The sequence below is a fragment of the Pelobates fuscus genome, chromosome 1 (assembly GCF_036172605.1).
Source record: "Pelobates fuscus isolate aPelFus1 chromosome 1, aPelFus1.pri, whole genome shotgun sequence".
Taxonomy (NCBI): Eukaryota; Metazoa; Chordata; class Amphibia; order Anura; family Pelobatidae; genus Pelobates; species Pelobates fuscus.
In genome coordinates, this window is record NC_086317.1 from 286289458 (window position 1) to 286361546 (window position 72089).

Genomic DNA, 72089 nt, shown 5'->3' on the forward strand with positions numbered 1-72089 from the left:
GTGTGCTATCCGAGTTTGTTGTTGTCTTTCCCTCAGGTGCTGCGCTACCAGTTTGCTGGCCCTATTACTCTGGACGTAGGTGCGGGACTTCACCCTATTCATCATTAGACCGAATTTGTGAAGTCGGATCTCATTGAGTTTGTTTTGGAGTGCAGTGATTTGTGTTTTGTGCGCCACTGAGGATTGCTTTTGGTTTTCTGCATGTAAGCTGGCTAGTTGCCGCTGGATATGTGTCGTATCTTTTTCCTGCTGTTTCTTTAGGTACGAGGCCCTGCTGATTAGCATGCCTCTAATTACTGCTTTATGTGCTAGCCACACCATGTGTGGGTTCATGTCTGTCGTGGTGTTCTTGGTGAAATAGTGCTGGAGTTCTGATGCCAGAGTTGCGCAGTACTGTGTGTCTGTGATTATGCTCTTATTTAGACGCCATGGATTCCTGTGTTTGTATTCGTATGAGTTCGCTAGTGTTAGTGTCATAGGTGCATGGTCCGACCAGTCAACCGTCAGGATGTCACAGTTGATTCGTGCATAAAGCAATTGTCAATTCTGGAATACGAATTGTGTACTTTAGAGTGGTGTGTATATGCTCTGTCTGTCGGGTGGAGCGCTCTCCAGACGTCCCTTAAGCCAAATAAGGAGAGCAAATTTCTGATGCTTTTACTTTGGTTTTTGAGGATTTTGTAGTGCTGTGAAGATGTTGGCCTGGTGGAGTCTAACCCCGGATCTAATACGTGGTTGATGTCTCCACTGATTATTAATGTGCCTTTCCTTACTCTCTCTATTTTGGTAAGTACTCTATGTAAGAAGTTCCTTTGGTTGGTATTTGGGGCGTATACATTCACTAACGTGTATTCAAGATCATTGAGTGTGCATTGCCATATGATGTACCTGCTGCCTGGGTCAATGAGTTGGTCATGTGAGGTCACCGTGAGGTCCAACTGAGGAGTATAGACACCCCTCTAGACTTTTTGATGTGGTGGCATGTGCTTGGTAGGGATAGGAATTTGGGTTAAGCAGCGGGTGAGCTCCTGTCCTAAAGTGAGTTTCCTGCAGGTATACGATGTCAGCTTGTGTCTTTTTGAGTTCCATATTCAGGACATGGCGTTTGTACGGTATGTTTAGTCCTTGCACATTATGTGAGTATAGTTTTAGACTGAATGTGTGTGGTTGTAGGTAGTGCTATGTGGCCCCAATGTACCTTGGGTGAGATCTTGTAGGTTCTGTGGAGATTGAATGGATTGGTTACGTTGGTTTCTTTGTGGAAGATGTATGTAATGTGTAGTCTCTTTACCTTGCCCTTCTGAGCCTCGTGTGTAGAGGCATGTGGTAAACCTGGTATTGGACCATTGGAGTAAAACAAACATTTAACATATATACAAAAACACAAATATATCGAAAAGTACAATTTAGTCATTGTGCCCTGTCCTTCCCTAAGGGCACAGGTTCGCCCGCTAGTTAGTCTCACTAGCTAGACGTATCAGGAGGGTTGAGGAGGCCGGGTCTAGCCTACAAGCTGCCCAGGCGAGCGCAATCCAAAGCATACGGCTCTAAACCATCTTTTTTATTTTTTTATTATTATTTTCATTTGTTTATTTATTTATTATTATTATTTTTTTGCATATGTTATAATGTGTAACTCTGGATATGCTCCTAGGTATGGAGCGTGGGGGAGTGGGATCTTTGGCTTGTACAGTGGGATTCCTATATTCCAATTATCTATTTTTTGGTTATGGTTTGAGGATTACGTCAATGTTGTTGGTGAGTGTGGGCCTGGGGGGAGTGTGGGTAGGTGTCTGTGCCCCCGATGCCTTGAGAAGGCAAGAATAGATACCTGGCCTGTAAGCTTCAGGCTGGCGGGTCACATATGCCCTGTGGGGTTGGCTCAATAAGGGAGGTAATGTTGTGCCCCTTTCCCCTCTAGTGGGAACCTCTCTGGTCTGTTGCGGGATTATCTAAATAACATAGATCAAACATTTACACCCATTACCCCCATTACATTACCCACACCCGGTCCGCGTCCTTGTAGTGTGGACGGCCATTGCCCCTTAGACACAAGAGATAGCAATTCAGTCCAGGTTTATAGAGTTCAGTCCAGGTTTATTTTTTTATGTTTTTTGGTGGTTGGTTCGGCACTTGTGCCGTTGGTAGGTTATTGTCCATCCTTTCCGTGTCTCCATCAAGTATGGTTGGTATTCCTGGGTGGTTTGTGGTATCTGGACCCGTCCTTATGTCGATGCCCCAGGAGTGCAGTAGGCGGGTACCGGAGTCTACGTCTGAGGCCACGTGTGTTTTACCTTCTTTGTGGATCAGTAATTTGATCGGGAATCCCCATCTGTATGGAATTTTCCTGTTACGCAATTCGGATGTGATGTCTTTGAAGGTTCTTCTGCGTTTCAGCGTTTCTGCCGAGAGATCCGTGAAGATCTGGATCTTCTTGTATTGATTCGGTAGTGCGTTTTGAGGCCCAGCAGCGTGCATGATAGTTTAATTCACATGGAAATAATGCAATTTTAGCAATACGTCTCGCGGTGTGGATGCAGGTAAGTGCTGGGGTTTTGCTACCCGGTGCGCCCTGTCCATGAGCAGCATGTCGGTAGGAATGTCAGGTGCCAGGGTCTGGAATAGGCTGGTTAGATATGCCATTAGGTCCGAATTTTGTATTTCCTCCGAGATCCCTCTTACCCTCAAGTTTTGTCTTTGGGACCTATCTTCAAGGTCCATGTTTTTTATTTCTTTTTTCTCTATTTGTGCTTCCAACATCTCCAGTTTTTCCGCCAGGCTGTTGTGAGCATAATCCACCATCTTGTTTTCCACATGTGCTGTGCGGTTTCCTATGTCAGTAATTTCTTTTTTTAGATCTGCAATTGCCGTCTGAACGGATAGCTTGATCTTTGAAGCCATGTCATCTAACATTTTCTGGAATATATCTACTTGTATTTGCATGGTGTGTTGTGGGGAGTGCTGTAGGGATTGTCGTTGGGATGGCACCCGTTCTTCGCCGCTGTCGTCGCCATCTTGTGAGTTTTGCGCGGTAGTTTTTTTATTTACCGTTTTTGCTGAAAAAAACGAGTGTTTGTCTTTGCTGTCTCCCGTTTTTCTCAATCCCCTTTGGGACATTTTGCTTCTCCCCCTCTGTGGAGCATTATCGTGCTGATTTGCCGCTTATAAAATCGCTTTAGTAAGCTGCCGGCTCGGGAGCTCCGTCCTCACACAGCCATTCAGCTCGAGCGGAGGCTCCGCCCCCCGGCTTTAACGTTTTAAAGTTTAAATGTAATATTTTGTATAGAAATGTAGAAATGAAAAGTGTAGTATAATATTTTCTTTTTGTATTGAACAATTTCTACACCTTTTTTTTTGGTAGTGTGAGAAGCTGGTGAGAGCCACTAAGCTTGTAATTTTTTTTTAATTTTTTAACCAGGCTAGCGGTATTCCTGAGCGTGACTCGGGGTTAATTTTCGCTGCCAGAAGCGGTAACCCAGAGTCACGCTCGGGGTAGATAACAGAGCTGGCAGCGGAGTCTCCTTACCTTCTCCTTGCGATCCAGCGATGTCCCCGCGCTGTGATTGCCGGTGAGAGCCCCGGCGGATGCCTCCATCTGACTTCCTGGTTCCGTCTCTGTGAGCCGCAGAGGCTCATGGGGGCGGAACTGGGCGGGTAATTCAAATGGTACCGCTTTTGGTACAAAATTCCTGACATAATCATACCGCCAGGGAGGTTAAATTTGTTTGGTCATTTTAACATGGTTAATAGCTCTTAAAGCAGTATTAAGATCACACAGAAGCTACTGGTTCGGCAGGTATCCCATTTGGACTTTTTCAATCTTCAGGGTTAGCGAATTCACCATCTAAGTCCACTAGCTAAACCATGGGCCCTACACAGCCACGTAAGGTACCCTTATCGATTAACCTGTTATACTTTTCTATTTCTGTTTTAGACCTCATCAAATGCGTCCCATTGGCAATCTAATTATACATGTCCAAAAATATTGGCCTGGACAGTTTTCTAGGGTAATTATAGGGCATTCATTGTCCAGTAGCACTAGAGGATGGGGTTGGCAGTTAATAACTCGTGTCCTGTAGAAGCCCATCTGATTTATTAATATTTTTAGACTCGCTTATAGGGAAATCCTAAAAACCATAAACACTACAACCCACTCTCGTGGTTATGGTGCCAATAATGCCCTGGCTCCCTCAAGGAGTAAATGTCAAATTGTTTAAAAATGGTTTGACAACTGACCTAGATTTTGATGGACACTGCTGCTGCACTGCTTGCTTCCAGATTCTCCTTGTAAGGGGAATCTGGTTAGCACGTATGAGATAAGGAGGGCTGTGAAGGGCTGTCCTCATTGGAGGTGAAGATCAAATGTGGGCTGAAGTGGCTATAGTGCTTAGAATGTTCCTTTATTGGATTCCTTGTCACATATTGATCAGCAGGTAAGAGCAGGGTATGAAATCTATCACATGCTTATTAAACCCTCTACAACACCTGTACATTTGTAATCAAAAGTATTCAACCCTCATTGAAAATCAGGTTTGTCAAAATGTACAGACTCCCTGGTGCTTGCAATGAACAAATCAAACAAAAGCTATTAAAATAGGTCAACAATGAATGCTTCAAGTGTTTCCCCCAAATTCAACTGTAAATGCACTCATAATAACTTCTTGCGCCTCAAAATCACTAAACCCTCTGAATAGAATCTCTCACAACAGCACAAAAATGCAAAACAGCTGTGCTTGAGCAGAAACACTTGAAATACCTGTACTGGCTAGGGGTCTGTTGAGTGTCACGTCTGACCTCATGTTAGAAATATGGCTAAGTCAAAAGAATGTTTAGAGAAGAGATCATTGCCCTTCACAAACAAGGAACAGGATACAAAAATAGAGCAAAGACACTGAATGTTCCTAGAAACACCGTTGGAAGTACAGTTCGCTAGTTCAAAGTTGAAGAAACAGTGGTTACACTACCTGGACAAGGCAGAAAAAGGAAGCTATCAATGGCTGCAACCAGATTTCTGAGAAGGCAGGTAGTGAAAAACCCTTGAGTGACTGCAAAAGACTTGTCGCAAGACTTAATGGCAACAGGTAGTGAAGCTTTAGTGAGTATAGTAAGACATGTATTAAACCCAGAAGGTTTTCATGCCAGAACTCCAAGACGTACACCACTACTGACCCAAAAGCACAAGAAAAGTTGGCTCCAATATGTATTTTTTTTTCAATCTTTATTTTTGAAAAGATGTTTTACATAAATACATCATAGAAACAAACTTTGTTAAGATCCATTTCTAAAAGTACACAATGGTTATGCCCAAATTATGGGCAGCTTGCGCGCGCATTAAAATGCACTCTTCCTCCCTCATTTCCATAAAGCGCTGCATATTTTGCTGCAAGGAAAACATTGCTGATGTAAATTGCCTAACGCCCTCATTCAAAACGTTAGACATGGAGCGTACCTCGGTTATTACATTCTGCAATAGTTCTCGCTGATTCTCCCTATCCTGCTGTATGGACGTCTCCAGTTCAGCTTGACGAGCCTGGATCGTCGCATACAGCGCAGCCAACGATGGAGGAAGTTGTGGCGACTGCATTTCTTCGGCCACTGATGTCACTGAATCAGGATCCACTGCTGTTAGGGTAATGGTACCCTCCTCTTGCAGGGGGAGAGTACCATCAGAACCTATAGGGGAGAACAGAGAAAGAACATTGTTAGCATGATGACAATATTATTTAAACTTGGGAATAAGATATATGCAGTCATGCTATTAATTTATTATTATGTCTAAGTATAGTTATGCATCTTTGTCCCCCCTAGCCCTTTTTCCGTCTCTTTGTGACCTCTCAACGCATGTCTTTGTGCCCACCTCCCTTTCCTTCTAATCTCACTACATGTATCGTGGCCGAGCGTCCCCAGGTAGAGAATCTCCTGTTTCTTCTGCATGACAGGAAGCTGATCGTTGCACTCAGCTTCCTTTCAGGGCAAGTAGATGGTAGATAAGATCACACGTGGTCCACAGTGCGTGCTAGGCAGACGCTTACTTTGCTTAGTGGTCGACCCGGCCCTGCATGTTACATAAACTAGTATGCCTGCAAAGAAAATGTGTAGAGTTAAAGCATGTTTTACTTACGCTCAGCAGTGGATCCCTGTTCCTGGACACCTGTGGCCAGCTGTTGGAGGGAAATCACACTCATACGTGTTGAAGAAACGTCGACAAGTTGCGAATGATCTGAAATACATGTATGTGATAAATTAACTTCATATACAGTAAAATCACATACTTGTGTGTGTGTGTGTGTATGTTTAAATGTGCACGCACACACACACACACACACATAACATTTATCTAACAATGCTATGCAAGTACTTACTAGAGGAAAGTGAAGCCAGGCGCATTTCCAGGGAGACAGGAGGTGAACCTGCTGCCCTGCTCTCCATGCAGACAGCATCTCCTGCAGTTCCTAGTGCCTCTTTTAGGGATTAAGGGGCTTGCACTGATGGCATAGAAAACATACATTTCGACTAACAAATCTGAATTTAAAGGACCACTATAGGCACCCAGACCACTTCAGCTCAATGAAGTGGTCTGGGTGCCACGTCCCTCTAGTTTAAAGCCTGCAGCTGAAAACATAGCAGTTCTAGAGAAACTGCTGTTTCAGTGAGGGTTAATGTCACGTTTAAACATTTGTTATGAAGGAACACAACTGCAGATTTCATATAGTTTGGGTATTTATTATAAAAAGTAAAAGGTATTGACTTTAAGTCCAATTTACAGGTACTGTAGCTTTAATTAGTAAACGATAACTGAAGTTTCACAATTACAGGCACTGTAGCTTTAAGTAGTAAACGATAACTGAAGTCCACAATTATAGGCACTGTAGCTTTAAGTAGTAAACGATAACTGAAGTCCACAATTACAGGCACTGTAGCTTTAAGTAGTAAATGGTAGTAATTAGCAGGCACTGAATCAGAAAGAGTCTCTTAGTAGTATTAATGAATTAGGTGATAAGAAGTTACAATAGCTGTTCCATAGACTTTAACTGAAGCAAGACAGATGCAGCTAACTGAGATAAAGTATGAGTTGAAGTTAGCTGTAACGGGTTTGTTTTATCGAAGGACTTTGGAGACAGGAAATAACAGCTTTGAGATGCAACGCTTATCACAGAGGTTTTACTTAGCTTCCGGCACATAGAACACTGGTTCCCGAGATCTCCTCAGAGGCGGTAATCCTGGAAGGAGAGAGTTCAGCTTTAGTCGTGGATGAGGAGAGGTGAAGGGAACTTGAAGTCTTCCAGTCCGGTCCGGTAACAGAGGGCTTTCACAACGATGTTGTAGCCGGTTCGTGAGTACGGAACGTAGTTCAATAATCCAGCGTCGCTCAGCTGGTGCGGTCGGATTAAATAGGGAGACCGTGTCATAAAGGGGTGTGGCTAAGCTCCGTGGAACCAGGAAGTAAGAGGATACCATAGTTAAGGCATGACAGTTAATCCAGCCTCTAGTGGCTGTCTCACTGACAGCCACTAGAGGCGCTTCCGCGATTCTCACTGTGAAAATCACAGTGAGAAGATGCTGGACGTCCATAGGAAAGCATTGAGTAATGCTTTCCTATGGGTGGTTTGAATGTGCGCACGGCTCTTGCTGTGCATTCGGAGCTGACGTCGGCAGAGGGAGGAGTGTTCCCCGGCGCTGGAGAAAGGTAAGTGGCTGAAGGGGTTGGAGAAAGGTAAGTGGCTGAAGTGGGAACGGGGACACGAGGGTTGTGGGGGGGGGACCTAATTACCCTATAGTGCCATGAAAACGAGTTTGTTTTCCTGGCACTATAGTGGTCCTTTAACAACGTAACTTCAGATGTTTCAGCGCCAGATGTCCCTTCAATCCCAAGGAGGTTGTCTCTTCCCAGTAACTGCAGGAGCTCCTCTTCATAGGGCAGCAGGTCCGGTTCTTGTGAACCGCCTCCTGTCTTCCTGGAGGCGGCTGCTGCCTTCACCTTCCTCTTCACCATCCGCCTGATGTCGTAGTAACTGCAATGACATGTGTAATTGATTAATTACTTTAATATATTTATATATATATGTTTACTGACATGTTTAAAGGGATACTATAGGCACCCAGACCAATTCAGCGCATTGAAGTTGTCTGGGTTCAGTATCCCAGGTCGCTTAACTGTGTAAAGGTAACTATTGCAAGTGCAACTGCAATAATTATCTTTATGTGTTAACTCCACCTCTAGTGGCTGGCTACCAGATGGCCACTAGAGGGACTTCTGGGTTGTTAGGCAACTTTTGGTCACCCCTCCATATCCCCCATCCCATGTGTATCACCCCTATTAAACCCCTGTCCCTGTGTGTCACCCCCATTAACCGTGCATCTCCCTTATTTAACACCACATTCACCTACACTGTGTATGTTACTACACAGTGAAAGCTGTGGTACAGAAATCTGTCATATTTGTAGATCAGATTGCAATATCTGATGGATGTGCTGCACGCATGCACAGTACACCCATCCAATTGCTATGTCTGAATGATGTGCTACACACCCATCAGATCGCTATATCTGATGGATGGGCTGCGCGCTTACGCATTACACCCATCAGATTTCTATAGCTGGAGGAGGTGCCGAGCGCATGCGTGGTACACCCTTCAGATTAAAGGCCCAGCTGATCGAGTGTCATCAGAGGCGGCACACATGCTCGCGGTACCTCCACCAGAATTCTATACCTCGAGGCCTGCTAGCGCGCAGCTGATCTCGCGTCACTTCTGGTGACATGGGAGCACCGGAAGTGACGTCAATATAGAAATCTGATAGATATAGATATCTGATAGAACAGCAGCGTTTTGCAACATGACAGCCTCCCAATGCTTTCCTATGAGAAAGCATTGGATTTGCTGATCTTGTCAATTATGAAGATCACAGCCAAGGAGGCAGAGCACAGCTCTGCTATAAGGATGAGTAATTAAAGGGACACTCCAGGCACCCAGACCACTTCTGCCCATTGGAGTGGTCTGGGTGCCAATGATACCGGAGAAACTGACGGAAGCCAAGCACAGAGAGATGGACACAGGTTTCTTCAGGAAGGAAGAGATTCTTTATTGGATCACCGATCGGGACTCAGAGGGACTAGCGTCACCAAAATACAGCAAAGTCTGAGTCCTGAATACATAGAGTACATTCCTTATATAGCACTGTAGCTCCTCCCACAATTAACTACACCCACACATACCCTTAACCTATTTAATGAATAGAGTCTAAACTCATCCATCCGGTCTAACCACGTGGCTCATCTGATACAAAGGAGAGGGACGCGTAATTCCAGTTCTTACATTCCTGCACCTGGTCAGTACAGTGATGACAGTATCTTAGCTACGTGTTATTAACTAACTGATACTACAAACACATATACATACATATGCCTTGTGGCAATCTTAGCCTGCTAAACTTGTATTTTACTGGAATTACATCACATTCCCCCCTTTGATGCCTCTGATATTTCACAATTACTTGAGGCATCACTTAACCTTGGTTTGCATATACCTCAGGTTACCATGAACCAGACCAGACTTATCTTATGATGTGAATCTTCAACATTCATCTTCTTGCATTGGTTCTCCCTGATCTAGAGCCTTATACTTATATATCGCCATTATCTGTGCAGCAGCCTTCCTCTCTGCTATACTTCCTATCAGGCTTTGCACAGACCTAACTACTAAGGGTATAAGACACGGTAGGAGTAGACACAACAGTAAAATCAGTAGGACTCCACCTACCACTGCCTTAAGCCCTCCAAACCACTCATACCAGCTACCAAACCAACTACTTGGATTGTACCCTTTCCATACCTGAGTAGGCACATGCGCTAGTTTAACCATATGGCTAGTAAGCTCAGCTATTGCTTGCCCTTCGTCATCTATTTGAAGACAGCAATTACTTAGGTTAAACTTCCCACATACACCTCCCTCTACTGCCAAAAGGTAATCCAAGGCTAATCTATTTTGGTAGACTGCTGTCCTCATCCTGGTGTTATGCTTCGCTAGAAGATTGAGCGCTTGTGATGTCTCATTTGTGATAATCTCAACCACCGCCTGTAATCTTATAATACGGTTGAGCATATAAATAGGGGTTCTATAACCAAAGGTACCATCCTCAGCCCACGTGGCTGGCCCATAGTAATCTATAATACGCTGGGGAGGCCATTCATCATCTTCCCAGGTGCCTATCTCTATGGGTCCCCTTTTCTTCCTATGATTCACATCATACACTTTAACACCTAAAGTCTCACCTGTTTCAATCGGTAACAAGAAGAAGGATGGTTTGAGCATACCCAACACACATGCCCCTTCCCAGTCCTGTGGCAGCTCCGAATAGGCTTTCTTACCACAGATCCAGTACAAATTTGCTGGGGCTCTCCAAGTAGATGTGATGGATAGATCAAACCACACATCCTTTAAATTGGCATATCTAGCAAACGGGTTAGATGGTTCTGAGACATTTGAAGCCGACCACCAAGTTGTATTCTTTGTATCATCATCATAAGCTTTTTGCCCTAGACAAGTTAATTCTCCTACAGAAGTATTATACATTATTCCTTTCCTTGCTATGCAAACATAACCTATGATGGAGGTCTTTAATCTCCACTCAGATTTACCTCTAACACTCATATGATAATCGGCTTGTGTAGATATTAATTGGTCAACTGCCTCAGAACCGGACATTACCTCCTTTGCTTCCCAAGGCCATTGGTCTCCCATGTTAGTACCTCCACACACATAGCAGTTGGTAACATTAAGACTACCGGCAATACTTTCAGCTAAATCGATGAACAGGTTTTTAGCATTATGGGGGATCTTATTATCTATACTCATCTCTTCGTAAAAGGAATGGTATACTTGATGAGTCTGGGAGGATACCGTATCAGTCTCTATTCCTATAAACAATAATGTCCCAGGATCTAAACCCGTCCCGTATATTTGAAACCCAAATAAATTTCCATACTTATCTAAGAACTTGTCGGGGTTATTAATGAGTATATGGACTGGGTTGCATTCCATAGACTTACAATAAGGGCTAGTCGGCAACTTAGTCACTATCATGTCTTTGTCTACTGTCTGTCCCCAAGTTGCCCACCCCACACAAGACCAATATGGGCAAAAGTTATAATCTCTATTTGGGCATCTAGGACTCACATATTTATTTTTGCTACTGAGACAAATATATTTATCGTTAGACCCATACGTCCTCTCCCATCTAAGATCCCCACATACATTCCACGGCTTTCTACCACTCGATATCGCTTTACACGCATCAAATAGCAGAACACCCGAAGAATGTACGGATTCTAACACCGTTTTATTAATTAGGGTCCCCTGAGGATCTCCATTCCTGAGAGTCAACCAGATTGTACGAGGCTGATACTCCGGACTGAAGCACTTAGGTTCTCCTACTCTTAAATGGCACACACTATAATCTATATTTAAGTATTTACATCTCGATACATCTCCTTTACATTCGTATTGTGAATGCCAAATTAGGGTTTGGGAAATATGGTTACCTGTTCTCGTAGTCTTAATGCATACCTCACAGCTAGGAGTGTCGGTACCTCTACCTTCCTGAATATAAAAACACATATAAATAAACACTATCAAAAGCACATCTTTCGCCGTCATCCTCAGTCTTCGTCCGTGCGATGGCGCCTCAGCTTCCAGGATGTGAGGGGCTGCAGGGAATGGAGTTCTGCTCATCTTCACAGGTGTCCCTTCGAGACTTGCCTGGCTTATACACTATGTGATGGTAAGCGGACAGGCTTTATTATGGCCTTCTCACTCACACCTGTAACAATAAAATTTGTAATCCACAATAATTCCTCGTTACTCCGACTGAGTAGTGCGTTTTAACCGGATCTTGCAGGGATTCTCTGGATCTGCTGTAACTTGCCAAGAATCGACTGCTGCTGGTTTAACCCTGGAGTGATGTATCCACGGAGTCACTTCTGCTACTTTTATCGCTGTAGGGGTAGACAAAAGAACAACATAAGGACCTCTCCACTTGGGCCCTAACGGTACATTATTCCACTCTTTAATCCACACTTGATCTCCTGGATGATAACTATGAACAGGGGGATAAATATTCACAGGTAATCTATCTTGTACCCATTTCTGTACCTCCTCCATAGTCTTACCCAACTCTACAACCTGCTGCCGAGTAATTCCTTCTCCCAACTGACTCAAGTCCCCCCTTAAGTTACCAAGTACGGGAGGTGGTCGCCCATACATGATTTCAAAAGGAGAGAGGCCCATCCTTCTGGTAGGGGTACTGCGGATTCGCAATAAGGCTATAGGTAAGAGAACGTTCCACTTAAGTTGGGTTTCCTGACACATTTTAGCCAACTGGTTCTTTATAGTTCTATTCATTCTCTCTACCTTACCAGAACTCTGGGGTCTATATGCAGTATGAAGCCTCCACTTTATACCAAGCATATGAGTCAGTTGTTGTAGGCACTGGTGAACAAAAGCTGGACCATTGTCCGATCCTATAGAACAGGGTAGTCCATATCGGGGTATTATTTCTCGTAGCAGGAATCTCACAACTTCTCCTGCTTTCTCTGTACGAGTAGGACATGCTTCTACCCAGCCTGAATAGGTGCACACAATTACCAGCAGGTAACGATGTCCACCCGACTTAGGCATCACTGTAAAGTCTATTTGTAGATCGGACATGGGGAGTCCCCCCATAAACTGAACTCCTGGTGGCTTTACTGGTCCTTGTCTTGCATTATTCTTAGCACACGTTACACATCTGCGTACAATGGCCTGAGTCAAGTTGGACAATCTTGGTATGTAGAAATGTTTTCTAAGAGATTCTTCAGTACTGTCTCTCCCAGAATGTGTCCCGTTGTGATAATTTTGGACAATTTCTACCGCTAGCGATGCTGGTATAACTATTCTTCCATCTTCTAGCTGATACCACTTGTTCTCCAGATACTTTCCCGGTTCAGTCTTTAACCACTCCTCTTCTTGAGCTGTATAAACTGGAGTCCATTGGGACAGTGGAGTTGGTATAAGAGCAGCTATATGCCCTACATACTCCTGTCTTCCTGATTCAGCAGCACGCTTAGCTGCACTATCTGCCATCCGATTTCCCTTGGTTACATCACCATCTCCTCTCAGATGCGCTCGACAATGTATGATACCGACTTCTTTCGGCTCCCACACTGCTTCCAATAGTTGTAGGATTTCGGCTGCGTACTTGATTTCTTTGCCTTCTGAATTCAGTAGTCCTCTTTCTTTATACAAAGCTCCGTGGGCATGAGTGGTTAAAAACGCATACTTAGAGTCCGTATAGATATTTACTCTTAAACCTTCAGCCAATTGTAACGCTCGTGTTAGTGCTATTAATTCTGCCTTTTGTGCTGATGTTCCTTTCGCCAGTGGCCGAGCTTCTATCACCTTGTCTATTGTTGTCACTGCATATCCTGCATAGCGGATCCCTTCTTTCACATAACTACTGCCGTCGGTGTAATATTGAACATCGGGGTTCTGGATGGGAAAATCACGAAGATCTGGTCTACTTGAGAATACTTCATCCATTACTTCCAAACAATCATGTTGACTTTCAGTAGGTTGTGGCAAAAGGGTAGCTGGATTTAAGGTGTTTACAGTCTCTAAATGCACTCTTGGGTTTTCACACAACATTGCTTGATACTTGGTCATACGGCTGTTACTAAACCAATGATTTCCTTTGTAATCCAACAACGTCTGTACTGCATGTGGGACTCGTACATAAAGTTCTTGACCCAGAGTGAGTTTATCGGCTTCAGCTACTAGCAGGGCGGCTGCAGCTACGGCTCTTAGACAAGGTGGAAGTCCGCTGGCCACTGCATCCAGTTGCTTAGACATGTAGGCAACAGGTCTTTGCCATGATCCCAAGTACTGTGTCAATACTCCCACAGCCATTCTTCTTTGCTCGTGTACATATAAGTAGAATGGTCGTGTGTGATCAGGTAGACCTAATGCTGGGGCACTCATCAAAGCCTTCTTCACATCTTCAAATGCCGTTTGCTGTTCTTGGGTCCATAAGAAGGGGTCGTGCTCTGTACCTTTGATAGCTGCGTACAGAGGTTTTGCTAGTATCGCATAACTGGGAATCCATATCCTACAGAAGCCTGCTGCCCCCAAGAATTCTCGCACTTGTCTTCTATTCTTGGGTATTGGTATTTGGCAGACAGCTTCTTTTCTCTCTGGCCCCATAATTCTTTGACCTTCAGAGATATGGAATCCTAGATACTTGACAGTTGGCAAACACAACTGAGCCTTCTTTCTAGACACCTTGTATCCTGCCTTCCAGAGAATGTGTAGTAGATCGTGCGTTGCTTGCTGACAGATTTCTTTTGTAACTGCTGCTATCAACAAGTCATCTACATATTGTAACAATACACACTCTCCTGGGATGGACTCGAAATCCAATAGATCTTGACTTAGGGCTGAACCAAATAGGGTAGGTGAATTTTTAAACCCTTGGGGCAGTCTTGTCCAAGTCATTTGGCGTTTTGAGCCCGTTACAGCGTTCTCCCACTGGAAAGCGAAAATACATTGACTTTCTGCGGCAATTCGGAGGCAAAAGAAGGCATCTTTGAGATCTAAGACTGTGAAGTAAGTAGCCCCGCCCGGAATTAAAGCAAGCAGGTTATATGGATTGGGTACAACTGGATGTATACTAACAACCGCATCATTGACTGCTCTTAAGTCCTGCACAGGTCGATACTCATCTGTGCCGGGCTTTTGAACAGGCAGCAATGGGGTGTTCCAGGGGGAAGTACAGAATTTTAGGATACCATACCGTATGAACTTATCCAGATAGGATTGGATGTTCTTCTTAGCCTTCTGCGGAATGTGATATTGTCTTAGGCTCACTGGATAAACCCCATGTTTCAGTTCAATTTTTATTGGTGGAATATTGCGGGCCAGTCCTGGTGGGTTGTTCTCTGCCCAAACTCCTGGTATGTTAAACAATGTCTCATCACTCCTAGGGTTTTGGCTAGTCAACACTGTATAAAGTCGCCACTCTTCTTCCTTTGGTACGGATAAAGTCATAATACCTGAAGGTCCATTAAACTTTAAAGATGTTGTTCCATCTGGTAGGAACGTAATCTGCGCTTGTAATTTGGATAGCATATCACGTCCCAGCAATTGGACTGGACATTCAGGCATATAAAGGAATTGGTGTTTTACTACGTGGCCTCCCAATGTACAGAGTCGACTTTTAAGAACCGGTCTTTCAGCACTTCTTCCAGTTGCTCCTATCACAGTAATAGTCCTTCCAGATGGAGGAGCAACTAGATTAGTCACCACTGAATGTTCAGCACCAGTGTCGATCATGAACGCACTCCTTTTCCCCCCTATTGATACATCGACCATAGGCTCCGCTCGACCAAGGGGGATGGAGCCCGGTCGGTATCAATAGTCCTCCATGACCGTGTCAGCCAATCCTACGAAGTCCCTACCTTCTCTATCGCGGGACCTTTGCGCTGCTGGAATATACCTATCTTCCCTAACACTTCCTCTGTTCCCATTACTCCCTCTATACCCATTACTCCCTCCGGGGCCTCCTCTACCTCTCGCTCTGCCTCTAAAGTTTCCGTAGCCTGCCCTGGGTTGGTCTCTCTCGTACTGCTCTCTTTGCGGACATTCGTTCCTCCAATGCCCTTCTTCCTTGCAATACGCACACTGATCCCTACTCAAAGGCTCCCTACTCCATCTATTATTGCCTCTATCTGGGCCCCGTTTATCTACGCCTGCGATCGCTACCGCTAGCATATCAGCCTTTTTACGCATCTTGCGCTCCTCCTCTTTCTTGCTTTCTGTTTCCCTATTCATATAGACCTTATTAGCTACCTCCATTAGTTGGGAGATTGACATACCTGCAAACCCTTCTAACTTTTGTAGCTTGCGCTTAATATCTCCGTAAGCTTGGCTGACAAAGGCGGAGTTAACCATTCGGGAATTGTCTGCGTCTTCCGGATTAAAGGGGGTGTACAAGCGGTACGCCTCCAATAATCGGTCATAAAAGACACTGGGCGCTTCATCGCTTTTCTGGATCACCTCAACTGTCTTCGACATGTTAATGGCTTTCTTTCCTCCGGCTTTCATGCCAGCAATTATAGCGTCTCTATAGGCTCTGAGTTGAACCATATCAGCACCATTTACGTTCCAATCGGGATCAGTGTTGGGATAATGTGTTGCGGCCCATGCTGCTGGATTAGCTTGGTTCAAAGCACGGGCTCTATCCTCTAATGCTTTAATGGCTGCTTGATTTATTCTTGTCCTTTCCTCATTGTTAAATAAAGTCATTAATAACTGCTGGCAATCAGCCCATGTCGGATTATGCGTCTGTACTATTGAGGTGAACAGATCAGTCATGGCTTGTGGTTTCTCAGTATACGAGGAATTGTGGGTCTTCCAGTTTAAAAGATCGGTTGTAGTGAAGGGAACATATACGAAGACAGGGTCAGCTTGTGCCATTTGACCTGCGGCATTAATATAGGCTGACCCGGGATTCAGACGAAGAGGCATCTGATAGTGTCTCAATTGTTGGGCACCGGTCAACTGTCGGGTCTGTATGGGGCTACGTGGAGGGGCGTCAGTCATGGGTTCCGGTCGGGGAGAGATAGGGTATGGGGATGTGGGAGGTTGGTTTTGGGAAAAGGTGGTAAATAGAACACTTCGGGCCGAGCTAGATGAAGCTTGACCGGAAGTCTGAAGTGGCGCCAAATCAGGATATTCGTTTCTAATGGGGGTGGGTTCTGGTTCCGGAAGGGGAGATTTAGTACGAGGGGGGGTGGATCCTGTACTGGAGGAGGAAGCGGAAGTGGATGAGGGTAATGAGGGAAGGGTTACAGGACTTCCTGTATTTGCGTCACTTCCTCTTACCGGAAAGTAAGGGGGCGGCAAAGGGATCTCGGACTCAGGGGGCGTGTCCAAAATGGGCCTAACACCAGCCCTAGTGGACGAACAAGTCCTAGCTACCATGAGGCGACACTGTTCCTCGTGGCATGTCCGGAGCCATTTTGGCGAGTCATTTACGGCCTGTCTCCAACAATCAATATAAGGAAACTGGCCGTAAAGTTCAGGCCTACCTGATACAGTCACGTGTAAGCGCTGTACCAGAGTTGGATCCAAACTGCCACGTGGCGGCCATGCCGCAACCAAAGTAGGCCACTCCCTAGTGCACAAAGTGACCAAACGTACAGGGGACATCTTAACCCCAAAATCACAAACTTTGAATCCCTTTTTAAAATTCTTAACCATACATCCTAAGGGATCCGGAATCGTTGACTGCGACGCACCCATATTTAACAGTGGAACGTCGTCGACAACGATTACTATACACGCGTACTATTCAACAGTCACACCCGTTTCCTCTGGCAACAGCACCACGTGGTACGGTTACCAAGTGAAACGTACACAATAACAATAAACACTCAGGGAATTCCCGTACACACACAGCTGCTACACCAGTCACTATATAATCAATATTATGCCCTTTGGCGTAACTACACAGTCACCCACGCTATAATTCTCTATATACGAATTACCCGTCTATAACACACCCCAGTAACATCGTCTTTTACAAATAGCGGTTACAGTACGGTTAGCATAGGTCAAAGCACAAGTTAAGGTCACAATACAATTATTAGTGGTTATGGTGTTAAACATGCAATGGACGACAATGATTAGTACTTATTATATAATGTCAGTAAATATACAGGGTTATGGTACCGTGCACTATAATACAGCAACACACTATTAACACTCTCGCTAGACGGCTGAGCTCGCGCTATCTAACAAGATATACACTTTACTAAAACAATCGTTAACACATTTACAATTCCCAACTAAACTATTGGCCAGTACCTTGAATGGACTACCTAAAACTATATACACCCGTTTTGGTTAGCCACACTGCCCAATCACCACATATACATAGCGAGCTAGAGAACCGAATTTACACAGGCGCCTCTTAGTCGCACTATACAACGAGCTAGAGATCCGAATTTACACAGGCGCCTCTTAGTCGTACTATCAAAAGTCTAGTGGGTTCCAAATTTACACGCCTTCCCACTTAGCCCAGATAGGATGAGAACTAGCGAACCGAATTTACACAGGCGCCGCTTAGTCTCCCGGTCCCTCCGACCTAGCGAACGTAATATACACCCTAGAACGCTAGTCTAGACAAGACACCGGTGTCCGGCTAGGGCTATCTTACACCAGGACCCCGCCTGACTAACCAAATCAAACGGTCTGACTAAAGAGCGTTCGATCGAGCGGTGCGCCTTCGCTCCTTCCCTCCGACAGAGGGGGCAGATACAGATTCAAAAACCCCTTTGGGCCTACCGCACAATCGGTATACCCCTAGCGGGTCCTGCCGTCTAAAACAGCAGTTATCTTACCTCCTCGTTCCTGAACCTGAGTTCACACTCATCGACGGGGACACCCCAGCACTTCTCACGTAGAGGCCGATGATCTCCTGGACAACAGACCAGTGGCGCCGAGACGAAGGGAGGTCCACGCAGAAGTTCAGGGGTGCAGCCGTAGAGAACGTGGGCAAAGATAGACCGTCTCACGCCTCTGCCTCTCAGCTACCGTTGAACGATGAGCTTCCCGGCCAATGCACCAAATGATACCGGAGAAACTGACGGAAGCCAAGCACAGAGAGATGGACACAGGTTTCTTCAGGAAGGAAGAGATTCTTTATTGGATCACCGATCGGGACTCAGAGGGACTAGCGTCACCAAAATACAGCAAAGTCTGAGTCCTGAATACATAGAATACATTCCTTATATAGCACTGTAGCTCCTCCCACAATTAACTACACCCACACATACCCTTAACCTATTTAATGAATAGAGTCTAAACTCATCCATCCGGTCTAACCACGTGGCTCATCTGATACAAAGGAGAGGGACGCGTAATTCCAGTTCTTACATTCCTGCACCTGGTCAGTACAGTGATGACAGTATCTTAGCTACGTGTTATTAACTAACTGATACTACAAACACATATACATACATATGCCTTGTGGCAATCTTAGCCTGCTAAACTTGTATTTTACTGGAATTACATCACACCAACTCCCACTACCCTTAACCCTGCAACTGTAAATAAATATTGCAGTTTTCATAAACTGCAATATTTACCTTCAGGGTTAACTCCTCCTCTAGTGGCGTCGCTGAAACCCCGATAGGAAAGCATTGAAAGCATTTTTCAATGCTTTCCGATGGGGAGGTCTAATGCGCATGTGCAGCATTGCCGCACATGTGCAGCATTGCCGCGCATGCGCATTAGGTCTCACCCCGCCAGCGTCCGCGCATGCGCAATCGGTCTCCCCCTGGGGTGGGGGGTGGGAGGGAGAGGGGACCTGCAATGCCAGGAAAATGATTTGTTCTCCTGGCACTGGAGTGTCCCTTTAAATACAGTTACATTGCTGAGAGGGAGGTTAAACTGTGTGCAAACATATTCCTGTCACTATAGTGTTCCTTTAAAGCTGAGCTGCACATGGTGTTTTTTTCCCTCTATGTGCTTAACCCCTTAAGGACCAAACTTCTGGAATAAAAGGGAATCATGACGTGTCACACACGTCGTGTGTCCTTAAGGGGTTAAGTTACCCAACCCTCACTTTTAAAAGACTTTAAAAGCATAGCTGCCACTGGTGGGGGTGTGTAGCAAAAGCACATGGAGGAAAAAAAAAGGTTTTAAAAAAAACATGGCATAAAGAAAATTATTTTTTAGGAATATAAGTGCACTTACCGTTTCTTCACCACCTCCTGGGTGCGGTTGTTCCCTCCAACAGCATTCACCGCTGCCACAATTTTACTCCACCGATTGTCCTTCTTTGCTCTTGAAGTCTTTCTGGCTGCTCCCCCAAACATACATTGGTAGTACTGGCAAAGCTTGTTTACCAGTACTGTATTCTCCTCTGCACGAAAGCTATCAGCGTACTTATTCTTCTAGGCTCTCTTTGCTTTTTCTTGCTTCTCCCACTTGCTTCTCCTTCCTCCTGGCCAGAGTGGCCAATGCCCCCCTCCACTATATCCATGTCTATGTCACTTGAGGAGCTGGAGGAGGACATGACCACTTCTGGCAAGGTCCCTATCAAAGTGCCTGAAATGGCTGACAGGGTGGTGGGCTGGCTGACCTCCAAAATGGCTGAATGGCTGGCCTATAGAAAATAAGGATAGATTTTGCATTGAAGGACTGCCTTGAGTTGATACTTTTATTTTTTACAGTTTTGTCTGGTAGTATGTAAAAGCCTATTTAATTGGCTCCTACTTTCCCACTCTCTTATAAAATGATACTGTGTTTCCAGTACCACCTGTCAGGGAAGCATGATGATTCATCATGAGCCCAAGAAACTAAGCAAAAGCAATGCATTTATGCCCTTTATGGATTAAAACCAGACTCTGCATCAACTATATAAGTGATAGGATGTTTTAGGGATTCTGCTGGTGCACCTAAAATAGAGGATAAAACATAGTGCAAATATTGTTTGGTACTCAAAATAATATACTGGTATATATGCACTCACAAGTTCCAAATTGGTAAAGCGTTTTCAAGGTGCCTCCCCATGATGTAGATGGGGGGTACTGTTCAGTGTCCCTCCTCAAGTGATAGCCAATGGGGTATCAGGGTCAGCAAAATGATCCAAAAAACTCTGACCAAATGAATACTTCCAAGGCAATTTATTCACTCATAAAATCAGGAGGTGTACAAAATAAATAAAAACAAATATAAATATAAACAGGTCACCGGTCCTACGCATTTCGTCCTTGTGCAAAAGGACTTCCTCAGGACCTCTTTCAGTAAAAACAGCAATGACATGTACAAATGGCTGACAAGGCATCCTAAAAAACGCTACCACATACAATCTTAAATAGGGCTAATCCCTTCAAGTCATTGGTGGAATAGTGGGTGTCTTCTCTCTTCTGAGTTTCCATTTGTTACCCGGTATCTTTCTTCAGGTGTAGCTTCTTAGCCGGAGATTTCAAATCCCTCCCGTATGATTTTCTACTATTTCCGCATACGTCAAGCGTTACGTTCTTATCACGTGACCCGTATGCGTTCCACACTCGAGAAAAAACATGGCCATGCGTTCCATCGTAATTCAATTTCAATTTCTGTTGATTTATTAATATTGTTAGATGTAGAGGATATATTAATGATTTCATCATTATTACTGGTATTCTGTGTGCAATATTTAACAGCCCTCTCGTTTAGATTCTCGAGTATCATCAATGTGTGTAAATAAAAGCAGATTCCTTTATTATTACGATGGAACGCATGGCCATGTTTTTTCTCGAGTGTGGAACGCATTCGGGTCACGTGATAAGAACGTAACGCGTGATGTATGCGGAAATAGTAGAAAATCATACGGGAGGGATTTGAAGTCATGCTTTACCTACATTACCTACATTAAAACAAAAAACTGGTGCAGCATCAATACAATGGCTTACAATGTTTATATCTCATTATTATTATACAGTTTAACATTGAATTATATTGACTACACAAAACATACTCATTTCTTCTCATGAGATCTACCATCTAGTGGTCATTACATTCATGCCATATGATGTTTAATCTTTAAAGGACCACTCTAGTGCCAGGAAAACATACTCGTTTTCCTGGCACTAGAGTGCCCTGACGGTGCCCCCACCCTCAGGGCCCCCCTCCCGCCCGACTCTGGAAAGGGGAAAAGGGTTAAAACTTACCTTTTCCAGCGCTGGGCGGGGAGCTCTCCTCCTCCTCTCCGCCCCGTCGGCTGAATGCGCACGCGCGGCAAGAGCTGCGCGCGCATTCAGCCGGTCGCATAGGAAAGCATTTACAATGCTTTCCTATGGACGCTTGCGTGCTCTCACTGTGATTTTCACAGTGAGAATCACGCAAGCGCCTCTAGCGGCTGTCAATGAGACAGCCACTAGAGGATTAGGGGGAAGGCTTAACCCATTAATAAACATAGAAGTTTCTCTGAAACTGCTATGTTTATAAAAAATTGGGTTAACCCTAGCTGGACCTGGCACCCAGACCACTTCATTAAGCTGAAGTGGTCTGGGTGCCTAGAGTGGTCCTTTAAATTTCCTTTATATCAAAGTCTTTTTGAACATTGCAATTTTCCAAACTTTTTATTAATCATACCCCCCTTTTAAACTGTTTAATAATCTGGAGGTATAACCTAATCACATATCAGATGTTGCAAAAAAAAACAAAACATAGTTTTTCCTTTCAGATTAGAGGCAGTGCTTACACCATAGGGATATCCAATCTGGAGGGAAAAACAGGCAGGCAAATCTCCAAACATTTTAACCCCTCCCTTAATTACCTCCTTTCCAATAAGTAGCAGCTCCTCCTGATCCTCCCCAGTTCTTTGCCTGCCTTCGGCAGGGGAGGTTATGCAGGAAGGTTCTCCAGGAAGCAGGTGAGAAGGGCTGAGGCTCGGGAGGCTCTGCTTCCTTGATGTTCGGGTAAGTAGCGTTTAACACGCCGGACGGCGTGGTCCCTCAGAATTTATTCCGTCTCTTGCCGTGCCAGGTGCCGGTCTGACGAAGGACGCAGGCGTGCGTCGGCTGGGAGGTCCTGTCGGTGGAACGCACACACAGGTTGCGTTGCGTTCCACCAGGGAGTCGCAGAGCGCTGTGCACATGCGCAATGCGAACCTGGATTCAGGCGCCAAACTTGAACTGGGCGTTTTTGTTTGGTTACAGGACTTAAAAGGAGCATCCCCAGCAGCAACCTCTGTTTGCCAGGAGCTCTCAGAACGGTTTGCAATGTGTGTTTCTCACCTGCCCTCCAACACACTCTCGGGCCATTTAAGGTAAGACAGATTAAGTTTTTATTTAAATGGTTCTAGCCTGAATCTTTAGGGAAAAATTTTGTTTATTTTCCCTTGTTTGTTTTCTGTTCCCAGTATATAATCCTGATAATTTGGATAAAGTTGCTGAGAAGGGGAAATGTACATCTAGCCAAGCATTTAATGTGCTCTTTGTGTGGCCATCTTATGCCAGATGGTTGTAAAAAGAAACTTTGCTCTGTGTGTTCAAAGAAGCTTCAGTGGAAGCACAAAGAACAGTAATGTCCACTTTATCAGCTGGTTGCAACAAAGTATGCAGCGAACAGTTGTGGATATGTGGTCAGCAGCATTACAGACAAGCCCAGGATTCTCAGCTTGTAATACATGCTAACAAAATGCCTAAGATCTTGGGAAGTTCCGATTCTAGTTTGGAACTAGTGGTTCTGAGTATGGCGATAATTCAGCAGTGCCTCATCAAATGAGGAATCTGCATTCCCAGTAGAATCCATTTGGGGAATTGATTAAAGAAGTGCAGTTGCATTTGAACTTGAAGAAACAGGGTAAAAGTCCTATAGGTTTCTTTTTCACCCACAGATTGGGGTATTGATTTAAAAGAATGGAAAATTCCCAGGTCACATGCTGTTTATTGGCTAGACAGTTTTTATTTCTCTCTTTCCATAGAAGCGGTACAAGACTGTATGCTGGATACTGTCCCTGTAGTGGGCGTTCCTATTGCTCAAATAGGTAAGAAAACGACATTACCAATTAGAGTTTCAAGCGGCCTCAAGGAGGTCATGGTTGAACGCATGGGCTCCTCCTTAAAGATGTTGTTCATCTCTTCGGCAGCTCAAGCTAAAGCTTGGATTACGGGGTCATCCGTTGCCAAGGCCCATATTTCTTTGGTTGGAAGAACTTGAAAAGGAAGACCCGTTAAAGCTATTATAAAATATCAGTATGGCATCTGATTTTTAGTGGATGCCTCTGCAGAAAGCCTGAAATTATCGGCCAAGAATATAGGTATTTCAACAGTCGCCAGAAGAGCACTTGGGCTTAGAAATTGGTCAGCAGATGCGACACCTGATAATTCACTGTGTGAACTATCTTTTGAACCTGGGAGACTTTTCGGTTCAAAGCTGGATGAGTTGTTGACACAGGTGAAGGAAGGAAGGAATGCTTTACCAGTATCGTATGGGAAGCAGTTAGAAGCCGTTACGCAGAGACACTTCCCTCATTTAGAAGTTCCTCTCTTAGAAACTATTTCAAGGGTCAACAGAAAGAGCATTTGATTTTAGGAAGAAGTATCGACTCTGTTACTAAAAGAGTGGTGGAAGAAGTTCCTCTAAAGGAAGACATCAAGGCACCTATTCAAGACTTTTCTTGGTGCCAAAACCAGATGGTTCGTTCGGAACTATCCTAAACCTAAAGGCCGTAAACAAGCGGATTATCATAAAGAAATTCCTCATGGAAACAGTAAAGTCGGCTGCTCTGCTTATGCACCCATAAAATTGGTTTGCTTCCCTGGATTTGAAAGATGCCTATCTTCATGTACCCATAGCAGAATCCAGCAAAAGTTTTCTACGGATGCGGTGTGCTGCCAATTGGTTACCATACATTACCAATTCAGAGCACTACTTTTCGGCCTGGCATCAGCGCCCAGAGTATTCACATAGCTTCGAGTAGTAGTTCAAGCTTTCTAAGAAATATGGGCATCGCTGTCATTCCATATTTGGACGACTGGCTGTTGTTTGCAGAGTCCCAAGTTCAACTACAGTTAGACCTGGGGACAGCCATCAAATCGCTGGAAAAGCATGGCTGGCTAATAGATTTCAACATATCGGAACTAGTGCCAGTTCAAAGGATCCAGTTCTTGGGTCTAATTTTGGATTCTATCGCGATGAAGTTATTCCTGCCAGAGGGGAAGATACTAAAGATCAAGCGGTTAATCCGGAATCTCTGAGAAAAAAGTATGTTTTCAATCAGAGATGCCAGGTGCTTGCTGGGTCTGTTTACAGCCTCAATCCCGGCAGTCGCTTGGGCAATAGCCAGAATGAGACCTCTACAAAGTTACATTCTGCAGGTCTGGTATCGACAGGAACTCGGCCTAGATAGGCTGATGAGGTTTAACGATCTAATTTTGAAAAGTCTGCAGTGGTGGACATTTTCTCGATTCCTCCACGAGGGTCTGTCTTTCCGGATGAAGTCCTTTACTATCATATCAACAGACGCCTCTGCGCTGGGCTGGGGGGCCCATCTGGTAGACATATAGAAGCAGGGGTCCTGGCAAGAGAAGGATATGAGAAGTTCCTCGAACTTCAGGGAATTAAAGGCCGTATGGATGGCACTCTTGGCGTTTCAGTTTCTCATCAAAGTTCAACATATTCGAATTCGTTCAGACAATCGAACGACAGTGGCATATTTGAACATACAGGGAGGTACGAGATCAACAAGATTAGAAAGCCTTTGTTCGATAATCATGCTGTGGGCAGAAGTGCACCTGATGTCAATCTCTGCAGTTCACATTTTAGGAAAGTTCAATGTGGTGGCAGATGCCCTGAGCAGGCATCATTTGAAACAAGCAGTTTGGTCCCTGTCATGCAGAACTGTCTAGTTCAGCACAGTCCGCTTCGGTGTTCCGGAGATAGACCTGATGGCACCCAGAGTGAACAGGAAGACAAGACGTTTTGCATCCCTAACTCCAGCAGACAGGCCGGATTTCATAGATGCCCTGTCATTACCATGGAAGTTCAACCTGGCATATATCTTCCCGCCAGTAGTGATTTTTCCCAGAATACTTCAAAAAAGTAAGGCTGGGAAATGTAAGTATTATCCTAATCCGTCCAGGGTGGCCAAGAAGTAGTTGGTTCTCGGTTCTCCTGAACTTTCCGGGGGCCACCTTTTGGAAGCTTCCTCTTTTCAGGAGTAATTCTAGAGGACGCCATGGTGCCTCTTCCGGCCCTTCGGAGATTCCGATTGACGGCCTGGTTTCTGGACTCCAGATTTAGAGTGTAAAGGTCTGAATCCTGAAGTTATAAAAAATTTTTGTTGGCATCTACTTCAAGGTTCTACGTTAGGATTTGGAAGTTTCAGCGATGTTGTAGGTTTGAAGTCAAACCTGTTTCCACGTCCGTCCAGAATATTCTATGCTTCCTTCAGATGAGATTGGCAAGGTCTTAAACCTGCTTCATTTAGTTTACAGGTTTCTGCTATCGGTTTCTTCTCCCTCAGATGTTTCACCTCGAATTTTCTGATTTCAAGGTTCTTCAGAGCTCTGACACGTTTGGTGCCCTTTGTTAGGGAAACCTGTCCTCCCTGGGATCTGAATTTGGTCCTTTCCGCGCTTTGAGTACCGCCTGTTGAACCATTGGAAGAAGTTCCCTGAAGATATTTTCTTTGGATACCATTTTCCTTTGATGGCTATTCGTCAGCTAAAAGAGTATGTGAGCTCCGAGCGCTTCGGGAGTATTTTCCCTTTTTGGTTTTCATCAGGACAAGGAGGTTCTGAAGCTCGATCCTTCAGGTATCACTAAAGTTTTTTCTGTTGCCAATGTCAACCGAGAAGTGGTTTTGCCGACCTTGTGTCGGAATCCGTCTAATGCCTTGGTAAGTAATTTTCTCTGCTTAGACGTAACGATAGGTCTTTGGCAATATCTAAAGCTACGGAATCCTTCCGTTAGGATATCGGTATGTTTGTCTTGTTCATAGGCACACAGTAAGGTATGTTGGTTTCGCAGAGTTCTCTGGCTAGATGACTGAAGGATTGTATTCTGTTATCTTATTCTAAGAGTGGCTCGGAATTTGCAGGCCCTATAAAGGAACATTCTACTAGAGCTGTTTCGCCGTCAGGGGCTCTGCGTGCAGCTACTTCTCCGTCTCGGATTTGTTCAGCTGCTAATCGGTCCTCTCTCCATACGTTCTCAGGACACTACAAGTGGGACATACTGGCCTCGGAGTATGCAGCTTTTGGGCGCAGGGTGCTTCAAGCAGTAGTGAACTGGAACCCGCCCTCAGGATCTGCTTTATTATATCCCTATGGTGTAAGCACTGCCTCTAATCTGAAAGGAAAAACATAAATTTTACTTACCGAAAATTTCTTTTTCCTGAAGATTAGAGGCAGTGCTACAATTCCCGCCCCTTTTTCTAATAAACTAAGTAATTTTGCAGCTATTTGGCTTATGTATTGTCTGGGGAGGATCAGGAGGAGCTGCTACTTATTGGAAAGGAGGTAATTAAGGGAGGGGTTAAAATGTTTGGAGATTTGCCTGCCTGTTTTTCCCTCCAGATTGGATATCCCTATGGTGTAAGCACTGCCTCTAATCTTCAGGAAAAAGAAATTTTCGGTAAGTAAAATTTATGTTTTCCACTATACTGTAGCAATAGCAGCCATCTTGTCTTAACACTGGCACCATTTTGTCACATGAAACAAACTACAAAAAAAATATATTGTTTCCTACATCAAATGTATTTGTAAATCTAGGTTTTATTCTATCAAAACTTTTGTCTTCTATATAGTCAAAACATATGTATGTCCAGGCTTTGCAAAATATAGTAATCCATTATCAGTCATGACATTAAAATCTCATTCTCATGAATTAAATCAAAGATTTTAAAATCAACCTCAGAAGCAACAAAGAATAAATCTATTGTTTTTTTCCTTCTGTAAAATGACTGGAGTTACTGTATAATTGCATAGACCTAATATAACATACATTGCATGTTCATAACTGCTACATTAGTGTATTTCATTCTGCCATACTTGCAAACTTGATGTACATTTTTATTTTAATTAACTAACCTAATACTTTCTTATAACACACATAAAAACAATGAAAAAACAGTTCAGACTAACAATTCATTAAAACAACACACTAACATAGATCTCTATTCTTGTGTGATATTCTTAATTCTGGAATCAGCCTGTGTACATCTGTTGGCACACATATCCATGCTCATTCCCTAAACTGATCATGTCTCTTGAAGTTATCTGATTCTTATAAATTTCTGTGTTACACTGCATTGCTGGTCTGTCTCCTAATTTCGATTTAGCTAAAATTGCTCTTATTTGTCTGATTATCAGTTTACAAGGAAAGGCTTTTATTGATTTATCTCCACATGTATTTTCTCTGTCAAAATTTTCAATTTTCAAATTTAATTTCTCATTTGCTTTTGATTTGATATCTCGGATAAAATATCTGCAAGATCTTAAATAATATTGTTTATTGCACCAAAAACAAATAACTTTAGGAGTTATATTCTGCCTTTAATTGTTAACTCTGCAGTTTTTAGTTGAGCAAATTGGGAGTGGCTCAGCTGTCTGTATTACTCTTTCACACTCTGTCCTAGAAGAAGGAGGAGGGGGACGAGGGGTGTCAAATCTGAGTTTCTTTCTCTGCCTCATTCCACAAGTCATTTTAACCCCTTTATTATTGGTTTCTCTCCTTAAGTTATCTAAGAATAAAGCAACGTCATTCAAAGTGCTTTTTTCTCTAGCTATCACAACTGCAGTTGGATTTAGATCTTGAAATTTTTTCACAAATTCATTAATTAACTGATCCTCAGGAAAATTATCAACAAGTCTATCTGCATTTTCAAATTTTACAAGAAAACTAAAAATATCCTCATCCTTGTGTGGTTTTATTTTTTCCAACATTTCAATGTCTGCAAAATCATTCCCTGATGTTAATTTTATTATTTGTGTTAATCTGTCTCGCTTATTTCCATATATTATTTCATCATTGTCCTTACATTTTACAGGCGTGGTCAGTCTACATGCCATTTGAGTCGGCAGCCATATTTTAAATAGTCTATTCCTTTGTTCGTCATTAAGGCTGTATTTGTCCAAATTTGACTCAAACATTTCAGCATTAGTAAATGCATCCACTGACGTGTCATAAACTGGAACACATTTCACAATTTTAATTAATTGTTCATGGATTTTCAAATTAAGTTTTGCAGCTCTGTCTTGAAATTTACATTTCTGCAAATCACTCTGTGAGGATACATTTTCAGTATCTATTGGTTCTGGGATTAGATTTTGTGCCTGTATTTTTCTTGTATTAACACACACTTGCTTAACTTCATTTGTAAGCTGGGAAATAAGATCATTTCTTAGTTCAACTCTATCCTCTAGTTCACAGACTGTTTCTGACAATCTCTCACAGTTACCGCATGTACTCTGTGTTACCTGTCACTCAGCCACTGCCTTACCCATTCAACAATATTGGAGTCCAAACATAAAGATTGCAATTTGTTGATGAGCCTTCTATGTGAAACGGTGTCAAAAGCCTTACTGAAATCTAGGTAAGCAATGTCTACTGCACCACCCTGATCTATTATTTTAGTTACCCAATCAAAAAAATCAATAAAATTAGTTTGGCATGATCTAGGCTTACTGGCCTATAGTTGCCCGACTATAGTTACCTTTCTTGTAAATGGGCACAACATTCCCTAACTTCCAATCTTCTGGGACTACTCCTGTTAACAATGATTGGTTAAATATATCCTCTTGACTCTTTCTTAAAAATGTTGGTTCCCCCAAACTAAATCAATTCTTGATTGTGACTCATGAGGCCATGAATAAAAAGAATAATCTCTTAAATATGGATTCTGGACAAGCCAAATATCAAATAATGCATTCGCTTTCAACAGCTTATTAAATGTTTTTGAATATTTAATACTTAATTTATCTAAATTTTTATTTTTACTAGATTTATCAAGTCCCACATCTACTACACAGTTCAAATCACCTGCTATTATTTGTGTGCCTATTGTAACTTTTTCAGCTCTCAACTGAATAGATGTTACGGGATTTGTATTGGGGAGATACATATTAATCAGGGTAAACATTTCACCATTGATAGTGCATACTAAATTTAAAAATCTTCCTTCAGGATCTCGATCTTGATGTTTTATTTTGATTTGTCCCAACCTTGAGAAAAAAATAGCCATCCCCCTTTCTTCTCTTTCTTTCTAGATACCCTAACAACTGTGGGAAATTGTCTTCCAGGCCATTTTATTTTTGTCTATTTGACGCCAATGCGTCTCTTAGACAAAGACAATTTGTATCTTTTCTATTTGTAAATAATCATTAAAAGCCCATCTTTTTTTTGATGAATATTAAGACCCTCAATATTTATAGTAGCTAATCTAATCATAGTAATATCTTATCACAAATAAATCCAAAGACCTCCCCCGACCGACTTGTTTACTCACCATAATACTGAAGAACATACAAATACCTAGACAATAACATTGTGCTACAAAAAACACACACATACAGTACCCACTACTCTCATAATGGAAGTATTGTCTAAAGACTTCCAATCTACCTTCCTCTTGTGTGTAGTATTATACACACACTAACTTCTACTGAGAACTTAAGACGGATAGGTTTAGTCCGGTGAATCTTTTATCTTATAGTATTAGCTATGTTTCCCCTACTCTTTATCGTTAAGTTTAACTATCTCTACTCTTCCATTCTTTATATTCAGTTAACTCTCTTTTAAAGGAGTGCCCTGAAAAAGATCTTATGATATATGAAGGAGATGGAGACGTTGGAAGGAAAGGGGAAGACAAAAAAAAAACTGTACCCATCTATAGATTCCTTATATTAGAGGTTAATTAAATTTATATAAATTTCTTCCATAGTGATATATATTTAAACACTTAACTCTTTATTGTTTACTGTTTACTCGTGTATAGCATTCCTCTCACTGCCTCTTTCTAGAATTTTTTTTATTGTGTACCTATTACTTTATAATATGACATTTATTATGAAATAGTCTCTACTCTAGTGTGTTCTCAATATCTATAAATTTTAAACTTGTGTGTTAAACATACATATGTGACTGATAATTTTTGTTATTACCCCTTATCCAACAACCCTACTACTTATTTTAGTCATTTTTTGTTTTTAGTTTTTTCATATTCCCTTTCTATTTACCTTGTATTTTGCCATTAAACAGTATTCCATTTCTCCCCTCTTTTCCCCCTACTGGGTTTTTATAACAAATCTAGAAGAACATTCAGTGTTAATACTCATCCCTTTCTCCCTTATAGTGAAAATTATCTTAATTATAAGAATATTAACCATGGCCCGCTGTCTTACACACTTAAATACCTATTGTGAATCACTATAAACAGTTTAGTAAAAAATGATCATCTATATGGTTCCTTATATTAACAATTAGTAAAATTTATATACATTTCTTCCATAGTGACGTGATTTAAACAATTATCTCTTAACTTATTTCAGGCATTCCTCCTACTTCTTCTTCTATTATTATATATTTTTTTTGTTATGTACTAATTGCTTTAGAGGATGCCATTTCTTGTGAACTACTCACAGCACTAATGTGTAATTAATATCTTAAATACAGATTATATTTTAAGCTCATGTGTTAAGCGTAGTAAAGTATCTAGTACTAATTATTATTTATCTTTACCCAACCTCAATGACTTTTTAGAGTGTCATATATTATTTTTAATTTGTAATATTTCTTCCCTGCTTGTCTTATACTTCCCTATTTAACCTTATAATATTTCCACTCACACTCCCACCTATTGGGTTTTTACAATAATTCTATGGAAACAATCCCTAATGGGTTTCATCCCTTCCGCCTCTATTATAAAAATCTTGGTTATAGGGATATTAACCAAAAAAACCATTGCATTGTACACTTAGATACATATTGTGAATCACTATAAACAATTTAATGCAAATATCCTCTTCTTATTATCAAAAAAAATAAATTAATAAAAAAAATATTGAGTATCCACTCCTTCTTCCTTCTTCTTCATAACTGCTGTAGCTCTCAACTGATACAATCGACTCTTTACATCATGCCCGAGGGCATATTTTGAAAGTTGAATTTTTTTATTTCATATGATGTCCTTTTTAACTTGCCCAGCAAGTGCCGTATAGGTTTTTTTTTTTTTTTTTTAAATGTGAGAGCCTTTCATGGAATGTCTGAAGCTTCTTCTGAAAAAAAAAAGCCCTTTCTCTCTTATCACATGTCTCTTCTACCTCCCCACTTGAATCATTAAGTTAAGTTTTTTTTCTATTATCCAGATATTAGCTTCTTCTACAGATTTTAACACAGTCAAGTGTTCATCTAACAAAATTCGTATTGCAGTTGGGTAACCCCAGGAGTACTTGATGTTATTTTTTCTCAGTATGTACGTTAATTACGAGAATCTTTTCCTTTGAGTTCGAGTGAAGAAGGATAAGTCCTGTAATACAATTATATTTTTAAATTCTTCACCTTTAAGAGGCTTTGTCCTGCTCATACGGAGAGTAATTTCTTTAAACTGAAAATATTGGAAGTTGACAATATTATCCCTTGGCAGGTTTCCTGGTATTGATTTTGGTCGAAAGACTCGATAGCATCTTTCTATATTTGCGTTATATCTTGTTAAATCAATTTCCCATGACGTCCAGAGTTTATTAAGAAATTCCATAAATTTATCTTGCGTGACTGACTCTGAGACATTCCTTAGTCGCAGGTTGTTTCTTCTCACTCTATCCTCCATATCTCTATCTCCATCTTTAATTCAAGTTTTTTTAAGTTGATTATTCAGTGAAGTGTTATGTTCTTTCAGCCAATTTTCCTGGAAGTCTAAGTTCTCCACTTTTTCTTACACCGCCTTAATTCTATTTGTCAAACGTCCAATCTGTTGCTTTATATCTTCAGTATTTTTTATTAATTTGATTCGTTATAGGTTCTAGTTGTTCTTGTAAGCAATTTCTTAAAAATTCTGCTGTAATAGGAATATCATTGGAACAATTAACACTACTTGGAGAGTCTTCTATACCAGATAATGATAATACTGAAGCTTCAGTTTTTTTGTTTTTTTAACTTTATTGACAGGTGAAAAAAAAGTTAGCTGCATCTTTTCCCCCTTTGGGATCTTTCTTCTTATCTTTTTCGTTGTTATTTTTTCTTGGGCTTTAGTGGCCATAACTCAAACGTATTTAGAGTTTACTTCTTTCTATCTTTCCCTTTCTTTACATTTTACCTCCCTCCTTCATTAGTCTATGTTTTTCCTGTTATATGAAAGTGGGGGGTAGGTGCAATCCCTCTTCTGTTGAAGTATTTCCAATATGTACAAAAAAAGCAGAATACTGCTTTTTCAGTGGAAGCTAATATTTTATAGCATATATGTATATGTCTGCTTTCCCTCTTGTTGTTATAGCAGCTAATCACGTAAATAAATAACTTTCCCACAGGGCACTTAGCATAATATCGTTGTCCTTCTACTTTGAGTTTAGACAGTATTTCCATACATGCTAATATCAGGGGTTATTGGGTTATTGAAGACTCATTCCTTCAGCTTCTGTTCAGCTGTATGCCGGGCTCCCTCCTTCTTTCTCCAATTCTAATTGTAGGGAATACAAATACCTCCGTTCATTGCTTTAGCTGCCTTGACAGTATAAGCTTAATTTGTCAATCCTGCCTGGTTTAAGTGAACTACTAATTGAGCAGCCCTGCAACCTACCTGCAATCTTCCAGGTAGGATTAGTGTGGTAGATCTTTCTTCCTCCGTTTTGCCTGGAATAGGGCCTCTGTGGTTCAGTCCTGGTCACCTCACTAAATGATGAGGCTCTATGAGAAATCCAAGCAATCAGTTATATTTTCTGGCTATAGACTTCTGTCTAACTGATTGATCTGGAAAGAATTGATCATCATAATCCTCGCTATTCCATAATCCAGATGTGCCTTGTTGTTAAAGCAGAGTAGGCACCTGCTTTCCCCAGTGAGCCTACTCTGCCAAAACTTTCCCGGCCGGGGAGGAGGGCCAGCGCGGGAGCTCAGCGTTCTTGCTCCTCACTGCTCCCTCATGAGCACCGTCTGTAGTGAAGCTGGGCGCCGGAGTATGACGTCATATTCCAGCGCCCGGCTTCACTAAACCATGCGAGAGAGCAGTGAGGAGCAGATAGAAGGACCCCAGGGAGATGCCCCTCAACAGCTCCAAAATGTAGGGAGCAATAAAGAAAAGTATGTGTGTGTAAGTGTGTCAGTCAGTGAGTGTGTGTCTGTCAGTGTCAGTATGTGTCTGTCAGTCAATGTGTGTGTCTGTCAGTGTGATGTGTCTGTCAGTGAGTGTCAGTGTGTCAGTGTCTGCGAGTGCTTGTCTGTCAGTGAGTGTGTGTGTCTGTCAGTGAGCGTGTGTCTGTCAGTGAGTGTGTGTGTCTGTCAGTGAGTGTGTGTGTCTGTCAGTGAGTGTGTGTGTCTGTCAGTGTGTGTGTGTGTCTGTCAGTGTGTGTGTGTGTCTGTCAGTGTGTGTGTGTGTGTGTTGGTCAGTATTGCATTGGCTGTACACACAAAAAACAATATGTATATATATTTATCAGACATATATCAGACAAGATACTAAGTCATAAAGAAATCGACATCTTAAGCAAGGGACTTTCTTTTATCCCTTCCAAAACCCCTAACAAATTCGAATGGCAAGTGGAACTGTATAAATTTGGACGATCATTAAGATTAAAGGATTTCTTTAATAAAACTCAGAAGCAACCAGATGACCTTATCATTCCAGAAAATAAATATATGTTCAAAAAAAGTAGTCAATTTGATCCTTTGTCAAATCAATCAACCATCAAAACCTTTTTGTCTACAATAAAACAAGAAACTGAGAACATAATGGCTCAACACAAGCCACAATTTAGCAACTTCTCCAGGGAACAACATGGAATTGTAAAGAAACTAGCTACAGACCCAACTATCGTTATCCGCCCTGCGGATAAGGGCGGCGGTATAGTTGTGATGAATTATACGGATTACACTAACGAAATTCAACAACAACTTTCACAACAACACACATACCGAAGCCTGGATCGGGATCCCACACAAAGCATTGTCCAAAAAATTGAGGACACATTGATTATGGGTTTAAGAGCAGGATTTATTGACAGGAATCTGTTTGAACACCTACAGAAACAACAACCAAGAACGCTGATTTTGTATACGATGCCTAAAATACATAAGAGCCTTATAAAACCACCGGGGAGACCAATTGTGTCTGCAATTGATGGTATTTTAGAACCCATCACCAAATACTTGGATTTCTTATTTAAACAACCAGTTACAACCATTCCAACATGCCTTAAAGACACAAATAGTCTTCTAACTGACTTAAACTCAATTACAGAGTTTAAAGGTCTCTTTATAACTATGGACGTGGGCAGCTTATACACGGCCATACCTCACGAAGAGGGCATTGAAGCGATGAGGAAGCTACTCACAACATCAGCATATTATCAAGGACCACCGATTGAGTTCGTCTTGGAACTCTTATCATTGACACTCAGCAATAACTACTTTCGCTTCGAAACCAATTGGTTTCTCCAAATTTCAGGTACTTCAATGGGGGCGGCTATGGCCCCCATGTATGCTAACGCGTATATGTACGATTTTGAAAAGAAATACATATTGACAAACTTCAATGATCAAATCGTAAAGTATTATAGATATATTGACGATATCTTAATACTGTGGAGTGGTTCTAAAGAGGAAGCATCATCACTAGTCAACTACATCAACAATCTGCCCACCCCAATCAAAGTGACCTCACACATTGATGATAAATGCATCCAATTTTTGGATGTCGAATTGATGGTGATAAACCAAAGAATTGAGTATAAACTGTATACGAAGAATACAGATCGGAATACCTTATTGCACTATGAAAGCTTTCATCCGAAGCCATTGAAAAATTCATTACCGTTCTCCCAATTCTTACGTGTATTCCGGAACAACTCACAGATGGAACAATGTGTAGAACAATTGAAAGCTATGCACTTGAAGTTTACAATGCGAGGTTATAAAAAGCTAGCTTTGGAGCAGGCCCTGAATAGGGCGAGGACACAATTCAACAAGAAAATGGAAAAACCGGACAAAGAACGGAATACAAGGATGGTATTTCCGATGAAGCTACACACTGCAAGTCAAGAGGTAACCAAGTCCATCTTAAAAAATTGGAATATGCTGAAACAAGATCAGACTCTACCCAAGCAACTGACACAACAACTCATGTTTTGCTTTAAGAAGAATAAAAACCTAAGAGAAATGTTGGTAAAGACAGATCCGATCCACTGCTACAATCCAAAAGCGGTGACAAAGAAGAACTATGGCTGTGTAAGATGTCTGGGATGCGTGACCTGTGGTCACATTATTCCAGCCAAAACCTTTGCCCACCCACATACGGGTAAGGTTTATAAAATATCCCATCGAATACATTGTCGCACTGAGTTTGTGATCTATAAGCTTACATGTCCCTGTGGACTAAGCTATATAGGAAAAACAGAGACTGCTCTTTGAGAGAGAATAAGGGGCCATTTTTTCTTAGAAAAACAACATCAACTTTCTTCATTGAGATGTTTGGCCATAGACCATGTTCCAGAAATGGCTAGAGGTGGTAACAGAGGTAAATAGTGTTGTCGCGAACCCGAAATTTTCGGTTCGCGAACGGCGAACGCGAACTTCCGCAAATGTTCGCGAACCGGCGAACCGCGCGAACCGCCATTGACTTCAATGGGCAGGCGAATTTTAAAACCAACAGGGACTCTTTCTGGCCACAAAAGTGATGGAAAAGTTGTTTCAAGGGGACTAACACCTGGACTGTGGCATGCCGGAGGGGGATCCATGGCAAAACTCCCATGGAAAATTACACAGTTGATGCAGAGTCTGCTTTTAATCCATAAAGGGCAGAAATCACCTAACATTGACACCTGTCCTCAAAGCCCCTGATACACACTGACACAGAGCAGAATAGAGACTGTTCCCCGTCCTCAGAGACCATGATACACACTGACACAGAGCAGAATAGAGACTGTTACCCCTACATAGGGTCACATGGCAGATATGGCGGGGTAGTGGGAGGGGGAGGATGACTTTCACCTCTTCCCCTGTTAGATTCCCGTTGTGCTGTGACATCACCCTTATACGCTGTGTAAAGCATACTATTTAATTTGATCAGCATGGCTACTTGAGTTTTTATAGTTTTCACGCTGCTTGTAGTTTATATATGACACAGAAGCTGGCAGGCAGGCAACTGCTCTTCTATTACAGTGAAAAAAAAATGATTTCTTTAAAATCTAAAGCTTAAGCTATTGTTAAAACAGATATGAGTGGTGGCACTGACTGTGCAAATGGGCAAGGCATCCAACCTGACACAGAAGCTGGCAGGCAGGCAACTGCTCTTCTATTACAGTGAAAACAAATTATTTTTTTTAAATCTAAAGCTTAACCAATTGTTAAAACAGATATGAGTGGTGGCACTGGGCAAGTAGGCACAGTATCCAATGTGAACCTCACACAGAAGCTGTCAGGCAGGCACCTGCAATTACATTACACAGGAAAAAAAAAAAAAAAAAGCAGCCTGATGTTATAGCCCTAAAAAGGGCTTTTTGGGGTGCTGTCCTTACAGCAGAGATCAGATCAGTCCTTCAGGATTGTAGTGGGCACTGAATACCCTAGCCTAGCTATCAATTTCCCTATCTAATCAGCAGCAGCTAAACTTTCCCTCCTCTCACTAAGCATGCAGCTTCAGAATGAATCGAAAATGGATGCTGGGAGGGAGGTTGGAGGGTGTGGAAGGGAGGGAGTGCTGCTGATTGGCTGGAATGTGTCTGCTGACCGAGAGGCACAGGGTCAAAGTTTGCCCAATGATGACGAATAGGGGGCGGATCGAACTGTGCATGTGTCCGCCCGCGGCGGCGAACGCGAACACGCTAAGTTCGCCGGGAACTGTTCGCCGCGGACAGTTCGGTACATCACTAGAGGTAAACTCTTGCTACAGCGAGAGACATTCTGGACATTGGAACTTAACACATTATCCCCTAAAGGCCTCAACGAAAAATGTTCCTTTAGCCCGTTCCTGTAAATATTGCTTTCTTGTTACTATAGGTGATCATTAAGATATAGAGTAATGGTATTATATACATTATCATGTCTTACCTCTTTTTCTTTGTCTCTCCTCTATACTGTTTCTTTTAATTATACCTTGCCATGCTAATAGTATGTACAAAGTTATCATTAGACACTAACCTATTTTATCTAGAAATAGCGTTTCCATGGTAGTAAGAAACATAAATTGTAAATATTTTCACAGCTCACTCACGTATAGATACTCGTGACACTTTAATTAGGATTTATTTTGACACTTTGTTTTGATTATTGTTATATTATGTGGATTATTCTTTATCACTTTGTTCAATACAGTGAGATAGACTATTAAATATTATCACTTTAGATGTGGAGTATATATTCTACCTTATGATAGATTATTAGGCACTATCACTTTAAATGTGGAGTATACATTACACTCTACCATATACTACATATAAGTTTTTGCACACAATATATACATACATTATATTACTAGAGAGAATTTTGATTGTAATTAACAACACATATATATACAGATATAGTGCTTCACTGAATAGGAGTACAGTGTATATAATTATTATAGAATATAACACTTCGTTAAATTGTTATTTTATTATAGTTTTCTTTCCCATGCATGCATTTCTTTTGCCCCCATGCACGACGATTTCGGCAATTAAAACATATCCCCAGTCCAGTCTTAGGGTGCATCCTCCACTGAAAGAAGGAGTAATTCTCCCCCCCCCGGCAGGCGGAAACACAATGTTGCGCCAGATCGTAGAACTAACTACGGTCACCATGGCAACGTGACGCAGCCGGGTCACGTGGAGGACCCCAGCTGACCTGGAACGAGGAAGTGATTTCTAAAACGGCGCGCATGCGCAATAGAGCCGATTAGACGCCGTGCATTGGAGACAACGGGCGGCGGCTGTGTTTTGGTGAGTGTTTAGTGATTTCTAGTCCTATGTAAGCCTGTCATTTTATGATATGATTTTTATATGTCCTGATGAAAGCTCCAAGCAGGAGCTGAAACGTTGACCCTCTGGATTGACTCACAATAAAACAACGAATTTCTGGAAGACCTAGAGTGCCGGTATTATTTCTCTATTTTCTATGTATCATATTTTGACTGCGCACCAGGCAATATTCTTATAGTTGGAGTGCTGGAATACCCAATTTTTGTGTATATATATATATATATATATATATATATATATGTTATACCTCAAATTCTACTGTGATTAAACAGAAATAGAATATATTGGTATTCAGATATACTTATCTGATATATTGACTCAAACAGCCTCTCAAGGTCGTGGCCCAGTTCCCCACCTTTTACCACATATATGTGGATACAGAAAGAAATGAGATACGGCTGTGTATAATCTAAAACAGGAAAAAAAAGAAAGCACATAGTGTGATACAGTAAAACAAGTGCTAGTGTGCTAAGATTATAATGCACTCACGAGATCAAGGTGAATAATGCGCCCAAAAGGTGCCTGCCCCGATGAACTTGGGCGGCTTAACGCCTCCACTCTCCACTGGAAATCCAAGCGGACCAAAATATGGAATGAGACTCCGGTAGGTATAGGTAAAATAAATATGCAATTTTTTTTTACATACATTAGCCACATAAATTAAAAATAGAGAATAGGTCCTATTGGTTTCGTTCCTGTAATTAGGAACTTCCTCAGGGACCAAAAACAAATATTATAACAGTTAAAAACAATCAATACAACACAAAATTGCATACAATGTTTCCCCCCCCCCCCTGAGTCTCTATAAATAGGGCAGAGCCCTCAGTTCATTGGTGGATCCTGTGGGAGTTACCGATGATCCTGTGGTCCTGTTCAGGTGTGGAATATCCTGTGATCCTGTTCAGGTGTGGAGTGGATGTTTCGTCGACCTTTCTTGGCGCGAAGAGATGGAACTGGAAACCGGAAGTGACGTCCAGTTCGTACTTCCGCGTTCCATATGCGTTCCAGCTAGATCAAAATAATGCACATGTTGCCACCTAGAGGTCGCCCAATGCATAGCATTTCTAATGATAATATGAACTTAGCATAGAAATGTGTGGTAGTGGATCTCCTAATAAAAAGAGAGGGTTAGTTACAGATATAAACAACCTGATATACCTATACTTGAAAAAATGCACCTTTTGGGCGCATTATTCGCCTTGATCTTGTGAGTGCATTATAATCTTAGCACACTAGCACTTGTTTTACTGTATCACACTTTGTGCTTTCTTTTTTTCCTGTTTTAGATTATACACAGCAGTATCTCATTTCTTTCTGTATCCACATATATATTGCATTGGCTGTGACTGGACAGTGGAGTACCTGGAGGTGCATGGAGGCACGCAATGCCCCATCACATTCCGACATGACATCAACATGCTCCACCTTCACAAAGTTTCAAGAAGTAGCGGGAGGATCAGATTTGGCACAGGGTGCGGACGGCGCCATTTGGGGTATACCAGAGGCCAGACTCCGGAGTCGCATACGGGCACCGGCAATGTGAGTGGAGTCTGCTTGTTGGCTAGAGGAGGGACACTGGGATTTAGTATATGGAGGGGACTGGGATTTAGTAGAGTGGGGACTGGGATTTAGTATAGTGCTGTGGTTTATTAGAGGGGGATGCTGTAATTTTCAATATAAACCTACGTTTTGATGAAAATTAAAATTTTCTTTTTTGCGGCCCACATAAACTTAAACCTTGTTTATGTGGCCCGTGCTAGACTTTGAGTTTGACATGCTTGCTTTAGATGCAGGAAGTTGGTCCCGAAGGCATTCTAATAAGATGTAGTGGGGGAGACTGAGATTTTTGACATTTGCCATTACGAGTATTTAAAGAATTATTGAGCAAGTTTGTGGAAGTTAAAGCACTGAACCCTAAACTTTATCTATCTCCCAAAAAAGAGATGGTGTGTAGGTTGCCATTTTTTAAATACAGTTAATTTAAAGGGAAAGCACCATCTATATCTAATGTAATAGGTTTCATCATCTGTCTTTTTGCAAGGGTGAGCTGAGTAAGGTTGTTGAAAATGTGTATATGTAAGTTATTGAAAGTGACAGAAGTTTGTATCACTGTTTTAGGATATTTTAATTATGTATTAAGGTAGTTTAGTCAAACTACTATATACCTAGGATGTCTCTCTGGTATAGGTCTACCAACTTGATAGCAGTAATCCCAGACAAATATGTGTGTATAGTGGATGTTGAGAGTGTGTGTAGTGGATGCAGAGGGTGTGTATAGGGGATGTTGTGTGTGCATAGTGGATGCATCACGTCTATAGTGAATGTAGTGTGTGTGTGTGTGTGTGTGTAGTGGATGCAGTGTGTGTGCAGTGGATACAGTGTTATTATAGTGGATGCAATGTGTGTGTGTAGTGGATGCAGAGAGTGTGTATAATGGATGTAGTGTGTGTGTGTGTGTGTGTAGTGGAGGTGGTGTGTGTGTAGTGAATGCAGTTTGTTTGTGTAGTGTATGCAGTGTGTTGTAAAGTGGATGCAGTGTGTGTTTTTGTAGTGGATGTTAAAGTAAAAGTAAAAAATCAGAAATAAATAGCAAAGTGCCTTAAACACATATAATTACGTAAATTAAAAATCTCTCGATCATCTTCAAGATTTTGATGCATTGATACTTTCCATCTGCGGATAAGTAATTTAAAAAGACCAGCTTACAGTTTTTATTTCAATCATGTGACCATAAGAAATCTAGGTGGAAAGAGTTTTGGTACTTTTTAAAAATAATTAAAAATAAAATTTGTTTTCATTTTAATTTATTTATTTTTTTAAAGTCTACATTGGTGTATCTAATTTTGTGTGCAGATTTCCTTGAACCTTCACAGCACAAGTCACTGGTCATACCCCTTCATTGATCTATAGTGTGTGTGTATAGGGGTGTAGTGTTTGTATAGAGCATTTACTAAATTAATAATTATTTAACAACAACAAAAAATAATAATTAAATAGGGATTGGAGCCAAGTATACCAACACCATCAAAATGGGGCATGGCCTCTAAATAGTGAACTGACTAAAAGAAAAAACAATCAGGGGTGTGGAAAAGGAGTATTATCCACCTCAGAAAGACCACTAGGACCTAAATATTTGCTAAATACACCCAAGGTGTAAAATAAAACAACTTTTATTAGTATAGATAAAAACTAAATATATACAAGCAAAAATATAATATGTACATACAGAACCAATAACATAATGCATTAAAATCTCCTTGATGTTGCTGCAATGTGATATACACTGCCTGTATAATAAAAACAAAGTAGCAATGAAAAGAAACAGAGCAGTGAAAAGGTGAAGGAAAGTTTCACTTCATTAATTAGCAAGAGTAGCAACAAGGTAGTATACACAGTAAAGACTGGAGCTTACAGTCTGGCCTAACACTCTGACAGCCGCAAACTAATGATCTAGGTAAACCAATGTGGTGCTACAGCTATATGAGTGAAGGGTGAAAAATACCTATACTGGCAAAAATTGGCCATACTGGCAACTCATAAACTCCCTAGATTACCGAAATACTGGACTCGGACCTGCCCTTACGACCCCTGCCAATGCTGCTACACCACACGACACTAGCCCTTTCAATGTACAAGCTTTCCCTCACAAGACACCTGCTAAATGCAGCAAAATCCCTTATCCCGCTTAAATGGAGAACAGCGGATCCACCGACCATCGAACAATGGATGGACAGGGTCGAAGAACTGTACAGTATGGAGTCTCTCACAGCCTTATTACGCGGCACCTCGGAGAAATGCGCCCTGACATGGGCCCCTTGGCGTGCATACATGGCGCAGAATGCACCACGGGGAGTCCCGTGACCACTGCCCGCCGGAGGAGGATAATAAGGGGGTGACGATTTCCACCCCCTCCTCCAACGGGGCCGGGTCGGCCGACCTGGCTAATCACATGCTGATGGAGATGGCCGAGACCTCGGCGGAGGCGATGGGACTGTCTGGATGTGGGACAATGTAAGGCTAAGAGTGGCGACTTAGGAGAAGCGTGTTTCCTCCCTTTTTTTTCCCTCTTCTTCTCTCTCCCCCTCTTCTTCTTCTTCCCCTTTCTCCTTTTCTTCTTACTCTCTCTCCTGCCTCCTGCCTCCTGCCTCCCCTCTCCCCTCTCACCCCCTATCATACACCCTCACCGCCCTCTCCCCCGGTCTCCTTCCCGATCCTTCCCCTTCTCGACGCAGGCACATGGGCTTGGGGGAGGTGGGGGGAGCTCTACGCTCCCGGGTCTTGGCCCCAGCCTCTCTGACTTGACTAAAGAGTGCTATCCATCAACCACATCACTTGACCAACCCACGCAACTGCAACGAATAGCATGATAGAAGCAAAATCCACATACAAACTAATTGATACACCCCAAGACTGACTCAGTCACTGGACATGTCCGCTCTACATATGACACAACAGAGAGGGCCTTGTACCAGGACCGAGTGACTTACGCTACTCAACACCCAAAATTGTGACAGTTCTTCTGGAGTAGACACGCAAGCAGATTAAACGGGCGAGGCCACGAAGACAGTACTGTTAAATAACTGTCTTTCCACTGTGCTCCCCCTTTTTTGAGAGAGACTTACCATACACTACACTCGTCTGAACGGTACACGACCTTGGAAACAGACATAACTTACACTGACCTAGGGGGTGGGTAGATGACCGGAGTGGGATAACTCTAAATCGAAGGATATAAGGATCACACACGACTCCCTTGACACACCTGTAGATATGAGCTTCACGGAGACGCCCTCTTCTCCACCCAACTATGCAAAACAAACAGCTAAATGACACGACAGAAACCCCCTCTCCTGGTGATATTCCACTGACACATCAACTTGCATTGTTGATACTATTTCTGTACCACTGTTACAAACTTCAGGCTAGATAGATGGCCCGTATTATGGATGTTACTTATAAGCATGTTACCGTTGAAATACTGTTGTAAATTCTATTAATGTGCAAAACCTGTACATGTTTTACTCGGGAGACTTTGCTGAATACAAATAATAGTGTTTTTTTAAAAACAGTAAAATATATCACAGTTATGATATTGTCAGTGAAAGTGAAGATTTTTGCATTTTTCAAACACAAACGGCACTTTCACTGATTATATCATTGTTGTGATACATTTTACTGTTATAAAACACTAATATTTGTGTTCAGCGAAGACTCCCAAGTATAACAGTACGCCCCATGTACAGGTTTTATAGTTGTTTTAAAAGTTACAGGGTCAAATATAAGGCTCGATTTTCTTTTTCTCCCATTTAAATTTGCCTTTGAGAGCGTACGGTAGCCCAGGAATGAGAATTACCCCCATGATTGCATACCATTTGCAAAAGAAGACAACTCAAGGTATTGCAAATGGGGTATGTTCAGTCTTTTTACTAGCCACTTAGTCACAAACACTGGCCAAAGTAAGCGTTCATACTCGTTTCTTGCATTTTTAACACACAAACAAATATAAATGCTGGGTTGTCTACTTTTCAAAAATATATGGTTAAATGGGGGTAAATTATATTGGCCGGATTCAAAAATTTCCAAAAAGGACATGGGTGCATGATGACCAGCTGTGAAAATTCCAAGTTGGAAAACTGGAATGCGCACCCTCAAAATAAGTTATTTTAGCCCTCAGAGAACCCGACATACATATACATGGGTGGTATCACTGTACTCAAGAGATGTTGCTGAACACATATTTTGGTGTTCTTCAGCAGTAGCCCTTAAAGTTTTCAGTACATGTATTCTTAAATTACTATGTGTGTCAAACAAATCACCAATTATTATTTTTTTAAATTTAGCATAGATTGCTGGTAAAATTGTTGCATGAAAAGAGTTAAAATATCTCATGTTTTATACCTTAGGTTGTCTTCTTTTAAAAAATATATACATGTGAAGCGTTATACAGGGATTCCTGACAGATATCAGTGTTACAATGTAACTTGTGTTAATTTTGAAAAAAAAAAATGGTTTGAAAATAGCAAAGTGCTACTTGTACTTATAGCCCTATAACTTTCCAAAAAAAAGTTAAGAACATGTTAACATTGGATATTTCCAAACTCAGGACAAAATTTGGAAACTATTTAGCATGGGTGTTTTTTTTTGGCGGTTGTAGATGCGTAACAGATTTTGGGGGTCAAAGTTAAAAAAGTGTTTTTTTACATTCTTTCATCATACTTTTTATTTTTTTTTATAGTAAATTATATGATATGATAACAATAATAGTATCTTTAGAAATACAATTTAATGGCAAGAAAAACAGTGTGGATACAGTAAATGAGTAATAGGAAAATTACAGCTAAACACAAACACCGCAGAAATGTAAACACAGCCCTGGTCCCAAGCGGTATGAAAATTGAAAAACGGGTTGGTCACTTAGGGGTTAAGCATGTGGCTTTTGTAATGAAGTGGCAGTTTCCTGATTTTAGTGATGCATCTTTTTATTGGCATGCCTCAACCTTAAGCTACTTATAGGTCGATAAAAGCACTTTCTCTCTCCTGGATTTGCCACAGATCCTCCTGCAGTACTATGTTATACTTTTTCCATTATGATCTCTCATATAGCTTTCATATTACTGGCATTGTCAGTCAGTAAGCAAATACTCTATCTCTCTGATTTCTATAGGACTTTATAGATTCTACAACTGATATATTTTACAAAATAGCTTTCTTTCCTGTTTCAACAAAAATAAAAATAAATAAATAAATGTTTAGCTGTTATTATGACATATTTATGTTCCCATATCCCCTCACATTTGCCCACCTTTTTACTAAAAGACACAGTTTTATTGATTTTTACTTGCACAGATCCCATTAAGTGTTCATTTTCTGATTCTAGATTCATGTCTGCTGGGCTAATGGCATGACAGTTATATTTAAAAGCATCATGCCAATAAGCATTGTAAGTCATTGACAATGGTGTTCAAGAAGAATATATTAATATTATTTCTTGATCATCAGATGTTATATTGTCTACAAGTGAAGACACAGAGTATTTTAGGGATACAGTTAGCACATTTAATTTATTCAAAGATGATGATGCTAATATAACTCTTTGTGATCATGACAATGTTATAGAAGGAAAAGAGAACAAATGTCAGGAAAATATACTTACATTTTCATCTTTATAGTCCCCTCATTTACACTCGAAAAGGATTTTGTAATGCTAAAACTCAGCTTATTGAATAAACAGAAATGTTTTGTCATTCTAGTAGCATCCCATTAATGCATATTTAATTTGACAGCATATGCAAATCACATATTTTCCAAGTAGAACTTGCATGGTGGAAATGCCACCGTATGCTAGATATTAATCTTCCAGTTTTAATGAAGAAAATATTATTATTTTTTTAATGTTAAGCTTGTCAGTAAGCACTAATTCATGGGAGCTTCCAGGACTGCCATCATGGGGTGACAGCTATGACGGTTGTCACAGGCTGGGTGGTCCTGTGGGGCCTGGATGCCCGTGCCCAATTTCCCCATATTCCCCTTCTATGGCGGCGGAGCTGGGTCCCATCAGTTGGTCCATGAAATTAGGGCCACTCAAGGCATAGAAGATAGAAATCACACATGACCTAAGTATTAGTATGTTTTAAAGCATCTAATATTAAAAACCAGACCCAGAGATGATGCAAAATGAACTATGTGAAAAACATGTATGTGACATGTGAAAATATATATACATAAAATATATATATAAAATATATACACACACAATATAAACACGCTGCATGCATTACACATGCACTAACACACATCATGTTCACTTGACATATGTCTTCAGGGGCCTGTTCAGTGCTGCGGCCCTTTAATAGCACGGCCATCCCTTTTGAATTATGTCAGCTACAGCAAGTGCTGGGAGAAAGTGAGCGGCTGGTCACTCCCAGTTTACTCCGCATGAGAGAGAGGAAACGGAGTAGAGGCCATGAAGAGGGAAGAGCCAGACTGACTCCCATCACCCACAAAAGTTAGGAAGCAGGAGGGTGGCTGAAAAATTAGCTGCATGTGTGTGTGGCAGTATCTGCGTCTCTATGTATGTCAGTTTGTATGTGTGTGTGTCTGTATGTCAGTATGTATGTGTGTCTGTGTGTTTCAGTATGTATGTGTGTGTATCTATATGAATGTCAGTATGTGTGTGTCTGTATGTATGTCAGTTCATGTGTGTCTATGTGTCAATATGTGTGTCTGTGTGTCAGTACGTATATGTGTGTCAATGTGTGTGTCTCTGTGTTTCAGTGTGTGTGTATCTTTGTGTCAGTGTGTATATTTGTTTGTCAGTGTGTATCTGTGTGTGTGTGTTTTCTGTGGCAATGTGTATGAGTGTCTGTGTTAGTGTGGGTGTGTGTCTGTGTGTCCACATGTGTATCGGTGTGTCAGTGTGTGTAACTGTGTGTGTATCAGTGTGTCAGTGTATTTGCATGTGTCTTAGTGTGTGTGTCTGTGTATCAGTGTGTGTGGAAGTCTATACACTACACACAAATGTACGCCTGCATTCAAACACCAACATTTACACACCTACTCCATATAAAAATATGCTTACATTTAAACACAAAGTGTGTGTGTGTGTGTGTGTGTGTGTGTGTATGTATATATATATATATATATATATATATAAAAAAATCAGAAAATAGCTTGGCACTCGCGCCTTCATCACATTAATTTCCAGATACATGCCTTGGTGCAGTCCCGCATTGAAATATATAGAAAATTGAAAGAAAGAAAGAAAGAAATAAAGGGTTCACTCTGAGGTCTTTCAATTAAAGTAGTGCTTATTCCAACATTAAGTCACAAAAGTGCTCGATCAACGTTTCAACCTGTTTGGGTCTTTCTCAAGATCAGCGTGAAATATAAAAATATGTAAATATATAGGAAAAATGTATTGTGTACTCACCAATAGTGTGTAAACCTCTACCCGATCAGTGCCGACCCGGAAGTGAGTGCGGAAGGTCCCGTCACGTACAAAGCGTCATGACGTAGCGTGTCATGGGAGAGTGGTAGCTAGGTAATGAGTATACAAAAGGGAGGGCCGTGGTAGAAATGCACTGACAGTGCTATTCAAGGCATAGAGGATATAGATCACACATAACCTAAGTATTAGTATGTTTTAAAGCATCTAATATTCAAGACCAGACCCAGAGATGATGCAAAATGAACTATGTGAAAAACATGTATGTGACATGTGAAAATATATATACATAAAATATATATATAAAATATGTACACACACAATATACACAATATAAACACGCTGCATGCATTACACATGCACTAACACACATCGTGTTCACTTGACACATACTGCATCCAATACACACACTCTGTATACACTCTACACACACTGCATCCTCGTGGACAGAATTTGTGGCGGGCCATGTGGGTGGGCTTCTAGGTGGGCCCTATGAGTGAACTTGGAGGTGGGCGCCGGGGTCCCAGACCACGAGATGTGTTAGGGGCCGCAAAATGTTTTATGGTGACCCTGGGGGCTTCAATTATAATTTATAGTAAAGTATTCAAAATAAACTAACGTAGTTAAAATATGGTCCAATTTTCTGAATTTAGATATATTTCAACTCTTACCTTCAAATAATATGTTTAGCTTAGCTTTGTTCTGTACTTTATCCATGTCCCTTAAGGCTGAATAAACAAACAGAAACATATCCACCAATTATATAAACAAGATATAGCAAACAGGACAAAATGAAACCTTATACTTTCTCTATTTACAATGGCACTACTCCCCCTGCGCCCCCCACCCGAGGCAGAATTTCTTCTTGTTCTTGCATTTGAAAGTTGCTGTCTCATCTAGAACGTGCTAGTCCTTGTAAAAGAATTGTAAAGAATACTGTATACAACATTTCACAAACACATTGTAGATAGTTTTTGAAAATGTTTTGTCAAATTAAATATATGACCACTACAAAAACATTTTATTTTGCTCTAACATTTCCCCTAAATCTTCCCTATCTTTCCAGATCGTCACATATGTATTGTAATCCTTTTATTTTCCTGTGAAACAAGTTGCTATTTAAAAAAAAAAAAATTATAAAAATAAAGAGCTAAGAATTAAGGCATATATTTAATTTGACATTAATTGCTAACATAGGCCTTGATTTAATATTGTTGGGTGAGCTTTCCAAAATATTTAATATATTTATATACATTTTTAAAATGATTTTTTTTCAACATATTACAATTTGAAAAAATATATTTTAATCAAAAAATATCAAAATATATAAAAAAAAAATGTTTTCATAATATTAAATCATTTTGAAAGTTTATCCAAAAATATATAACCATTTGGGAAGCCTATCTAACAATATTACATTTAGGCCATAGGGTTCTGCTTGTGATGCAAAGGTTTAGATTTTTTTTTATATTAGAACGTATTTAGAAAACATAAAATCTTGTATAAGTGTTAATTTTTAATGAAATGTAATTTACTGTTATTAATGTTTTTTGATTCAGCTGCTATATTTGTAGCACTTTATATGTGTGTACAGTTCACTTTTATAATGACAGAGTACATTAATATAATGGTTTTGAATGCAGTTCTGACTGGTTCCTAAACACACAGCTGCATTAGAACATAAAATATATTCTTTACAGTTTTACAATAGATCTCAGTGGAACGGGACAGGCATTTCCTCAGCTGCATCACATTGTTAACTTAAAACATGTGTACATTATCGTAACATTAACATTGAAGTTGAAGAGGCCATCATCATCAAAGTGAATACAATTATTTAATTGATCAGTCACAACATTAAAACCACTGACAGGTAAAGTGGATAACATTGAATATATCATTACAATGGCACCTGTCCAAGGGTTTGGATATATTAGGCAGCTAGTGAACATTCAGTCCTTTGATTTCATTTATTGGAAGCAGTAAACATGGGAAAGCAAGATATGAGTGACTTTGACAAGGATCAAATAGTGATGGCTAGATGACTGGGTCAGAGCATCTCTAAAATGGCAAATCTTATGGGTGTTCCTGGTTTGCAGTGTGTAGTACCTACCAGACGTGGTGTAAGGAAGGACAACTGGTGAGCTGGCATTAGGGTCATGATTATGGACACCCTAGATTCATTGATGTATGTGGGGAGCAACGGCTAGCCCGTCTGGTCGGATCACTGTCAGGATCATCATTGGGTTTTACACAATATTGTGTATTTGGGTCTGGCTGGGATCGAACCTGAGTTGCCTGCATCCCAGTCAGGATCCTTACATTGGGCTCCACGCATCTTTGACTGTTTCTACATGTCCTTGGTATCCTGTAGCCTGAGCCTGTTTGCCTGGGATTTGCACACCTGTTCCTGGTTCCATGATCATTGATTGAGACTCCCTATTTAAACCTCGCAAGTCTGGTCCTCGTTGTCAGATCGTGTTTCCTGTTCCGTTTGGTTTCACTGCTGTTTATCTGACTCCTGGTTTTGATCTCCTGCTCGTCTACTGTTTTCGCCTGTTTGCCGCCAGCCCTGACTTCTGATTCTGTTACCGACTACTCTTCTGGATTTCCCTTGTCTGTACTGCGTTCCAGGAAGCACTGGTTATTTCAGCCCCAGTGCACTGTGTCACACCCTTGGGGATTTCTGTCCTGAGTCCCCTCGGTCTGTGCTGAATTGCAAAGGGTGCCTTAACTCTGCCTGCCGGACTCCCACTCCAGGTAAGATCCCTGACAATCACACAGAATAGCTAGCTCAAATTGCTGAAAAACGTAATGCTGGCCGTGATTTAAAGGTGTCAGAATACACAGTGCATTGCAATTTGCTGTATGGGGTTGTATAGCTGCAGACCAGTCAGAATGCCCATGATGACCCCTGTCCACTGCCGAAAGTGCCTTCAATGGGAATGTGAGCTTCAGAACTGAACCATTGAGCAATGGAAGAAGGTTGCCTGATCTAATAAATCACTTTTTATTTTGATCAGGTGGATGTTCAGGTGCAGGGCTGGCGAGTCCATAAGGCGGCACAAGCGTCTGTCTAAGGGCACCAGAGTGGGGGGGGGGGGAGGGGGGGTATGCAAAAATCCAAATCCCTTGCCTCTGGTTGGGGACTCAAATTTTTTTAATTACCTCTCTCTCCCTGTCTGCAGCCAGTGGAGCAGTCTTGATGATGTCGAGAGGAGGGGGCGTGACTTCCACTACTCTTTTCCCATAGGAGATGAGCAGTGTAAGTCACACCCCCTTCTCCTGACATCATCAGGAGATGCTGGCCGACTTCACTGACTGCAGTCTGCAGGCTCCAGGCTCCAGATCCTGTCCCATCCCTCCCTGGCCCAAGGTAAGCGTTAGGGAGGGGGGAATACACTTTTTTAAATCCAATTTTAAAAAACAAAAATGTAAGCTGCCCAACCACTACCCCTGTGCATCCCTCTACACACCTGGGCCCCCATCACAGCCCCTGTCCCCCTCCTCTACAGCCCATGTGGCATATCCTGTTCACCCCACTCTCAGCTACTGCCCCCTCTCAGCCTCTGTCCCCCTCTCAGCCCCTGCCCTCCTTCTTCTCCCCTCTATAGCCCCTGTGCCCTCATCTACAGCCCCTCTGTCCCCCTCTACAGCCCATGTGGCCCTATCTATAGCAGTTGTCTGCCCATTTTAGCTCCTGCCCCCCTTTTAGCTCCTGTCCCCATCTGTCACCCCTCACAGCCCCTGTCCCCCTCACAGCCCCTGACCCACACTCAGCTCCTGCCCCATCTTCTTCTTCCCCTGCACCCTTCTTCCCATGCCCTCCAGAGCCATTGTACCCTCATCTACAGCCCCTGTGTCCCCCTCTACAGCCCATTTGGCCCCTCTATAGTTCCTGTGACTTTGACAGCTCATGCCCCCTCTCAGCCTCTGTCTCCACTCTCATCTCTTGCCCCCCTTCTTCTCCTGTCCCCCCTCTACAGCCACTGCCCCCTCTACAGCCCCTGTGCCCTCATCTACAGCCCCGGTGTCCCTCTATACAGCCCATGTGGCCCCTTCTATATCCCCTGCCCCCCTAACAGCCCTTGTCCCACCCTCAGCCCATGTCCCCCCTCAATGCCCCTGTCCCTCCCCTCACAGCCCTTGTCCCCGTCACAGCCCCTGTCCCCCTTTCAGCCCTTGTGCCTATCAACACAGCCCTTGCACCACAGCCACTGCCTTCCCCCTCTACATGCCATGCCTTCCCCCTCTACATGCCTTGCCTCCCCCGTACAGCCCCTGTCCCCTCCACAGCCCCTAACTCCCCTACTACACATCCCTCAAACTCCAGCATCTATCCCCCCACTACACCTAAATTTTCTCAGACCCCTGTATCTGTATGACTATAAGACTTTGAATGTCTGTGTCTGTATGTCTCTGTATGACAGTATCTGAATGTCTCTGTATGACAGTGTCTTAATATCTGTTTGTGTGTGTTTGTATGACATACTTGTATGTGTAGGTTGGTATGGCTGTGTGTGTTTGATTGCGTGCCTGCATATCCCTTTAACTGTGTGCCTGTATGGCTGTGTGTTGCTATATATCTATGTCTATTAGGCATGGGACAATAAGACACACAAATGGCTCTGGGGGGGGAGGGACACACAAAATGTACTGAGGGGAGAAAGAGATACACAAGGGGAGTTGTAAGAGACTCACAAGAGGGTGTAAGACATAGTAAAGGGGGGATAAAAATATGCTATAGGGGATAAGAAATTCAAAACGGGGGTTACAAGACACACAGGTGAAGACGCATTTTTTTTTGGGGGGGGGGGGGGGGAAGGGGTGGCAAAATGCATCTTTGCCTGTGTAGCCAGAAATCCTTGCAGCGGAACTGGTCAGGTGTGTGTCGTTTACCTGGAGAAGAGATGGCAGTATTCACTATGAAGAGTAGGCAGGCCGACGGAGGCAGTGTTATGCTCTGTGCCATGTTATGTTGGTAAACATTGGGTTCTGGCATTCCTGTGGATGTTACTTTGACATGTACCGCCTACCTAGTTATTGTAGCAAACCATATACACCATTTTATGGCAATGGGGTTCTCTGATGGCAGTGGCCTCTTTCAGAAGGATAATGCAGCCTGCCACTCTGCAAAAATTGTTCAGGAATGGTTTGAGGAATATGACAAACTGTTCAAATGTTTCCATTTCCCCCAGACTTAGCATCTGTAGGATGTACTGGAAGAACAAAATGTGATCCATCGAGTTTCACCTTGCAACTTGCAGGATCTGCTGCTAATGTGCCAGATACTACAGGACATGTTCAGAGGTCTTGTGTAATCCATTCCATGATGTATAAGAGCTATTTTGGCAATACGAGGAGGACCTGCATGATATAAGGCAGGTGGGTTTCATTTTGTGGCTTACCAGTGTATGTATTATATATTTTCACAAAATTTGGAAAACACGAAATTATAAGACAACTAATCAGGCAACCTAGAAAAACAAGTTAAAAATAAATACATATATATTTTGTGCCATCTGATACATGTGGTAAAATATTTATACTGGAAAATAATTATTAGTTCCACAAGGTAGATGCTGCAGCATACGACAGTGATTCAACATACAGGCTTGTCAATATACCGTATTTAACCTGTTCGGTCTCGGTGTATTGTGTTTAAATATACTATACTACTAGACTTGGAAATACTGATTTCCGAGTCGCTGCACACCAGGGGAACTGTGGGGGAGGGGGGAGGGGAAGTAAGTAGCTTGGTTTCCCATGATGGACAAGAGGTCTGTCTAATCATTTAAACTGGGTCTACTGTCTCATCAAGAGGTTGTAACAAAAATATGATTGATGGTTAGTAGCGAGTCACTAAATGTAATGTTGATTTTATTCACAGATCAAGTGAAGTGAACAATAGAGGGGGAAAAGGAGAAGCAATAAAAAAGTATATTTCCAAACAAGATTCTTCTTGACAGTTTGACTTCAGCTACTAAGGACCGGCAGTGATCCTGTGTTTGTACCCTAGCAGTGTCTGTGGGAGTGGGAGGTAGCCTGACTTAATGATTCTAGTGAGACTATGTTTAGCTTTAATCTGTATATAGCTAGCAACCACAGTCAGGAGTAATTGAAACAACTTTAAGTGGGGCATAGGAGATTGGCAAGTATTTTGTCACTGATCCTGGTTTAACACCATTATACAGTTGTTAAACATATTTTTGTTTACTGTTTGGAGAAAGAAAATCCTATGTTATTTTTTTTTCTGACTGTGCTCAGTCCAGTTTGTGCTGTGCAAGTGTGTGATTACTGTGCAGTGATTCTCAAACACAATAAATCCACCAAACACCAACCCATTTAGCAACATATACATATGAAGATGGCATGAAGATATTTTAGACACTAACATTTGGGTAGCCAACAGGTAGCTCTCCAGCTGCTGTGGAACTACATCTTCTAAAATGCTCTGCTAGCTTTCCACAACAACTGGGGACAGGACCACCATCAGGGGTGGACCTTGTAAAGGGTCCGGTCCCATTCAGGGGCCCACATTTGGCTTGTTGTGAGACATAACTGCGCTTCGGTGTACTGCGGGAATCAGGAGAACTGCTGTTTTCATGCTGTGTCCGGCGTGTCTTGCTGGATTTGCTTTGTGGTCGTTCGTTACGGTGGGTGGTGTGACTTGCCTCCTCTGGAGCTTCACAAGGTATGTGCCATTGGTAACGTGCTCGGAGCTGCCGCCATCTTGTAAGGAAGGCCTTGAGAGTTCCACGCCACCTGGTCTCCACAGATCTTGAGCTCTCCGCAGTGGGGACTGGGATAACCCCCCTGGTCCACAGGGGGGGGGGGGAGATGGGACCGGCAGGCGTGGATGCCAGTGTGTGGCAGCTGGGGAGGGAGGCAGGGCAGCGGCCGTCCACCCCGCTCCCCCCCGAGTAGGCCGCTGCCCTCAAAGCGTCATGCTTCCCTCTTGGGACCCAAAACTCCCAATCTCGGGGTCTGCCACCTCTTCCACCCTCGTGTGGATGTCTTATGGGCTGGTTACGAGTACCAGAGCTGCAAATTGTAGCCTAAGAGGCCAGATTTCGCTGGAGCCTCTCATGCATGCGACCGGTCAGCATGGTGGTCCGGCCCTGCCCCCTCTACACATAGTTTTAATGTATAAGGAACAATCAAAATCCAAACACTGGTATAGACAAGAGTCTGAGATTAGTAACATTAAGGATCTTTCTAGACTAATCTGGTATTCCAAAGCAGGTGAATAGTCTTCTTCTTTTGTATTAAAACAGATTATCCCAACTTGGGAAAAAATAAAAAAGAGATTAAAAGTTAACGATAAACTATTTAACTTCCAAGACATTGATGGTATTGAAATGGAAATTGAAAACATATCTTTAACTAATTGGAAGAATAAGAATATTACTTGCATTAAGCATTTGATGAGAAACAATAGACTCAAACACTTTGATATACTATCTAGGGAATATCAGCTTTCAAGTCGAGAGATCCAAAACTGAAATTCTGGTCTTTCCTGCCTCAAGTGTTTCTACTCCTTTGTCTGTCTCCTTCCAAGTCAACGGTGCTACCATCAGCTCCACCACACAGGCTCGCTGCCTAGGTGTTCTATTTGACTCCGACCTCTCCTTCACGCCTCATGTTCAGTCTATCGCCAAATCCTGATGCTTCCATCTCAAAAACATTGCGCACATCTGACCCTACTTAATGCCAGATGTGACTAAGGTGCTGGTCCATTCCACAAAATATTGATATTTTGCTCAGTTGGACAAACACCCAAAGGTTGAAGAACAAAACCAGGGGATTATGCCCAATGCGTTCTAAAGGAAAGAACATCCACAAATGATAGCGTGTACATAGACTGTTTAGAAAACCTTATATAGACTATTTAAAAAACTTATGTAAGTTCTAACTGTAATAATTGATGCATGTTCCGGTCAATTTGTGGATGGATACATATATTCCACAGAGATTAACATAGATGAATGTACATATATCAACATTTAAGAAGTAGATCCAATGATAAGAATATTCTACTATTATAACCTGTCAATCCTTTCTTTTCATAAACTGAAAGTAAAAAACAAAACTACAACTACAGAATATTGACAAAACCAGGTTTGTGTTTAAACACTGCATGGTTAATATCTTTCCTAGGACTACCCCACAACTATTGAACTATAACTACCATAAAGTATTCATGAGATATAGACAAGCACAGAATCATATGGAATGTTATACTAATAACATCAGAAAACATAACACTGTCTCACTAGGGAAATGTTAAAAACATGTGTAATATCTCAAACTAACCACTAGATGGTGGTGACATTCCATCATAATTTAAAAAGCAACACAGCTTTTAAATACAATGTAAGTCATGTTTCGTTACTTTTTTATTTCTATTTTTAAATGTTCTTCTGTTCAGTGTGCTCATTATTCTTACCTATCCAATGTATTTGTTTTCACATTTCAGTGAAGAAAATTGTACATTCTACCTATCAGACTGCAACCCTATAATGAAAGTACTACAAGATACTGCATTTACAATCATACTAAAATAGCTCACCTATGTGTGCCTAAATTTAGCTTAAAATAAATAAATAGCAAACAAAACAAGCAACCTAAATTCATCTTTGTGGTTTTAACGAGAGGGAATCAAACAAAAAGTCAAGTCAGATATTCACATCCAAGAAGCACCTTCTCCCTGATTGCTAGTAGAAACTAGCTGCTCAGATATGCCTAATCCTGCTATTGTGAAATGTTAACTGATCATATAAATAAATGAGATAATTGCCATTCAATTCAGAGTTTTTTTTTCTTATCTTGAGCTTGTTAGAGTAGCATTCAAGTGTTCACTAGTTCTACAAGAAATTATTAAGCAGGCACATGTGGTATGTAATACATGCATTCTTGCTCAATATTTTTTTCACTGCGTTTATATTTAAGTTTTCAAATAACAACAACAATAGTTGGTCAAAAGTGAGAGGCATTGGTCAAGTCACTTAGCCAGCACATAGTTAGCAGAGTACAATGGGTGCTCGAGAATTGCAACAGGCAATATAGAAAATAAAATAGAGGTGTGTGTGCGCGCTCCAAATTGACCCTAAACATATACCAATTATGGAGGAGTAATCTAACTCTTATGTATAATATATAAGTTTCATTAGGATAATACAGAAGATAAAACAATAAGTATCTTATTATTCACAATTATCTCTCAGAGGTAATCAGATAAAGTAAATTTAAAAATAAGTATTAGATCAAATAAATAAATGCACAATGTATAAATTAAGAAGAGTTAAATCAAACAATAAAAACAGCAACAAAAAAAAATACCATATAGATAATTCAAAGAATAAATAACGGTAAATAATTGATAAAAACCGTCTAAACTATTATAAGAATGTGCATAAACACATTTATTAATTGATAAAATAAGTGCACTACAAATTGGATACAGACTAAAACGATACACATCAGTCACTGATACATAAGTGTCGGTCTGAAAGTAGCCGATATAATTCAGCAGGATATACAAGTTTGGATATGATAGTATCAGTATAAACTCCAGCAGGGGGGCCCTCCCTCTGGAGTAATCACCAAAAAAATAAATCGGATACTCTAATAAATCCACAAGTCTGAAGGCAAAACAAACTTGGTGTAAAAGCTGATGAAAGAAATCAGGATAGAGGAGATCACCAACCCGGGGGAGATTTGGAGTTCTTAAACCCGTCCGGCAAGGTGGAGATGGCTAAGGGTGCTGGAGGAAGGGAGCACACTGAAAAAGCCCGCCAGGCGATGAATCCCGCTCTCGGTATCACCGAGTGTAAGAAATGCCTTAATCCACTGAGATGCCGTAAAGACTGAGGAAAAAGTCTTGAGCAGAGACGAAACGCTCATCCCTGTGTTGTGAAGCAGCCCACTGTGAATTTTTATAATTTAATACTTTTTTTATATTCCGTGAAGATTCAGGCACCTATCACTTTATTTTTAATCTTTAGGCAATATAGAATGCTTATTTGTGTACTATACATTCCAGGTTTCCAATGCTAATATATGACTAAAATGTTTATGTTTCTTTACAAAGGAATTTAACTATATCCATCTAGCTGCAATAGCCTTATTTATTCAGACTTGTAGGGCTGGAGGGATGGCAATTTTCCACATGGAGGGTAAGGACATGAGCCATGAGCAAAAAGAGTATACACAATTTTTTATTAGATGATATGGGATGAGGGAAATAGAAGAATAAATCCTCCTCTGGCATAGCAATTACCAACTAACTTAATAACTTAATATGTATTTCACATAGGACCTTCCAAAATGTAACTACTGGCAGGCAGTGCTACCATATATGGAAAAAAGTGTAGTCTGGATGGGGTGTGGTGCCATTGGGAGAAAGGTTTCGAATTTTGTTCCCAAAATCTACAACTAGTTGGGAGTTAGACAGAGATACATTACGTTCATCCTTAGATGCAAGTATAAAATTCAGAAGGGCAGAAAAATTAGTTTTAAGAATGAGAGAGTTTGAGGAAGATAGCATGTACGCGGGATATCTTGGTGATGTATGTACTATTTTACATTTATAGAGAGTATCGTTTAGTCTGACTGTAATGAAAAAAAAGGTTAGCACAGTGTGCTTCTTATCAGCTCAAAAGTCATAAAAAGGAATATGCATGCAATTTCAGCAAAAAAAAAATACATAAAATAGATTTGGACTCAATCCCCTGAGAGAAATATGTAGGATACAAATTTAAGCTTGTGGTGCAGAAGCAAAGGATTATGAGTTAGTGGCATTAATGGGGAAACGGTGGGTGATACGTTATACCTAGTCTTTATTCTATATACATATATCATTGTATTTACTTCATGCTCTCCTATGAAAGGATATTTGTGCACTGTATGACTGTAACTGCTTTGGAATGAATGTTTCTACCCTACAACACCTCATAAGATAGTATTGTCTGTTATTGTTTTTTTTTTTTTTATCTTTACGCAGCGGTCCTGCATGTCTGCTGTTTTCCATTATTTTTTCCAACATACTACTACAGGCATATGCAATCTTCAGCACTGCTGGTGTTTTGTACTACACCTCCAATGAGGCTTTGCCAGAATTATGGGTGTAAGAGCATTATGGGGGATGTAGTCCACAACATCTGGAGTGCCGAAGGTTGCCTATCCCTGTACTAGTGTTAAACATTTTTTTGTCAGAACATGTGGAACCAACATTTACTTTTTCTGCCTGATTTAGTATGTTTATTTATTCCTGAAATAATCCATACATATGGAGACTACTCAATACTAGATAATTCTTCTTCTTGACAGGGTACAAAGATTGGTGGCTGTGTAATATGCTTAAATCAACTCCTCGTAGCCCTTAATTAAATAGCATATACGTTAGTACCTTCAGTCTCTTAAGATCATTCACATCAGTATATTTTGTCTACAATAGTGCCTGAAACCAAAACCGTTTTTGCTATTACACTCATCTCTAAACAGTATCCTAAGGAACGTCTTTGAGAAATTGATATACAGTTGTGATCAAATGTTTGCATACCTTTGGAGAATTGCTAATATATGTACCAATTTTAAAGAAAACATGAGTAAGCAGACAAAACACATTTCTTTTATTTCTTATGGGATTCATATTCAACTGGAGGTTATAATAGAATAGCACAATCATAAAACAAAACCTGGCAACCTGTTCTATGACCCCTGTTCAAAAGTCAGCATACCTTTAGTTCTTAATAATGTTTATTGCCCCCTTTAGCATCAATGACAGCGTGCAGTCTTTTGTAATAGTTGTCTATGAGGCCCCTACTTTTGCAGGTGATAAAACTGCCCATTTGTCTTTGCAAAATGCCTCCAGGTCTCGCAAAGTCTTTGGTCGTATTGCACATTTGAGATATTCCAAGAGTGGCTCGATGATATTAATGTGATAATAAATGGCTTCATATGATCACTATCCTTCAATACAACTATTTATTTTGCATGATCAGTCATATTTTCAAAATCAATGCCAAAATTTCACAATTTCTGCCAGGGTGTGCAAACTTTTGAGCACAATTGTATCAGCATTTATACTGTGTATGTTTTCTGACCTGTGTTAGTAGTGTAGGGAAGCATGTCATGTAATAAAGTGTATATTTGTATATAGTATTTAATTTAAGATTTACCTTGTAGCCTAACAATATACATCATTTGTGGATGTTTTTCTAGATCAGAAAAGTTTATAATCTATTTATAAAAAATGGGTATTGGCATGAATTTCTAATTTGTTTTAAGGCTTTTTTTTTTTTTTAGCTTACTAGCATAAATATCCTTGAAGATCATTAGAAATCATGGCTGCCTGTATGTGATTCCGAACCAGGATCATGCTTTAATAGGTGGTCTCATCCAGCTGGTGGCTTTGCATGCCGTAAATGTGCATCTACTATTTATGATTAGCCAAATCTTCTCACTCTCTGGTATCTAGATATTTTATGACGTACTCATTACTATTTACTCTCCCCTAAAGAAAAACTTGGCATACTTGCCTTTTGTTTCTACTATAGTTCTCTTATACTTACTTTGGAAATTTCTTTGGAACCTTTACAATCCATGGTCAGTTAAATCTATTTCTTCTTTGTGCATTTCCCTGTTAACATTACTGTATGTTCATTACAGTATCTTCCACAAAAAGAGATTGCACACTATAACCACTTATAAGAGATATACAAATGTGTTTATTCAACCAAAAAAGGTATACTTACAAAAAAACAACAAAACAAAGTGACAATAAATAGGCAATATAAGTCAACAATAATAGTTACCAAAATTCCACAAGCCTACTAGAAACACGAGCCACCAATATCCCCAACGTTTCGGCACCTACTGGCTGCCTTTTTTAAGGGTGTTTGTATCACAGCTTATCTTATAATTGCAGTATTGTACATAAACATGCACTATGGAATTAAGAGATATTCATAATACATCATAAACATCACAATCTTATCCATATGTTCGCGAGTAAACTCCCAGCCGCTACCTTGCACCTTCACCATGTTCCTACCTGCAATTGCACATAGTTCTACGAGCCGCCAATGCGCTCATGCGCAAAAAAGATAATGGATCGAGCACTACCTACTGATATTACTCGCTTATATGCCGGAGTGAATATCTAAGTATTAAATAACGTGCATGCGGCCCACATCATACAGAGCACGCCTGCGTACTGCAATCAATATAAACACCCTTATTTACAACCACAATAGCAGTGAGGGAAACTAAACAAAAATAGAATGGGGAAAGAAAACATACTCCCAATGGCACACTATAAGCACAATTGTACTAAGAATAAAATATGAATACATCCACCAAACATAAGTATATACACTAAGTAAAAACACCAAAATAAAGTGCACAAATGTTTATTAGTAAAATACACTCTGTGTGGTTATAAAGGCAGTAGATTTAGACACCCACATAAGCAATTAGATATATTTATGTACATAATAAGCTGTACTTATATATAGTTAATGCAAAGCTTTTCAGAAAATATAACAAATCCGCTTATTGTATTCCCATAAAAAGGTTACACCATGTAATCTGAAATATAATTCATCATACAATACAATTTATCATAATGTACAATAGTCTATGAAGTATAAAGCTTGTTCAACTTACAAGCAAATATAACCCATCCAGGGATAACAATATACATAAAATCTACATAGGCTTTGATACTAAATGACATGGTGTAAAATAAACCAAATAGTTATTCATCTTAACATAGATATGCAATATATAATGCCAATAGATATGAATATATCATATATCCAGCGATAAAAGCTGCTGTCCACAGTTCATATATCATAATATTCCATAGATCGCTGATTCCATTTTCTCTGTAGGTCGTGAGTCCCTTCAGTATCGATTCCAGCCGCATCTTGCATGATCAATCTCCAAGTGAAGTTGAACAAGCTTTATACTTTATAGACTATTGTACATTATGATAAATTGTAATGTATGATGAATTATATTTCAGATTACATGGTGTAACCTGTTATGGGAATACAATAAGCGGATTTGTAATATTTTACCAATAGCTTTGCATTAACTATGTATAGGTACATAAATATATCTAATCGCTTATATGGGTGTCTATTCTTCTGCCTTTATAACCACACAGAGTGTATTTTGCTAAAAAAAAATTGTGCACTTTATTTTGGTGTTTTTACTTAGTGTATATACTTGTTTGGTGGTGGTATTCATATTTTATTCTTAGCACAATTGTACTTATAGTGTGCCATTGGGAGTATGTTTTCTTTCCAGATTCTGTTTTTGTTTAGTTTCCCTTACTGCTATTGTAGTTGTAAATAAGGGAGTTTATATTGATTGCAGTACGCAAGCTCGCTCTGTATGATGTGGGGCGCATGCACGTTATTTTTCAATACTTTCAATACTAAGATATTCACTCCGGCATCTAAGCGAGTATTATCAGTAGGTAGTGCTCGATCTATTATCTTTTTGCGCACATTGGTGGCTCGTAGAACTATGTGCATTTCCAGGTAGGAACATGGTGAAAGTGCACGGTAGCGACTGCGAGTGCGCATGCGCAAGTTTATTCGAGAACATATGGCTAAGATCATGATGTTTAGGATGTATTATGAATATCTTTTAATTAAATTGTGTGTGTTTATGTATAATACTGCAATTATAAGTATACTTTTGTTTATATGTTTAGTGTACTATGTTATTACAGACCGATACCGGAAGTGATAACGTCACTTCCGAGGTCGGCTTTGTGTGATTGCTGATGGACATCAGCTGTACGGGGGAAATATAAGTAGGCACAGGTAAGCTGTGATACAAACACCCTTGAAAAAGGCAGCCAGTAGGTGCTGAAACGTTGGGGGTATTGTTCTTGTTTTTTTTGTATGGATACCTTTTTTTGGTTGAATAAACACATGTATATATCTCTTATAAGTGGTTATAGTGTGCAATCTCTTTTTGTGGTAGATTTGTTTGGGTACTCGAGGGAGTGCCTGAGAGGATTTTCACCTAGTGGTAATATCTTACTTATGTTGTCTCTCCGTATGTTGTTGTTGTTATATGTTCATTACAGTATAACATGTCTTAATCCTCTTAAATCTTCTTCACTACCTGATATTATAATTGGCCGAGAAAACCCTTCCTTTTCCTTATTATTATTTTGTAAATGGATGGCAAACTAATTACCAATGGTAGAGGTTTGTGTTATAGGCACACAGATGTCACATAAGATTGGAGCAGAGACCTTTTGTATAATTATTGAGATTACCACACTTGTTCCCCTAGAAGTTTGGGAGTGCCAGCCCTGTAAATCCAATTGTTTATATTCAGCATTAAGCCTGCCAATTCTGGCTGTGTTTTCAAAAAGACTAGTCCTGATCATGTTTCCATGAATTCTGCTAGTCCCAGTTGTGTTTAATCAAAGTTGTGTTTCCAAGAAAGCTGCCAGATCTGGTTGTGGTTCCTTCAGAAACTATTCTCAGTTCTTCTATATTTCTTGACCAGGGTTATTAAAGGACCACTATAGGCACCCAGACCACTTCGGCTCAATGAAGTGGTCTGGGTGCCAGGTGCATCTAGGGTTTACTCTTTCTGCTGTAAACACAGCAGTTTCAGAGAAACTGCTATGTTTACACTAGGGTTAATCCAGCCTCTAGTGGCTGTCTCATTGACTTTCACAGTGAGAAGATGCCAGCGTTTCACAGTGAGAAGATGCCAGCATTGAGAATGCTTTCCTCATTCAGCCGATGACATCAGAAGAGGGAGGAGAGTCCCCAGCACCGAGGGAGCCCGGTGCTGGAAAAAAGGTAAGGGATTAACCCCCTTCCTCCCCTTCAGCGCAGCGGGAGTGGGACCCTGAGGGTTGGGGCACCCTCAGGGCACTATAGTGCCAGGAAAACAAGTTTGTTTTCCTGGCCCTATAGTGGTCCTTTAACTAAAGTGAAAATTCAAACAGATTTAAAAGAGAATTTCAAATTTAAAGTCAAAATAGCTGAACTCTAAGTCAACTATTTCCGCAGTTTCCGAACAAGCGGGCGTGCCGAAAACTGACATAAATATGGACTTATTGCTCTTTCTTTCCTACACAGGGCCATTGAAGGGGCTGAAGAGTCCCGAGCGCGCAGCCCATTTATCCTACAAAAGAGTCTACAGCCCGGATATATTTGACCAGGACCAGTCAAGCACCTACCAAGTATTTGCTAATCCACCATTTCAAAACTAACAGAGGAGGAACAGTTTACAATCCACAACAAGACAGCTCCACCTGGAATTGGATTTTCCCCTTTTTTCAGCAGGACATATTGGTGAGATCCACCCATATACAATAGTATGTACACACTGGTGACTGTATATACATTTTTTCATTTTTTTCTCTTTTCTTTTTTCGTTTTTCCTTTTTTCCTTTTTTGGATTTTTTTCTACTTTTTCTACCTTTTTTTTCTCATTTTTTCCATTATTGTATATATTGTATATATTTCTCGGTCCACATTGGTCAATATTCCAGATTGGGAATTTTTCACGTTACTACAATGTTTATTATACTTATATGAATTTAACTCTTGTAAGGATTCCGTGTATTTTACATGATATTACATTGGTTGCTATAGGATACATGTCATTCACAGTATCCACTCTTTCACATTATTTGTACATATTTAAATATATATGAAATTGATTCATTATCCATAATTAAATATAACACTATTTTTTTGCTTTATTTTTGAGTGCAGTATCAATTATTGTATTATTTCCGCAGTTTGGCTCCTCTGGCCTTAAACTTATTCTGAATTCTCACTTTAGTGAATAACCCTGCTAGTATTTTCTTTCTGTTACATGGTATCATTGACATTCTTTAAGCATTATATTTTCTGCTTTATTATTTGCAGTTGTTGGCATATAATTTGAAACCTAATTTGTATGACTTTACGCTCTGTGTGTTTTCCATTTCTCTATATTTTTTGTTGATTTGCTCAGCAGCTTTCCTTTTATATATTGCTTTCCTTTAACTCATTCACTGCTCAGACCTTTGTTAGTAATATTCCAATATCCGAGACACACAAATGGAATTTTTAAAAATCAATTTATAAGCTGAATTGTCCACAGCATCCGTAATATTACAGTAAAAATACTTTGCTTTTATATTCCACATTTGCACAATAGATGTCATCGTCACTCTACAGAATGCACAAGTAATTTATTCTAATAGGAATAAACCAGAAAATACACACAAATCCTTGGAAACACGATAGGCAGAAAGAAGAAATATTCCCACATGTTGTAATTTTTTTTTACACATTTTTGTTTTTTGTGTGTATTGAATTGCAATGTTTTTTAAATTCTGTTATATGTTCAATGCATTTTACTATATTGTTTGAAATGTTTTAGTAGATATCAAAATGTTAACATGCAAACAGAAATGCTCTGCAGTGTAGAAGAAGGCTATCTGAAATATGAAAGATAGATAATTTAAATTCCTGTTAACCTAATTTACTGCAGAAATACTTTTTATTAACAATATTAATATCAATAATTTGCCTTAATATTAATTCATTTGAAACACTAGGTGTATAGCTAGCACATAGATTTTTAATACAAATAGTAACTTCATGATTAGTTCGCTGTTTAAAGTCCTAAAAGAATGATGCACACGTGTACAATTTTAATTTTAAATTTGGTAACATTTTATATACCGTATATACTTGAGTATAAGCCGACCCGAACATAAGCCGAGGCCCCTAATTTTACCCCAAAAAACTGGGAAAACGTATTGACTCGAGTATAAGACTAGGGTGAGAAAGGCAGCAGCTACTGGTAAATCTCTAAATAAAATTAGATCCTAAAAAAATTATATTAATTGAATATTTATTTGCAGTGTGTGTGTGTGAGTGCAGTGTGTGTGTGTGTGAGTGCAGTGTGTGTGTGTATGAGTGCAGTGTATGTGTATGAGTGCAGTGTATGTGTATGAGTGCAGTGTATGTGTATGAGTGCAGTGTGTGTATGAGTGCAGTGTGTGTGTGTATGAGTGCAGTGTGTGTGTGTATGAGTGCAGTGTGTGTGTGTATGAGTGCAGTGTGTGTGTGTATGAGTGCAGTGTGTGTGTATGAGTGCAGTGTGTGTATGAGTGCAGTGTGTGTATGAATGCAGTGTGTATGAATGCAGTGTGTGTGTATGAGTGCAGTGTGTGTATGAATGCAGTGTGTATGAATGCAGTGTTTGAGTGTGTGATGCAGAGCCTTGGTGGGGGTGGGCATTTTTATTATTTTTTTATTATTTTATTTTAATAGTTTTTTGTTATATTAATTTTTTTAATTATTATTATTTTTTTTATTATTATTAATATTTTTATTATTTTTTTCGTCCCCCCTCCCTGCTTGATACATGGCAGGGAGGGGGGCTCTCACTCCCTGGTGGTCCAGTGGCATTGGCAGTTCAGTGGGGGGGGGGGGAGGGGGCTGGCAGAGAGCTCTTACCTCTCCTGCAGCTCCTGTCAGCTCCCTTCTTCTCCGCGCCGGTCCGTGCAACTGTTCTGCCAGCTCACACTGTAAGTCTCGCGAGAGCTGCACTATGACCCCGCGGCTCTCGTGAGACTTACACTGGGGGCTGACAGAGGTGCTGAATGGACCGCCGCGGAGGAGGAGAGAGCTGACAGGAGCTGCAGGAGAGGTAAGTAACCGCACACAGCCCCTTGTCTGTATTATGGCAATGTAAATTGCCATAATACAGACACTGACTTGAGTATAAGCCGAGTTGGGTTTTTTCAGCACAAAAAATGTACACAATGTATACTCGAGAATATACGGTACTCGCTGGATAAATAGTGAGAGGTATTAGTATCCCTTATATTGTAATATTTGTGATTTGTTTTATTATATCAGTTTATAGATCAACTTAACAGCATAAATATAACTTTGTCACATGTGGTATGTGTAGGTAGACAAAAAGAATAATAAATAATATATAAATATATACAGGGTCAGCACAAACCGTTATGTGCTAACCTGTCCATTAACAGAAATTTACAACAGACAAGAGTTTATCCATTGAGACTGGAAGAAAGGAGTTTTCACTTACGACAGAGGAAGGGGTTCTTTACAGTAAGAGCAGTAAAGATGCAAAGCTCTCAGCTCTCTCTTTCAAAGTCAGATTTAAAAAAAATATATATGTTTTTTTTCCTTTTTACTAAATACAAAATATATAAGGCTATAATTAACCCATTAACGACACAGCTTCAGAATCTAGACTTACACTTAAGGACACAAGCAATTTTTGCGTTTTTTTTTTCCTGTTTGTGTTCAACTGCAATTTGCATCGTTCTCATTTATTGCACCAACACATATTATATACCGACTTTTTAAAAAAAAATTTATTCTTTATTTTGAAAGTGCAATAAGGTTAACATACATGCCCGCAGTGCCGCAACAGCAGCTGCTGGCTGTTCAAGGCATACAATGTCATGTCATAGGCTTAAGTTGCACATTTAAGTAAATTAACTAGTTGATACAACTCATACTGTAGTACAGATATTGGTTAGTAATAAGAAACGGCTACTCATGGTTTTGTTAACAGTTGTCTTTGTTATGTAGGCTGCTGCGTTTTTAGATAATAGATCAGAATATTAAAGTAATAGTTTAAACATGCGAAAATAATAATAATTTCTTAGGTGTGAGCGTCTTAAGGTCGGTTTGGGAGTTGACACATGTTTGTGGGTGAGCGGGTAAAACTGTCAGGTTTTTCTTTAGTCATAGTGTGGCTGCTTTAGGCTGTCAGTTTTCGGTACCTTATATTCTGTCACTGCTAGGGGCTATTCTGGTATTTGCGCGTAGATGAACACTACTGTTGTAATCCTATTTGTAGCCTAGCCGTCTGTAGGTATGTCACGTCTGTTCGTATTATATGTCTCGCTTTGCTCTCCTTGTTCCCGCTCTACCTCATTTATATACTCATCTGGGATGTATTTTAAGCTGCTTAGGGGGTGTCTTGTAACCCGACTTGCTGTGTAGTGTACCTTACAGTATGGTGTCTACTGCTTCTCCTCCCCGTACTAGTTGTGTCCCTCTTCCTTCCCCTCTCGCTGGGTCACTCGTACCTCCCTGTCACCCCTCATATTTCTGGCAGGGGCTATGTGGTAAAAGTGTTGGACTTGAGGAGTCCGGGTCCGTGGGGCTGTCTATACGATGTCAGTGGATGCATCTCTGAGTAGGGGAATTAAGAGAGAAGTAACAAATGAAAGGGGATGTATACCAAAAAGAAACTAAAAACAACGATAATTGACAAGATAGGTATTTGAGAGGCTGTAAAGCGCCTAGTTCACCCAAGTGTCTCCAGCCAACCAGGGAGGCAGGTGTGTGGTCAGTTCTCTTGCGTTCTATCAGTCCTATGGGGGGTTCTGTAGACGTGGCCTTCTTTGCACCCCTGACCCCTCAGGGCCTCTTTCCCGTGCTGCATTGTCTGGGGGTACATGCTTGGGGAGTCGGAGCTCCATTATAAAGTTCGTGGGGTGCTCCCCATCTGTATCTGATGCCCAGGTCTCTCAGCGGCCTGGTAATTGGCATGACCCTTCTCCTCTCCAGCAGAGTTGCAAATGGTAGGTCGTAAAATACCTTGATGTGGAGGTTATCCACCGTGGTGGTGGGCATCTTCCTTGCGTGGGCCACGATTGCTGCTTCTACCGAGGTGTCTTGGGTGATTGCGATAATGTCCCTGGGTGCGTCTGCGGGGGCGGTCGCGGCCTTCCGGATCCTGAATGCCACCACTATGGGCCATGTTTCGCCGTTTTTCTTTGCACCCATCGTGATTGCCAGTTTGTTTGTAAACTCCAGCAAGGCCTCAGGTCCTATAGTTTATGGTGCTCCGCCGATGCTGAAATTTCTCTTGCGATGCCTGGTCTCTATCGCGGTCACCGTGCGGGTAAGTCGTGAAAGATTTTGGGCCAAGGAGGTCACTTGGGTCTGGGTCTCTGCAATGAGAGCGTCTTTGTGCCCTTCTCTACTGCTCCCAGTCTTCTCTCCGGTAAACTGCTTTAGCGGTCTGTGTGGATGAGGGGTCCCCTTCGTGGGTCGATGCCTCTGATTCCCTGGAGCTTTGGTTACTGTCCTGCGCCATCTTGGTCTGTATCGGCTTTTGCGGCCTATTGAAGGACCGCCTGATGTCCGGCGTAAATGAGCCCTCCTGGCTGGTTAGTTTCTTGTGTTTTCGTCCCATCACTTAGCTGGGGGTGTCCAGGTCAATATTAAGCCGGTTTTCTGCTCTTTTTGCTGCAACTTCGTGGCAATTTGTCTTTTTAAACGGCGTGTTCAGCCGGAGCTCCTCACCCGCACGTCTTGTTAGCTTCCGAGCTAGCCACGCCCCCCATATGTACCGTCTTTTTAAAGGACAAAGGGACTTTAATTTGATGTGACATATACATATATCAATTCTTATTTATTAAAAAAACATACACAAAAATGCAAAGAAAAATGGAAAAACATTTTGTTTCACAGTTTTGGGAATAATAATGTGTGCATAATTAGTGCAGCTTAAGAAAAGTAATTAAAAAGTCTAATGTTGTAGCATTTTAGCAGTTTGACTGTTGAAATGACTCCACAAAGTCTCCAGAAAGTATAATTACATTCTTTCACTAGTTTATGTCAAACTGTGATCAAACTACCAACATTATGCTCAGCAAACTCTTCTGAATAAAACAATGCATCCAATGTATTTCTTTGTCACTATTTTATGGCACCCTGGTCACACTATGATTTAGATATAAGCATTTAAATTTAACCCTGCACACACGCATTGTAACAATAGGGATTTAAACCCCATTTAAATGCCTGTTTACAGCGCTCACTTTGAGCTCTGCAAACAGAGCATCGGTCAGTGTCGGTCAATAATTCTGGCCCCAGGTGACAAAGGGGAGCCTGGGGTCCCAGTTACCACTAGGGAAAAAGTCCCTGATGGAAAATTAGTGTATGAGAGATATTTTCCGTTGTGCGTACTTAAGTGAAGGACAAGCATGATGGAAAATTTCTGCCATGCATCCTTAAGGGGTTAACATTTGCATGTGTTGTGGCTCCAGGGTGAAATCTGATTGCCAGTACAGCATAAAGAACAATTCTCTACAATTGGATTTATTTTTGTTAAACATGTGTAATATGTCATGGGTTCTTGTAAGCCAAGGTCAAGGATTCCAGAAGTACTCAGAAACTAAATAAGAAGTAAGGGTCAGGGATCCCATAAAAGCAGAATAGCAGAAACTGCGCTGGATCATCTACAGTAACATTAATACATTCAGAACTCATAACAGGGCAATTAACCAAAGGAAGAAGGAAGTACCGTATATACTCGAGTATAAGCCGACCCGAATATAAGCCGAGGCCCCTAATTTTACCCCAAAAAACTGGGAAAACTTATTGACTCGAGTATAAGACTAGGGTGGGAAATGCAGCAGCTACTGGTACATTTCTAAATAAAATTAGATCCTAAAAAAATTATATTAACTGAATATGTATTTACAGTGTGTGTATATAATTAATGCAGTGTGTGTGTGTATGCAGTGTGTGTATGAGTGCAGTGTGTATATAATGAATGGAGTGCAGTGTGTGTATAATGAATGCAGTGCAGTGTGTATGTATGAGTGCAGTGTGTATGTATGAGTGCAGTGTGTATGTATGAGTGCAGTGTGTATGTATGAGTGCAGTGTGTGTGTGTGAGTGCAGTGTGTGTGTGTATGAATGCAGTGTGTGTATGAGTGCAGTGTGTGTATGAGTGCAGTGTGTATGCAGTGTGTGTATGAGTGCAGTGTGTGTATGAGTGCAGTGTGTATGCAGTGTGTGTATAATGAATGCAGTGCAGTGTGTATGTATGAGTGCAGTGTGTATGCAGTGTGTGTATAATGAATGCAGTGCAGTGTGTATATGAGTGCAGTGTGTGTGTATGAGTGCAGTGTGTGTGTGTATGAGTGCAGTGTGTGTGTGTGTGTATGAATGCAGTGTGTATATAATGAATGCAGTGCAGTGTGTATGCAGTGTGTGTATGAGTGCAGTGTGTGTGTGTATGAGTGCAGTGTGTATGCAGTGTGTGTGTATGAGTGCAGTGTGTATGCAGTGTGTGTATAATGAATGCAGTGCAGTGTGTGTATATGAGTGCAGTGTGTGTATATGAGTGCAGTGTGTGTATATGAGTGCAGTGTGTATGTATGAGTGCAGTGTGTATGTATGAGTGCAGTGTGTGTGAGTGCAGTGTGTATGAATGCAGTGTGTTTATAATGAATGCAGTGCAGTGTGTGTATGAATGCAGTGTGTGTATGTGCAGTGTGTGTGTGTGAGTGCAGAGCATTGGTGGGGGGTGGGCATTTTATTAATTATTATTTAAATATTATTTTAATATTTTTTTAATGTTATTTTTTTTAGGTAACTTTTTTTTTATTTGTATTATTATTTTTATGTTATTATTTTAATTATTTTTTCCTTATTATTATTTGTTTTATTATTAATATTTTATTTTTTTCGTCCCCCCTCCCTGCTTGTTAGCTGGCCAGGGAGGGGGGCTCTCACTCCCTGGTGGTCCAGTGGATGGGCTGTAGGAGGGGGCTGTCAGGAAGCTGTAACTTACCTTCACAGCAGCTCCTGTCAGCTCCCTTCTCTCTTCTCCGGTGCGTGCAGCTCCCAGGTCAGCTCCCTCTGCAACTCTCGCGGCCGCGCGGAGCGTTGCCACGGTAACCCGTGGCAACGCTCTGACCCCGCGGCTCTCGCGAGAGTTGCAGAGGAAGCTGACCTGGGAGCTGCACGGACGGAGGAGAGAGAAGGGAGCTGACAGGAGCTGCGGTGAAGGTAAGTTACAGCTTCCTGACAGCCCCCGGTCCATGTCTGTGTTATGGCAATGTAAATTGCCATAATACAGACAAGTGACTCGAGTATAAGACGAATGGGTGTTTTTCAGCACAAAAAATGTGCTGAAAAACTCGTCTTATACTCGAGTATATACGGTATATATACATTGATAGCCATCATGCTATTGAACAGCAATATCGCCCTGTGCCAAACCACACAAAGGGGTGTGACCTGAGAAGGGAGCCTGATGTATCCACCAATATGACCTTATAGAAATTATCTATAAAAAGACACAGTATTGCAGGGTCTTGTAACTTTAACAACTACTGCGCTATGTGCTGGGTTACCATGGTAACCCAGCAACCTCGCATGACCTGTGACGTAGTGAGCACGTCTTGCACTGGTAGCTGGAGAGTGCCAAACGGCCTTCGAGTCAGAGGGAGTAAAGCACTCCATGTTCAGCCAAATAGGAGCGGCACAGGATCCAGAGCATTTTTGCAGGCCCCAGTGGGAGCAACCTTGATGTTTGGGATCCAGAGGTATGACATTTACACAACATTAATCTAAATGGCAGTAACAAACATTATTCTGTGCTATATTAGGACTG